The 72089-nt window shown below is 39.1% G+C and overlaps 9 protein-coding genes across 9 annotated transcripts; all 9 read left to right on the top strand.

Moving 5' to 3' along the window:
* The first annotated feature begins 748 nt into the window (after positions 1-748).
* On the top strand, positions 749-1126 carry LOC124980940 (keratin-associated protein 4-5-like). Its single transcript, XM_047547020.1, has one exon. It carries the CDS (start codon positions 749-751, stop codon positions 1124-1126), a length of 378 nt encoding a protein of 125 aa, XP_047402976.1.
* Positions 1127-10495: 9369 nt separating this feature from the next.
* Positions 10496-10912, top strand: LOC124979267 (keratin-associated protein 2-3). The gene has a single exon (XM_047543785.1). It carries the CDS (start codon positions 10496-10498, stop codon positions 10910-10912), a length of 417 nt encoding a protein of 138 aa, XP_047399741.1.
* An 11507-nt stretch (positions 10913-22419) lies between these two features.
* Positions 22420-22866, top strand: LOC124979268 (keratin-associated protein 2-3-like). The gene has a single exon (XM_047543786.1). The coding sequence runs from the start codon at positions 22420-22422 to the stop codon at positions 22864-22866; it is 447 nt and encodes a 148-aa protein (XP_047399742.1).
* A 3322-nt stretch (positions 22867-26188) lies between these two features.
* LOC124981287 (keratin-associated protein 2-1-like) lies at positions 26189-26581 on the top strand. Its single transcript, XM_047547573.1, has one exon. The coding sequence runs from the start codon at positions 26189-26191 to the stop codon at positions 26579-26581; it is 393 nt and encodes a 130-aa protein (XP_047403529.1).
* Positions 26582-31075: 4494 nt separating this feature from the next.
* Positions 31076-31468, top strand: LOC124980596 (keratin-associated protein 2-1). Its single transcript, XM_047546333.1, has one exon. It carries the CDS (start codon positions 31076-31078, stop codon positions 31466-31468), a length of 393 nt encoding a protein of 130 aa, XP_047402289.1.
* Positions 31469-35007: 3539 nt separating this feature from the next.
* On the top strand, positions 35008-35463 carry LOC124980595 (keratin-associated protein 9-3-like). Its single transcript, XM_047546332.1, has one exon. It carries the CDS (start codon positions 35008-35010, stop codon positions 35461-35463), a length of 456 nt encoding a protein of 151 aa, XP_047402288.1.
* Positions 35464-42012: 6549 nt separating this feature from the next.
* On the top strand, positions 42013-42483 carry LOC124980594 (keratin-associated protein 1-3-like). The gene has a single exon (XM_047546331.1). It carries the CDS (start codon positions 42013-42015, stop codon positions 42481-42483), a length of 471 nt encoding a protein of 156 aa, XP_047402287.1.
* A 6224-nt stretch (positions 42484-48707) lies between these two features.
* On the top strand, positions 48708-49166 carry LOC124981173 (keratin-associated protein 9-3-like). The gene has a single exon (XM_047547353.1). The coding sequence runs from the start codon at positions 48711-48713 to the stop codon at positions 49164-49166; it is 456 nt and encodes a 151-aa protein (XP_047403309.1). The 5' UTR covers positions 48708-48710.
* A 2224-nt stretch (positions 49167-51390) lies between these two features.
* Positions 51391-51762, top strand: LOC124981295 (keratin-associated protein 9-3-like). Its single transcript, XM_047547584.1, has one exon. It carries the CDS (start codon positions 51391-51393, stop codon positions 51760-51762), a length of 372 nt encoding a protein of 123 aa, XP_047403540.1.
* The last annotated feature ends 20327 nt before the right edge of the window (positions 51763-72089 follow it).

Consider the following 72089-nt stretch of genomic DNA (forward strand, 5'->3'; position numbering starts at 1 on the left):
TGTGCAATTTTGACAATACAAGATAAAACTCCCCACTCAGAAGCCTATTCTGGAAGGCATACAGCAAAAATATGCTTTGATTATTTCAAAGTCATGAGTCATTGCCAAATGCTTCAGCTTGAAACTCTGGAATGAGATCTGACGCAGAGCGTGAAACTCTCTTGGGTCTCACAATCTCCCTGACCTTTCATCGGGACCACAGAAAATCACCATCATCCTCAAGTCAGTTGGGGTATCCTCCTCCCAAATAAGCCTTTCCTGGGATCACCCCTCTTCAACATTTCACCTGACCTGAAAATTCTTCAACAACAAAACATACATTCAAATTATGAAAAACATCCTCTATGAGCTGCAGGGAACAGCATACAGACAGGAGGAAATAGCACATCTGAAAAAAATACCGAGAGTCACGTTAATGAGTGTTTCATGAAAGACCACTGCATCGGCCAAGGTCAAATGTGACACCGGCTAAGGAAGAAAGTTGACAAATGTTTCAATGGGAAGCACAGGAGCACAACAGGAAAAGGAGCTATGTCATTTTCTTTCTTTTAGGGTACTTAATTAGAAACATCCTATTATGTAATTAAATGATTAAGTTTTCCAGGAAGGTAAATAATAACAAGGAAATAATGACACGGTGACAGAGAAGTTCAGCAGGATATAAAGGGGGATGTGGGCCAAGAAGACTTTCAAACCCAAGAACTTCACTCTTCGGGAAACCCAGCCAGAACCTCCATCCTCTGACACCATGTGCAACTCCTGTTGTGGATCCTGCTGCTCCGGCCAGGGCTGTGGCTGCTGCCAGCCCAGCTGCTGCCAGACCACCTGCTGCAGGACCACCTGCTGCCGCCCCAGCTGCTGCTGTAGCCCCTGCTGTGGTGGGTGCGGTGGCTGTGGTGGGTCCAGCTGCTGTGGTGGCTCCAGTGGCTGTGGGTCCAGCTGCTGCCGCCCCTGCTGCTGCATCTCCAGCTGCTGCCGCCCCTCCTGTGACTCCTGCTGCTGCCAAACCTGCTGCCGCCTGCGTCCAGTCTGTGGCAATGTCTCCTGCCACACCACTTGCTACCGCCCCACCTGCGTCATCTCTACCTGCCCTCGTCCCATGTGCTGTGCCGTCCCCGACTGCTGAGCCCCAGTCCTAGGTCCACCTCCTCCTGCACCTCTGTCCCCACAAAATGTGGAACTTCTTTTGTGCCCACCATTAGGACATATGGAATCTGGTGCTACCTGGTTACAGGATGTGCCCCCTGATTCCAATGAGCCCAACACTGTTCCAGGGACTCTGTAAACACTTTATGGTTCATTTTAAACTCTCTTCTTTCCAACATTGTCATCAAATATGAATTAATTTGTAATCCACCAGCTAATAAATTATCCTAATCCTACAAATTTCTCATTCTCCTTACTGCTTGGAGGCTCTATATTATTTTTCCCAAAAAGTTCAGCATTAACCATAGCCCCAATATAGGCACTGATTTTATGCCCTCAGTTCTGGGGGTCCAGTTATATTCCTAGATCCTCTCCTAGAGTGATTTTCTTGTTTTGTTGCTCCTCTGCTTTCTGATAAACTTTGCTGCACAAAAGAATTCTTTGATACTGTTCTCTATTGTTTCCATAATCATTTACTCAGTAACCAGGCAATTGTATTTTACATGAAGACACAGAACAGTCCATGTGGAAATAAGATTGAAAATAAATGCTAAGTCAAACACAGACAACTTGAGATATTAACACAAGAGTGGCGCGTGCACGTGTGTGTGTGTGTGTGTGTGTGTATGCATGCATGCATGTATGGCCTGTGTGTCTCCATATCCCAAATTAGGACTTAAAACACATTACACTGTTAATACATTGTACCTCTTAATACCATTGGCTTTGTTTTGGAGAAAAATGTACAACCAAATTTCTGGGGAAAAACAGTTCATGCCATTGAAAGCAGGAAAATCTCCTACAAAGAAGGTAATACACTCCATTCATTCATTCATTCAATAAACAACATTTCAATGTGTGTTTACAAAGAGTGTTGTATTCCCCCACTGAGTTTTGCTGAGAAGAAATGCAGATTTCACTGTATTTTTAAGAAACTGTGCCTCATCTGAATGGTGTGATGTGTTTCTGATTGTGGTCTTTCAGGATTTTCCTTATGGTTCAAACAACTCTACACTTAATATTCTAACAAATATTGCTCTAGAAGTCTAGAATTTCAAAATTCATTTCTCTTTCTAAGGATTTTAAACTGGAAAAATAAAAGAATAAGAAAAAAAAGAAAACTCTTCTCAACTAATTTTAATAAGGTGAGTGCAACCATAATTTCAAAACCAGAGAAGCATGGTGTGATAAAGGAGAATTATAGGTTTGAATTATTGAAGATCACAGATGCAGAAACCAAATAAATACTAATAAAGGAAACTGAGCAATATGCAAAAGGAGTAGTACATCATAACCAACCAGAGTTTGTTCTAGAAATTTAGAAGAGTTTCAAAATTAGAAAATATTTAGCTGGACAAGGTGGAGCATGCCTGTAATCCCAGTGGCTCAGGAAGCTGAAATGGTAGGATTGAAAGTTCAAGGCCAGCCTCAGCAACTTTGCGAGGCCCTCAGCAACTTAACAGGACTCTATTCAAAATAAAAAATAAAACTGGTCTGGGGATGTGGCTTAGTGGCTGAGGGCCTCTGGGCTCAATCTCCAGTGCCCCCTTTCCCCAAAAAGAAAATATTTAAATCAATTTTATATTAATACACTAACAGAGAAAAGTACAGGATGATCTCATGAATATGGAGTATGAAAAGTCCCAAGATCTGCAGAGACCCAGGGGAGTCAAAGTCATTCCAGCCCACATGTGGGTGGACTCAAGACCCAAGAAGAGTCAACGTTTCAGAAAAGACTGATATCAAGGCAGTGGGCAGGAGGAATTCCTTCTTACACAGACATTTATTTTATTCGGGTCTTCTATGGATTGTCTATGGCCCATCCACATTTGGGAGGGTAACATAGCCCCAGTAATGTTGAATCAAATGTCTACTTTTAGGTTACCAAAAGTGTGGAGAGTAGATATTTAAAGTACAACACATTGATTCATACAATACGACAATAGCAATCAGAGTAAGCACCTGTATAAACATGGATGAAGATCAAATATTCTCTTGAGGAGAAAATTCAAGCTTAGGAGAATATTTGTAGTATGATACCATTTCTGTATGTGCTTAGATATACAACCCTGAATATGTCTTGGGGTATACACACACAGTTAAGGCATAAACAAATGTATAGAAATGATAAACATCCAATTCAGGATGGCAACTAACTTAGGTTGAAGAAGAATCAATGAAGAGAGATGGGGGGAAAGAAACAGAGATTTCAACTACACTGGTCAGCTGCTGGTCTTATTTCCTAAGACATGTGATGAGAATATGTTTATCAGTCCTTATGTCATTTGTATAATTGAAATATTTTATAATTAGTTGTATTTTAACAGACAAAATAATCGGATAGATAGGTAGAGAATTGATCTTAGAAGAACAAGAATCAGGCCCAAGAGTTTAGAGGAAAAGAGAGAAAGAAAGAGAGAGAGAGTAGTCAGGAAGAGATCAGACAGATTGTTTAGCAGTTGACATGCAGATAAGCAGAAGATTTGGGGATACTGTTTACTGGTATCAAATAAAAAGGACTTGATGGGTGGATGTGGGGGAAAGGAAGTAATCAGAATTCTAGGATGGAGTATTAAGAAATTAGATGAGTGTGGGTTTCATTTACTGAGCAGTGGAAAACTGGAGAGCTTGAAGAAACAATTGCTCATGTCAGAATCGCTTACCAGATATTCAAGAGGACAGGTCCAGTAAGCAGGTGGATGAACACCTTTGGATCTCATAGGGGACATCATGACTGAAGACACACATGTGTATGTACACACACACACACAATCATAAGCACAACATACAAAAAAGTACGTGCACTACCTAATTTATACATGATTCTATATTGCCCATATAGGTAACATCTATTTGGTTTGTTTTCTACCAGTCCATCCAATTAACTGACTTGCACATCTACCTCACTAAGAGAGGCTCCTGGTTTGTGGTCCAGCTCCCTGCAGGAGTCATGGGGAAGCTGAACATCTCATCCTGAAGCATGCTGGTCTTGCAGTCAATATAGCATCAGGAACCCTAAACTTCAAGTAGTGATTCTCAACCCTGTTTGCTCATGGAATTACCAGGGAAGCTTTTAAAGAAGAGCAATACCTGGACTTGTCCAGACAGTAGGTGAGTCTGAATCTCTTGGGTGTAAAATCTAAGTATGGAAATTTTAAGGTGCCAGGTGCCTGTGCATTCACAGGTTTAAACATAGTTAGGCAAGCAGGTACTTAACATAGGGTTCTAATACACTAATTCCTCTTACCTTTACCAATGGACATATGGTCAGTATAGTAGGTAAGATATCTACTCTGATTATCTCTTTTAAACAAAGTCAGATCAAATTATTCTTGGACCCACTAGAGATATAATTGGTCATTTAAACCTGACCCTTTCAATAGTCTTCCCATCAGCGAAGATATCCCACTGGTCTCTAAAACAACCCTCAAGCTTCAAGCTAAGACTTCAGTGACATGAACTTATGCTTCTTCTCGGTCTAGCTTACCAAAATGTCATGCCTGACTTAGACCTGTCTTCCACATTGAACTTTCTAGTTCTCACTCAATCCCATTATTCCTGGATACTATGTTTATGACTTTTTCCAAGTTTGCCTCTGAAACAAAATGGTGAGAATCTACTCCTTTCCAAGCCTCAACCTATTCAGATTAAAGTACTGAAGTGAGAATTCTACACTGATGATCAAAATCTCCACTATGAGTAAGCAATGTCAAGTTTTCTCAAACCCTGACCTGAAATCTGAAATCTCCATCGCTTTAGATACCATCAAAATTTATTTTCTTAAAAAGAAAACCTTCCACAATGTCTAGGATGGCAAAATAATTCCAAGAGATCAAAAGTAACACTTCAAGACTGGAAGTGTAGTTTTCAGAACTACATATAACACCACTCCACCATGTCTTACTGGTCTAAGTTAGTCGGTAGGCCAAAACAGAAACAATGCTGCTGGTCAGTGTGGTGCTCAGACAGAAGGAAGCTGTGCTGAGCTAATGTCAGTCATGAGGATCCCTTCCTTGCCACCTTGCCCTTATTTGAGTGACTAAAGAATTTATTCAAGCAGATGAGTTGGATTCTCACCTCTATGAGTTATGATCAGAAAATTTTACCCAGAATGATTTTCAGAGCAGGGATTGCATGTAATAATAGCTCTTTGTATTTAAGGCAAGTGAATGGGAGAATGAGCCCATCTGAGCACCTGACACTAGCTGCTCATGGGTTGCAAGAAATTCTTGTTAGTGCCTTGTAACAAAATAGACCCTGCCATACCTACGCATCTGAGTATATGATTTGATGGGGAAAGAAAAGGAGGAAGATGAGGAGAAAAAGAAAATTTATCAAGAGGTAGGTAGTGCCATTTCTTCTGTTTCTTTTATCAATAAACTACAACCATTGAAACTTGGTAGGAGAAACTGAAAGAGGCCCAGAACATAAACAATTTATATGGCTGGCTTGGTGCCAAGGACAGAGAACCCACAATATATACTTAATTTAGGAGGGGTACTATAATTGGACAAATCCCCTAATCATTCCTGGCAAAGTTCATCTTTTCCTATGGGTTAATGGAATAACTATATCCAAGGTCCCCCTCCCTCTCAAAAAAGTGATTTCGCTAAGGAATGTTCAAGCCAAGGTGTTGGGCCCCCCCATTTTCACTATCATTCAGATGAATCATGTGGTTTCTAGTGGTAGACAATCACATGGATGAAGGTTAGGGGAAAATCCTATCCATCACTGTAACACCAAACTAACTAACCAGAGTAGAAGCCATACTAGTCATACATAACTGAGGCCAATAATGAGTTATTGGTCTTATATTGGCAAAAGTTATAAGGACCCACACCCAAGGAACATTCAAGACCCATAATAAAAAGAAAATCCTGTAGAATATTAACTCATGATATATAATAACGTCCTATTTGAGGAAATGGACCGGCACTGGTTCTTCCTCACAATGGTTTCGAATTTGCTACTGCACGGAGCTCTAGGGATTTCTCTAGCCTGAAACAAATGGATTTCTTAAGCTTAGTATTCCCATACACAGGGAAGTCTAAAATTGGATCCCAAATCCAAGTTAGTTATAAGTTTTTAGTATTGATATCGAGTATTTTCTTCTTCTATCAACTTTCTCCAAAGAGCAAGATTCATTAGACTTCTCTGGATCTGTGAACTTAATGTTTCCAGTTCTCCTATCTCAGACAGGAAGTCCTCCCAAGTCTCAGCTTTTTAATATCTTTAGGCTTTGTGAGAAGACATTAAAATCCCAGCCCTGCATCACTGACTCATAATCTACAATTGCATTACCATCTCACACACTGAAGAATCTGGTTTTGAGTCAGTTCCAGAGTGAACAAACTGGCAGCTGATATTCATCTTCATTGGGCAATCTGAGAATTTTATTCTTTTCTTTTTAATTTTTGTATTTGTTCTAATTTGTTGTACATGACAGTAGAAAGCATTTATACATTTTTATAGATTATACATAAATGGATCGCGATCTCTCATTTTTCTGATTATTTGTATTGTAGGATCACATCGGTCATACAGTCATATATGTACTTGAGGTAATAGTGTCTGTTTCACTCTACTATCTTTTAGCTAAAAAAATTTATTACTTTAAAATCAGAAACCTAGCCAGGCACAGTGGTGCACACCTATAATCCTAGCAGCTTGGGAGGCTGAGACAGGAGGATCACAGGTTCAAAGCCAGCCTCAGCAAAAGAGAGGCATTAAACAAACTCAGTGAGACCCTGTCTCTAAGTAAAATACAAAATAGGGCTGGGGATGTGACTCAGTGATTGAGTGCCCCTGAGTTCAATCCCTAGTACAAAAAAAAAATCAGAATCCTTATATCTATGTAGTCAGAGGAGAGATCCATATTAATGCAAGTCCCAAAATTACGTTTTTCCCAAGAGAAAATTTCACTTGTCAATCACTAATTTATTTTTATTTTAATCAATGAAATATTTCTAATGAAATATCTGATTAAGTCAATATCTTGTCTCATAAAATTGGTGTAATTCTCAATTGGTATTCTTTCCTCTCTTACATACCCAAATATAAGCTCATAGGAGAGAGACCTTATGAACTTCTTATAGAGAAATCAGGTGGTTCTTGTTAAGTCAAAAACATTTCTTGACTATCCAGGAAGAAAGGAAGGAGGAGGAGTAAAAAGTTACCCACATGGACAGAGACCCTAGACATAATCTAATTTGACATTCTCAGAATCTGTGTCCAAACTTCACAATAGAGATTACTAGAATAATTGACTCTCCACTTCAGTAAATTAGATACATCTTTAATATTTTCTCTCTCCCTCCCTTTTGGCCAAGAGAAATATCCTTTCCTGCTCAAGCAAAGATTTGAAATGTGCCCACATGACTGGTATTGCTGTGTTGATTTCCTGGTATTAGTAGTGTAAAACAGAAGCAGTGTTGGGGGTCAGAGGGGTGATAGCTAAAATGTGAACTTCAGATAAAAAACAAACACTTTTTAAATGTAAGTATACCCCATCTACACTAGGACATAATTTTAAGAATTATTTGTTGTTTATCTGAAATTCAAATTTAACTGGGAGCCTGTATTTTTATTTGCTAAGTATGGGAACTCTAAATCAAAAAGAAGTTTTAAACCAACCTGCGCCCTGAAGGCCAGCCTTAATCAGCCAACCTCAGCTGACCTGCAGGCACACGACCAAGAAATAAATACTTATTATTGTGTGTGATGAGAGTTTGTGGTTGTTTGTCATGCAGCAATAGCTGGCTCATTCAACCATGGTAGCAGTGAGAAACTAGCTTAATGCATTGGTTAGTATGCAAAAATAAGCAAGTTGTTTTCCACAAAGAAAATGAAAATAGAGTAAATGCTCAAGAGTATGTTCCAGGGTTAGTTATATTTTAATTTTTGATGAACTTTCTAGAGACCATAGGCTAATAAATTTTAGATTAATAGATAAAATGAAGCTAATGTGAATAGTATAAAGTGACCTAGTTATGTTGAATTGAAGGATAATATCATTTATGTGTAAGCATGTTTGTTAAAACACAGGGTTATGGGTCAGACATGCTTTGGTTTGAATCTAGAATGTTATTATAGAGCTGTGTGACCTTGGACAATAATTAACTTCTCTAAGCTCCAGACTCCTCATCTATAGTGTGGAGATAATAATACCTATCTCTGTTGATTATCATGATCATTAATCAGATAAGGTATGTAAAGTACCTGTCACCATCTCTGGAACATAAGAAGTACTCAGTAAATGGATACTTGAAGTTCTTGTATAGTAGGCAGGAAAATGGCAGCTGAAATCCAGTACTGACAAATGAAACCACCACCCAGGAGCTACAAAAAAAAATGCTTTTACAGGAAAATGGGTGTTAGCTGCCAGAATAAGACTAGTTGTAAAAGAAAATAGGATTCCTTATAAAACTATGTTATACGACATTGGCTCAAAGGATTGCTGGACCAAAAATATCCACAGAAAGTTTGTCATAAATAAAAAAAGATCGTATGTAAATAAATCAGGAGAATATCATCCTTCTATCAAATCATAATATTGTTTTGCAAGAACAGTGCATATAATTCTAGACACAGTATTTCAGATAATTATCTATCTATAGTAAAAAAAATCAACTAATATCATGAAAGAGTCAGGAGGGAAATTTTGGTCTGAGGAAAGATGGAGGATGAATTTGATATAGTTCACGTCTATGATGTCTTCCAGGGTATCTTCAGTGCGAAATGGGATAGATTCCCTCATGATAACAACAACAAAACCTCCCCACTTGAGAGAGGGTGATTTTAGGACTAATGACTAAATGCTTAAAAAGCATTTAAATTGTGTTTCACAAGAATTCTGCTCTTTTTTCCCTTTGCAGTTGTAGAAAATAAGTTGATTGATTAGACAGAATTCTTTTTTTTAAATCCAAAGGATTACCCTATGTGCATGCATGATTACACAACCAGTGTGATTCTACATTGTGTAGGACCAGAAGAGTAAGAAGCTGCACTCCATTTACGTACAACGTGTCAAAATGCATCCTACTGTCATGTATAACTAATTAGAACAAATAAAATAAAAATTAGATCCGAAGAAAAAGTGTAGATCTACTTCAGAAACAAAAGATTCACTTATGGAATTCATCAAAAAGCATAATGCACAGGGTGAAGGTGCAAATAAAATAACATTACAAGGAATTAGACAAGGGCATGTTTCACAGCTTCACACTTTGAGACTGACATCAGACCCTTTCTGGTTACTTGTCATTGAAGTCAAACGCTCCCTTCATCCTCTTTCAGTATCACTTCTAGTGATGCTGCTTAAATAAAGGAAGATATTTACTACTTACTTTAATAAAGCCCTGGTTCATGGAGCCTGGTAAGCAGAAAGCTCAATGTCAAGGCCACTTACTAATGAGGACTGAGGAGTCTTGGTGCTCAGTCCTCATACGGCAACTTCACTATGTGACCTTAGTCGACCCTCACAACCTCTGCTCTAACATGAGGGAATAGACCTGTACACTCTCTACAGTCCCTTCCCAGACTCCATAGATGCAATGATTAATCCCAAATAAATCACAAAGACAAAAAGTGCAATGAATCTCTGCGGCGGGTTTTACAAACAGGGTAGAAGTTGAGTTCAGATCAAAAGGAGCAGGAGGGCATTCCAGGTCAAGGAGACATCAGCAAGCAGGGTAGGAAAGCCCAGATCCAATTCAGGGGAGAGTGGCAAAACCAGTGTAGCAGGATTGCATGTGGTCCCTCCTCACGTGGGAAACCACAGGCCTGCCTTTAGGTGAGTTGTGGAAGGAGAGATCCAGGAAGCAATTGCCTATTGGTCTGCACTGGAATGATGCTATTAACCTGTTACTGTCACGTCTCTGTGTACTAATAAGCAAGTCACTGCTTGGGTGGTAATCCTGAGCGTCTTTGAAGGTAAGGAATAAATTGCTGGCCTCAGGGCCAAGAGACAGAATGATTAGGTACTATCTAGTTTAGAAAACACATTCTTTTCTCTTTAGTGGGTTAGAAATATTTCAAAGGCAAATTCATCAGGATTGAATCCCACATCTAAATTTGGTAAAAATAAACAAAGGAAGGAACATTTGTGGTGTATATGCATGGATATGTATGAGGTAAGGGCACCAAAAACAACAACAACAACAACAAAAATTAGTCAATGCTAACTCCTTACTTAATTGGAGAGAAGGTTAATAAGGAATGTCCTCATGTCCAGAGGGCCATCAGCAACGGGCCAGGGTATATAAAGGACACAAAGCGGAAGGAAGACATCACAACTGAGAACCTCCAGCTCCTCTCAAGTCCTCACTCCCACTCCAACCCACACACCACCATGACCGGCTCCTGCTGTGGCTCCTGCTGTGGCTCCTGCTCCTCCCAGAGCTGTGGAGGCTGCTGCCAGCCCTGCTGCTGCCGCGACCCCTGCTGCTGCCGCCCCGTGTCCTGCCAGACCACCGTGTGCCGTCCCGTGACCTGCGTGCCCCGCTGCACACGCCCCATCTGTGAGCCCTGCAGCCGCCCCATCTGCTGTGACCCCTGTGGCCTGCAGGAAGGCTGCTGCCGCCCCATCACCTGCTGCCCAACGTCCTGCACCGCCGTGGTCTGCAGACCCTGCTGCTGGGCCTCCACCTGCTGCCAGCCCATCAGTGTGCAGGCTCCCTGCTGCCGGCCCCCCTGCTGCCAGCCTGCACCCTGCCGCACCACCTGCAGGACCTCCTGCTGCAACCCCTGCTGCAACTCCTGTTGCTGAGCCCCTGATATCCCCATAGAGCAACACACTGGAGTCTCAGCACCTATTTGGCCTTTCAATCAAGTCAAAAGAAAATAAAACTTTTTTCAAAGGTGATAACAGTTAGTTTTACATCATACCATCTGGTGACAGTCAGATATAAGCAGATTTTCATCACCACCCTCTGCCAAATTCCCAGACATCTACATCAGCTGACACCACCATAGATGGTCAGTCCACTTTTAAATGTCCCCAAAATGGATTCTGCAAACCCATCCTGAACCTGATGGTTTGAGCTGCCCGAATCCTCCCCATCATCCTCTGTAATGCATTGCTCACTGTTGTCAATAAACTAAGTTTTCTTGGCCTGGCAAACTATGCTGCTTTCTGAGTCATTCATGAATGCACGTTGATGAGTGGGCACAGAGGGGCAGAATCTACATAAGGAAACTAAAGTTCAACCTAATCAAAACTGTATCCATAGAGATCCCACTCGTTCAACCATTCATTGACTATTACGGAGGATCTTCTTCGAGTACCAGATGCTGCCTGATTAGCGATTAGTTAGCCGCATCCCTTGCAGTCCAATGAGCTCCACAATTAAGTAAACCCGGTGTTAATAAAGAGGGGTGGAAGGAGTGGGAATAGACTATACCAAGCCCACCGTGGCAGCAAAGGACAAGCACCGAACTTCTCAGCTCCTAACCACACTCAGGAGCAGCGTTTTGCAAAGCCCAGTCTATGCACTTTGAAATCCCCATATCAGAATCTCCTGGGTTACTTAAAAATGCATATCCTTAGGCTCAAAATAAACCTACTGAATCAAAATCTTCGGGGCTGAGACTCATTCATCTTTTTATCATTCCTGTGTGATTTTCATACACATTAGAATTTTAGGACCGTTCACTCAGAGAAAGATGTAGATTTGAGCAATTTGAGGATTTGATAAAGCATGGCCCTAGAGGTCATCCAAGAACATCCGCCAGAACAAGAAATAATGAACACCCTCACAATTAAGAAAAAAAAAATACACTAATAAGATGGAAGCAGCACCTGCTAGGCTGAAATCACACAGATCAATTTGGAGGAGAAATGTCTCCAAATAGAAGTGTGAAAAGAAGTCATCTAGATCCTGTTAAGGATGGAATGAAAACAACAACAAAAGATACAGGAAGGAAGAAAGAGGTAAGGGACTCAAGTAGAGGTGGGAGACAGGGAGGGAGCAGTGAAGAGGAAGAAGTAAAGGAGACAGAGTTGGTGAGGGGACGGGATGGGAAAAGGCAGCTGCCACAGATACTGGTAGGAGGGTCTGAAGGGCACAGGGGGACCCCAGGCTATTCTCCAGACAGCTCACATGAACAGCAAACCTGCGTCTTTGTGGCCTGCCCATTGCTCATCTCTGAGCTCCTTATCTCACCACTCACTTCCCCTAAGCTTTGCTTCAAGCAACACTGAACTTCTCATAAGTTACTGGACACATGCAGTTCCATGTGTTTTTGATTTTTCTCATGTTCTTTCATTTATCTCAATTATTCTTTCATCTACCCATTCCCTCCACCTTCTTTACCTACTGAACTCTGATTCATTTCCAAGATTCAGTTCAGTAGTCTCCAGCAGACCTGACCTAACCTCATATCACACAAACACGTGAACACGTGTGTGCACATGGGCAAATACACACGCACATTTGTACAAACATCAGCTAGATTAGGTACCCCTCGCATGTTCCAGTAGCACCTTGAGCCTACCTTTATCCCTACAAGGCACTGTATCTAGATGATCTATTTCTTTGCCTCCAAAGAAAGGACTAAGGTTAGTTGGTTTGGGCTCCTAGTACTGGGCTCAATGTTCAGTACATAGCTGGTACTTGATTTCTATTTGTTGAATCAAACTAAATTGGAAGGGAATTGTCTTCCCAACAAAAGCCTAAAAGGTATATTTTTTAAGCAAAAAACTTCAGCAGTAGTCTAAATTAACTTCTCTGACCCTTGGGTTTCCTATCTGCAAAATGGGAAAATTAAGACTTATCAATGCATACTGCTGGAAAGGTTAGCTGACTTTATGTATGTAAAGCACCTGGGGCATGCTAAGTGCCTAGTCCCATTCATTTCCAGTTCTTGCAGTGCATCTGAACACCACTGTATCAAACAGGATAAAAATACGTAACTATTCCACATTAAATCTTTCTGGGAGTCAGAAAAAATTAGGGGCAACACTTTACCAGTCACAACTTTTTTTCCCCAGTATAGGTCACATCCACTGTCAAAAATAGATTTTTTTCTAATAAATACAACAAAAGAGGCAAAAAGAAATCTGACTGGGTATGGCATTAAAGTTGTCTCAGAATGAAAGCAGTCTTGAAAAATTGATTCCTTAAGTCCATAAGAGTGAATTCTAGATTATAGGATTTGTGAATAGGAGGTTAGCAATAGGAAAAAAGAACTAGATATGTGTATCTGATAGTTGTTTTTTTTTTTTTTTTCATACCGAGCCTTACAAGGGAACTAAACAACTAAAAGGAGAAAGAGATCCCAAAAAATGATCTGTTTTAGTCTTCCCTGACATTTTAGACAGATGAATACCAAAACCACTGAGAAAAGATAAACATGTTTTAATTCCAGAAAAAAAAATCCACAAATTCCACCTGTTCCCTAAGGATTGTTTTTCTGTCTTTTCCAACTAAAATATTTTCTCCTTTTCAGTTAATAATATCCATCTCTCTGTCTTCCATGTTTGTGTGGATTTTGTAATACACTAGCCCATGAAGAACACCAGGCCCTAAAGACTGCCTGTTTTACAGATGAGTCTGGGAGAGTGTAAGGCATTTGCTCCAAGTTAGACAACTGCTCACTGGTAGAGAAGAATTTGAGTCCTTTTTATTCCTCATTGTCCTTTTGCTCTTTCCCTCTCCCTCTTCCTCATCTCCATCTCTGTCTCTTACCATTAGGAAATACTTCTAAGATTATTTCTGAGCATGAATTCTCCAGGGAATGCATGTTCTATTCCCACAATTTAGAAGTCTCCTGACATCCAGCAACCTCCAAGTAACTTCCTGACAAAACAAAACTCATAAAACTATTAAGACAGCATGGCTTACCATCACTACATTCTTTTTCAATGCAAACGCAAAAATTCCACAACTATGTGCCACAAGAGTTAATGTTTAATTACTCCCACTGGTGATAATGCTCTTGCAGAATGTGTGGAACTGGAATAATGTGACTAAAAAAAAAAAAAAATCCATGTCATAAGGACCTGGGACACGCCTCTTGTCCAACAAATGTAGATCTTAATTGCAACAGCAAGGGAGTCCACACAGCAGAGAAACGGGGAAAAGAAATGTCATTATAGGATTGTTCATGTTTTCATTAGTGCATTATAGTTATGCAAATGGTGGGGTTTATTTTTACCTAATCATAAATGCATATAGCACGGTTGGTTCATTCTCAATCCCAGTTCTTCCTCTTTCCCTTCCCTCATCCTGGTTCTCTTCCTCTACTCTGCTGGTCTTCCTTCTATTTATTTACTGATTTGTTTTTTTTTTTTTAATTGGTGCATTATAGACAGAGAGAAAAGTGGAATTCACTGTGATGTATTTATGCATGCATAAGCAAGGGTTGGCCAGTTTCATTCCACAGTGGCTCCTCCACCCACCCTTCCTCCCTTTCTCTTGAACCCCTCCCTCTACTCCATTGTTCACCATTAAACCTTCATGATATTCCCCCCAACTTCTTTCCCCTTATTTCTTTCCAGCTTTCGTATATGAGAGACAACATTCAGCCTTTGACGTTCTGAGTCTGTCTTATTTCACTTGACACAATTTTCTCAACTTCTTTCCATTTGCCAGCAAATGACATAATTTCGTTCTTCTCTGTGGCTGAATAAAACTCCCCTGTGTGTGTGTGTGTGTGTGTGTGTGTGTGTGTGTGTGTGACACACTTTTTTATCCATTCACCTCTTGGTGGGCACCTAGGCTGGTTACAATTTATTACAAATTGTGCTGCTATAAACATTTGTATACATGCATCACTATAGCATGCGGATCATAGTACTTTTGAATAAATACCAAGGAGTGGGATAGCAGGGTCATATGGTGGTTCCATTTCTAACCCTCTGAGGAATTTCCAAAGGTTTTCCAAAGTGGTTATATTAACACACAGACCCACCAACAATATATGAGTATTACTCCCAATCACCCCACACATCCTCACCAGCAACTGTTGCTATTTGTATTATTGAGTTTGCCAGACTTGACTGGAGTGAGATGATCTCTCTAGTTAGTTTTGATTTGCATTTACCTGATCGCTAGGGATATTGAACATTTTTTCATACCTTTTTTTTTTTGGCCATTTGTGTTTCTTTTGAGAAATGTCTATATAGATCATTTGCTCCCTTATTGTTTGGGAAATTGTCTTTCTTGGTATGAAGTTTTTTAGTTCTTTATACAATCTAGATATTAATCCCCTGTAACTGGCAAAGATTTTTCTCCATTCTGTAGACTCTTTCTTCATGCTCTTATTGTTTCCTTTGTTGTGCAGAAGTCTTTTAAATTTGATTCCATCCTACTTATTGATTCCTTATTTCTCAAGCTTTAGGGGTCTTATTAAGGAAGTCTATGCCTGTGCCAATATATTGGAGTGTTGAGTTCATATGTTCTTCTAGCAGTTACAGAGTTTCTAGTGTAATTCCTAGGTCTTTGATCCACTTTGAGTTCATTTTTGTACACAGTGAGAGACAGAGATCTATTTTCATTTTTCTACAAAGTGATAACCAGTTTTCCCAGCACCATTTGTTAAATAGGCTATCTTCTCTCTAGTGTGTGTTTTTGGCATCTTTGTTAAGGCTTAGATGACTGTATGTGAATTAGTCTCTGTGTCTTCTATTCTGTTCCATTGGTATTCACATGTATTTTGATGTCAGTACCGTGCTGTTTTGTTACTATAGTTCTGTAGCATAGTTTGAGATCAGGTATTGTGATGCTTCCAACCCTGCTTTTCTTGCTAAGTATTTCTTTGGTTATTCTGAGTCTTGTATTCTTCCAAATGAATCTTAGGATGGTTTTTATTTTTCTAATTCTGTGAATAACATCATTGATATTTTGATGGGGATTGCATTGAATAGGTAGATCACTTTGGGTGATATGGACATTTCAATAATGTTAATTCTACCTATCCAAAAAACATGGTAGGTCTTCCATCTTCTAAGGTATTCTTCAATTTCTTTCTTCAGCGTTCTATAATTATCAGTGTAGAGATCTTTTTGCCTCCTGGATTAATTTATTCCCAAGTATTTTTTGAGGCTATTGGGAATGGCGTTGTTTTCCTGATTCTTTCTCAACAGATTTAATGTTAATGCATAGAAAAGCTATTGATTTTTTATGTTGCTCTTGTATCATGTTACTTTGCTTAATTTATTAACTCTAGAATTCTGGAGAAATTTTGAGGGTCTTCTATCTGTAGGATCATGTCATCAGCAGAGATCATTTTATTTCTTTTTTACCTATTTGTATCCCTTTAATTCCTTCATTTGCCTGATTGCTCTGGCTAGAGTTTCAAGAAGTATATTGAATAGCAGTGGTGAGAGTGGACATTCTTGTTCCTTAGTTTAGAGGACATGCTTTCAGTTTTTCTCCAATGGGTGTGATGTTGGCTTTGGGTTTATCATATGTTGCCCTTAAGATGTTGAGGTAAATTTTCTTTCCCTAGTTTCCCCAGTTTCTTTTAACATGAATGGGTATTAAATTTTGCTGAAGATTTTATCTGCAGTTATTGAGATGTTCGTGTGATTTTTGTCCTTAATTCTGTTTATGTGATGGACTACATTGATTGATTTGTGTATATTGAATCAGCCTTGCATTCATGGGATGAAAACAATTTGATTATGCAATCTTATTTAATGTTTTTGAGGTGCCAGTTGCTAATATTTTATTCAGAAATTTTGCTTTGGCTTATCAGGAATATTGGTCTGAGTTTTCTTTCCTTGATATATCTTTATCTTCTTTGGTATCAAGATGATACCACTGGCTTCATAGAAAGAATCTGGGAGTGTTTTTTCCCTTTCCACTTCATGGAATAGTTTGAGGAGGATTGGCAGTAGTTATTCTTTAAAGGTCTGGTGGAACTCAGCTGAGAATTCATCTGGCCCAGGTTTTTCTTTGTCAGAAGGCTTTTTATTACTGCTTCAATCTCATTGCTTGATATTTATCTATTTAGCTTTTCCATATCCTCTCTTGGGTAGATCACATGTCTGATCAATATTGGTCAATATTTTCTAGATTTTCCAATTTATTAGAATATGGCTTTCAAAATAGTTCAGAATTATCCTCTGAATTTCAGAAATGTCTATGGTGATATCTTTCTTTTCATCTCTAATTTTGTTAATTTGGATCTTCTGCTTCTTTTGGTTAGTTTGGCTAAGAGTTTAGCAAGCTTATTTACCTTTTCAAAGAATCAACTCTTTGTTGCAAAAAGTCTCCTTGTATTGCTTTTTTAATTCTAAATTTCATTAATTTCAGCTCTAATCTTAATTATTTCCTGTTTTATGCTGGATTTGAAATTAGTCTGTTCTTTCTTTTCTAGAGTCTTGAAATGTAACATTAGATTATTATTTTGTATCTTGCTTTTTTTAATGTAGCAATTCAAGGCTATACACTTCCCTTTTATAATTTCTTTCATAATGTCCCAAAGATTTTAATATGTTGTATCTCTGTTCTTATTTGCTTCTAAGACATTTTTTATTTCTCCTCTGATTTCTTTTATGACCCATTCCTCATTTAAGAATGTATTACTCAATCTCCACATGCTAAAATTGTTTCTGTTTTTTTATCTTACTATTAAGTTTTAATTTCATTCCACTATGATCTGATAAAATGCACAGAATTATTCTGATTTTTTCGTATTTGCTATGACTTGCTTCATGTCCTAAAATATGATCTTTTGGAGAAAGTTTCATGTGTAGCTTAGAAAAAAGTGAATTCAGTTGTTGGATAAAACACTCTATAGATGTCTGTTAGGCCTATTCAATTGATAATATCTTTTATTGTGAAGAGTCTTTACTTGGTTTATATCTGGATGACCTATCTATTAGTGAGAGAAGTTATTGAAATAACCCAGCATTATTGTACTGAAGTCCATCTAAAACTTACATCAAGCAATATTTATTTTATGTAAGTAGGTGCACTGACATTTGGAGCACCTACTTACATATTCATTATATTCATTATTATCTTCTTGTTGGACAGTTCCCTTTAACCAGTAAGAAGTGACCTTCCTTGTCTTATCTGATTAATTTTGGCTGCTTTATCAGATATGATACTTGCTTTAGGACTTCATTTGCATGGAATATCTTTTTCCATGTTTTCACCTTCAAATTTGTAAATAATGTATAGCTAGTTGGGTCATGTTTTTTGGTCTACTCTGACAGTCTATGTCTCTTAATTGGAAAGTTGAGGCGATTTACATTTTATATTATTATAGAAAGATGGTTATTAATTCCTGCCATTTTCACTTGTTTCTAATGTTTTATTCAGACTTGACTCTCTTTTACTTAGCTACTCTTCTAGTGAGATTCATTCATTTGCCTGCTCTGAACTTTGTTTCATATATTACCTGCAGAATATATTTCTGTAAGTATTTTCTGTAGTACTAGCTTAGAAGTCATGAATTCTTTTAGTTTATGCTTATCTTGGAAGACTTTTGTTTCACCTTCAATTCTAAAGATTAGCTTACTTGGATATAGCAATCTCGGTTGGCAATCGATTAGCTTTCAGAGAATATATTATTCCAAGCCCTCCAGGCTTTTAAAGTCTGGGCTGAAAGATGAGCAGCAATTTGTATTGTTTCACTTCCAAATATGATCTGTGTTTTTCTCTTGCAGTTTTAAAAATGATCCTTCTTTTGAATATTAAATGTTTTTATGATAATGTGTCTTGAAGAGCATATTTTTAGATCTTATCTATTTGGGGTTCTGAATACATCCTATGTTTGGATTCTCTAAGTTTAGAAATTTTTCTGTTATTATTTCACTTAAAAGGTCATGCATTCCCTTAGTTTGCATTTCATGCCTTCCTCAATACCAGTAATCCTTGTAAGTGGTCTCCTACTGTTGTACCAGATTTCCTTAATATTCTGGTCATGGTCTCAAATCACCTTTACTGCTGACTGAGTTATTGAGATTTTAAATATCTTGTCTTTGAGGCCTAAAAATCTGTCTTCTGCATGTCCTAATCTATTAGTGATATTTTCCACTGAAATTTAAATTTGATTTATTGTTTCTTTCATTTCCAGGATATCTGTTTTGTTCTCTTGGAGAATATCTATCTCAATACTAAAATGATTTTTTATCTCCTGTATTTTCTGAGTTCATTTTTATATCTTCCTTTATTTCCTTGACCATCTTAACCATTAACTTTAAAAATTCTTTGTCTGGCATGTAATCCACTTTGATACCTGAAGAGTCAGTTGATGGGAGTTATAGAATGTTGGAGGCACTGTATTTCTTTGTTTTCTCACATTTCCTATATTTCTAAGTTGAGATTTGCTAATCTGCTGGAATGGAACTTTCTCCCACTATTATCTGGAGGATTCTTTAGTAGTCTGCTTTTAATTCCAAGCCAGGGGAATATGTCCATGTCAAAGGGTTCTGTCCTCATGTCTTTAGTGTATTGATAAATTTCTTATACCCCTTTAAGGGGAGCTAATGATCACTGTCTCCAGGGGAGTGAAAGTCTGGTTAGGAGTCATGCCAGTTTTATTGCATCATATATAAATCTCCTTTCTGCTCAAGGTGCTGATCTGTCTGATGGTGATATCTTTATGAATCCTCTTTCATTTCTCCCCCAGTACTCTTCCCCCTCAACTACCAACAAGTCAAGTGCCCAGCATTGCTGTAAAATACTACTCTAATTTTCCCAAACCCTCTTATTTTTCTAAAACCACCATTAGTCCTGTGCTTCTGCTGATTGCTGCTTCTCTGAGTCAGAATTCAGCTCTGCTCCAAGCAGCTGGACGGCTGTAAATCTACTGTTGATCCAATTTATACCAGCAGTGGCCAGTATGCAGTGGTTGTTACACATCTGCTCTCCTTTTTCTCTCATTATAGGATTTTGAGGCATGGTAGAATTCTGGTAACATTACATGAAGTGATGTTTGAGTAGGTTTGAAGCCAAACATCTATTTGCAAAAGCATTGACATTAAGACTGGGCCAGGAAACAGAATTAGGGTCCCCTTTTCATTATCTTAAAACTTAGGTAAGGTAAATGAGCAACATCTGTGTCTGAAAATCTCTTAACTGAAACTCTGCCAATAGGCTGGATATGGAGGCAGCTTCCCCATATCAAAGCGATGTATATATTGTCCAAGTAGCAGTGAGGTTCCCTTCTTATTGATATGACAACAAAGTTTCTGATCATCTACAATTTTAGAAAAAAGATATCTTAGTTGTATGCCCTTCTGCTAATTAACAAAACCAGTAGATTTACAGACATGTTACCACTCCTAATATATGGATCTCTGTATATATTCTAAACCAACAAATAGTACATGTAGCCATAAATCAAGCAATTTCTTCTTCTTTCAGTAGATGAAATACAATTTTTTAAAAATAACTGCCACTGCATTTTGACTGTTTGGAGTGAATTGCTCATCAGTGTGTACTTGTGTGTGTGTGTGTGTGTGTGTGTGTGTGTGTGTACACAAGACCTGTGGAATTGTGAAGATTTGTCTATTCTTTATCTGTATGACTTTGGAGAAATCATTTCACTAACCTGGTCTTCCAAAAAATGTGACAGACCATGATGGATCATAAACTCAGAGACCTCAATTATTCAGCTTTAAAGAATGAAATTCTGGCATTTGCTGGTAAATGAATGGAGTTAGAGAATATCATGCTAAGGGGAATAAGCCAAACCCAAAAAGCCAAAGGCCAAATGTTTTCTCTGATATGTGGGAGAAATATCAGAGAATATTCTGATATAATATAAGGGAGGGTGAGTAAGGAGGAACAGAGTTACTTTATATTAGGTAGAGGGGAGTGAAAGGAGGGGAAGGCGTATGGGAGAAGGAAGGATAGTGGAGTGAAACAGACATTATTATGTCCTGTACATGTAGGACTGAATGGCCGATGTGATCCTGCAATATTTACAATCAGAAAATTGAGAGATTACACTGTATTTATGTATGATCTATTAAAATGTATAAATGAATTCTACTGTCATGTGCAACTAATTAGAACAAATAAAATAAAATAATTTTTTTAAAAATTAATAAAAAAAAAAGGAATCAGGGATATGGTGGACCAAAGGATGTATTATTAAAGCACATAAAACAAAACACACCTCAGAGGCAAATTTGGCCTGAAGGCCAGCAATCACACTGGGACAATGCCATCTTTTACCTCTCTTCCAGTTCCTCCTTTATTTTCTAGATCCTCATTCTTCTTAGCTAGGCCTTTAAAAGATAAAGCTGTTTATCAGTCAGGAACCTACTAAATTCCCCTTCTTTTGTACTTCTTATAACCCTACCTCCATACCTCATATGCGACCAAAACCTCAACCAACAACCAGTCTACTACAGAAAGATAATCAACTCCCTTATAAATATTTTCAATAGATTCATGAAAAATTTAGTGGAGAATGCTTATGTCACATTTATAAAGTAAGAATAACTCCAATTTCAAATTTATATCCAAGACTACAATCAGAAAATGGCATTCAAAAGTCACAGTATAAATAAAGTCTTCATTTTGTTTGACCTTATTGATCTGAGAAGTTCTTCTCCTTTACTTTATCTACTTTTTTATTTTAATATTTGTGATTAGTATGTGATAGGAAACTATTCAGAATTTTCCCTATTTTTCTTTCTCTACCACCGAAGAGTTTAGCACTGTTTATATAGTGTTCATATAAGTTGATTGTGAATTAGAGGGTTATTCACATTATTTTTTTTAAATCACTCTAGTGGTTTTGGTGATTGTTTCCTTATAAACAAGGTGAAGCAATATGTTGCTGTACAAAAACACTGGGTCATTTTTTCCCACACTAAATAGATACACATCTCCTTTTATGAGTCATTTTGTCTTTTAGGAAATTGCCCCTTGTCTCAGAGCCAGTCAGAAACCAGGCCTGATTCAGGAACAGCCTCATCACAGATGGTGAACAAGAGGAAAGTGTGCTGTGACTGGCACTGAGTCCTTCAAACTTTCAACCAGTCACATGACCTCCTCTGGAAGGATGGCTGGTGGCTGAGCAATTCTTCAGATGATTCAAATCATCAAGTATTCATTTCAAGGAAAAATGTCCACAGGTAGACAGGAAATCATCCTACTCCCAGGCTGGAATTGCTGCCTCAGGAACTGAATTCAGAGTTCTTCTTTCAATGGCAACCACAACTCCAGGAAATGTCCTTGTGTCCAGAGGGCCATCAGCACCCGGCCAGGGTATATAAAGGACAAAAAGCAGAAGGAAGACATCACACCTGAGAACCTCCAGCTCCTCTCAAGTCCTCACTCCCACTCCAACCCACACACCACCATGACCGGCTCCTGCTGTGGCTCCTGCTGTGGCTCCTGCTCCTCCCAGAGCTGTGGAGGAGGCTGCTGCCAGCCCTGCTGCTGCCAGCCCTGCTGCTGCTGCGACCCCTGCTGCTGCCACCCCGTGTGCTGCCAGACCACCGTGTGCCGCCCCGTGACCTGCGTGCCCCGCTGCACACGCCCCATCTGTGAGCCCTGCAGCCGCCCCATCTGCTGTGACCCCTGTGGCCTGCAGGAAGGCTGCTGCCGCCCCATCACCTGCTGCCCAACGTCCTGCACCGCTGTGGTCTGCAGACCCTGCTGCTGGGCCTCCACCTGCTGCCAGCCCATCTGTGTGCAGGCTCCCTGCTGCCGTCCCCCCTGCTGCCAGCCTGCGCCCTGCCGCACCACCTGCAGGACCTCCTGCTGCAACCCCTGCTGCAACTCCTGCTGCAACTCCTGCTGCTGAGTCACCCAACACATAATCTTGCCAGGTGTGAAGAAACGTGCACCAACTCTCGACACTCCTGCCGGATCAGATGAGCGATGCAGCCTTTGCAGCCCACCTGTTCTTCAACACCTAGCTCAGCAGTAACTGCCTATTTTCCCACAGAGTTATGCAGCGAATCTGGCCCTCTTTGCAAGCTTTAGAAAAATCCCAGCTGTCATCATTTGAATTCCTGAATTTTTTTTAAATGCATACACAAAGATCAAAATTTCTCTTGAATGAAGCTCTAACCCATTAACTCATCATCTTCTTTCTACTATTTCAAGGTTCTCAGACAGGGTTTTTTTTTTTTCCAGGATATTATTTTTATGCTGTGATTTTTGCATGGTTCAAAATAAATAAAATTTATTTCTGGGGAAGCAAATATGTTTGTTTTTATTGTTCTTTTTTTTTTTTAATCTTCAAAAGCTTCTTTTGAAGAAAGTATTTTGAGTTTTAACATAAGAATGGTCCAGGGGCATGGTCTATAATGGTAATAGTAAATCAGAATAATTCAGATTATCTCATGTGCTGTACCTCCATGTGTGAATTCAACAAGTTTGTGGTTAGGGGAGGAAGCTGTGGGACTACAGCGGTTCTCTCTGACCATGCATGTGACTCGTGAATGATTTACACAAATGATAAGGGGAAGGAAGCCTAAGTTACAGTCCCATTTGCTTCCTCAGTATAGAAAATTGTGCAGTGATTGATGTCAATTAGTACCTGGGAACTCCTAACCCTGAATGCCCTATGCTGAAGCACCCACTATCTCTTTCTCTCCATGGCTCCATGACCAACTCTATTTGTAGTGAAATTGCTGCTATTGAGAAAAGAGGGACAAATATAGTTTTGGTTGGAACCATCCTAAGTACGAATTTGACACATTTTACCATTTAAACAATATCACTGTGGAGGCATTAATCTATACTGGATAAGGTTTTGTTGTTAGCCACTTTTAGTCTGGTAAGGAAGACTAATCACTATTTTTTCCCTGAGATAAATCTTTTGGGTTCCCAATCTCTGACCTGAAAAAGTTTGGGGAATATGCTGCTTGTACGCTGAGGCATACAGCCCTGCTTGTTGAAGAGTTGGGTGAGTAAACTTTGTGACCAGAGAGCTTGATTGAATTTGTCTGCTACCAGATCCCACTGACCTGCACAATATTTGGCAGATAAAAGATAACTGAGAATTATTTGTTGAAGAAATAAGTATTTAGGGAGTCAGAGGAGACAAAAGCATCCTCACCCTTCTCCAACTCTCTGTCCTTACTTTGGACATGTGCATTCTTACAATTAAATAATAAGTCACCTTGTGCAGAAAAGTATTTTTTTTTTTAATGTGGTAAAAGTTTGTCAATGAGAAGCCTCTTACACTCAAAATGTTTACATTTTTAGTATGTGCACAATGGTGTTTTCTCTTTATTAAGGGTCTAGTAGTTTACCAATGGATAGGCTTACAAATCAAATTTTTTCTACATGTTCTTGAGCACCACTTTTAAAATTCTCTAACTATACTTATTTTTCTCCTTTCAGAATTTTCCTTCTTGGACTAAGAAGACTTAGAGTCTCCTTCTAGAGACTTCCTTATCTTGGAGTGATTTCTCAGACAATGCTTTGTTTTCTCCCAAACTCATCTTTACTACCAAATTTTATTTGTTTCCATGGCAACTCCATACCCTGGTCCTCCACAGTGTCTGGTGGAAGTCCCGGTAAGCCTGTAAGGGACTGTGGTAGCTGCATGGTCCAGAAGGTGGAATAAACTTGAACCTCCAAACCCAGATCTAGCTACAGAGAAAAATGTCAGACCCAAGCAAATCAAGATGTAAAGGCTACACAGTGGTTCATGGAGTATTTTCCTTCAAGTCCTGACAGTTTGAAACAATTAAAAATCACGGTTGGTTTTGTAAGCAGAAATGAGCTCAAGTCTAGTACACGAGGAGGTGTTGGAGACACCGGGTCTGGGCAAGAGGGGACCTGAAACTATGTCACCTGGGGTCTCTATCCAGAGGTTTTATCACATTGAAAGATGGCAAACTTCATCTGAATTAGCTCAGGTTCTTTGATTTCCTCATTATATTGGTGGTTTTGCTCATGGTGCCCCATGATTCATTATGTCCAATTATACTATTTCATTAAGACATGTTTTAGAATTTTCAGACAGCTGAAGCAGATAATTCTTCCAATTCTTGAGAATATCTGTAACAGAGTCCTTTCAGATGACTCTAAAAATTAGTCATGTCACAAATAGTAATTGTTTTAAAATAAATACACTATTAAAATTCTTAAAGCAGACATTTCTTAACACCTGGGAATGTACAACATTCCTGCAAATGTTTCTGGAATAAGCATTGGCTCAAACACTAACTGGATACATGTCCATAAGCAAGTCACTATTGTAATTCCTTAGATGGAAAAAGAGGAAAATAATAATGCCAGACTCCAGGGAATGTTATGAAGAATAAACTAACACATATCTGTCTTTCATGAAGCATGATGCTTGAAATATAGTTAGAACTCAATGATATGTAATTAAGATTATAAATAACAAAATTCACCTTGGTACCCCAAGAAAGCTATTTTTGATAATTTGAATGAAATGGATAAATTCCTTGAAAAATGCAATTTTCCAAAACTGAATGAAAAAAAAAAAACACAGAAAATTATAATATACAATATATGATAAATAAAAAGAATTCACCTTGCTTTGGAAAGATGAAACCCCAGAAATCAGTGAGCATGTATCTAAGACAAAAACCACTGATGATGCTCCAAAAGTAGATAGGAAAGTTTTTCTTTTACTGAAATTAAAAAAAAAAAAAAAAAAAAAACTTGGCTCTTAAAACATTCCTATAGTAGTATTTCCAACTTGTTTTCCCCAGGAATCTTGCAGTGGAAAAGGATGCTCGAAACTTAATTAATTCACTTCCACTGTTAGCAACCATCAGGGTATGAGAGCTACGTTGTGCTGTCAAAACATCAACTGGCAAAAGCATCATCAAATTCTTAAGATAATTGGAGACTTTGAAGTTACGGTCATTAAGTTCATATGTGAACCATAAATAGCAAAATATAATGAATCTCCATTAAAGAAGGGAAACAGACTTTTATGACTACTCAAACACCTAAAAGATGTCTACAGAAATTATTCAGAAGAAATAAACAAAAACAAGAAAATGATCACGTGCTGTGGGGTCATCAGCACCTGGCCAGGGTATATAATGGGCCCAGAGAAGGAAGAAGACATCACACCTGAGAACCTCCAGCTCCTCTCAAGTCCTCAACACTACTCCAGCCCACACACCACCATGACCGGCTCCTGCTGTGGCTCCTTCTCCTCCCAGAGCTGTGGAGGCTGCTGCCAGCCCTGCTGCTGCCGCGACCCCTGCTGCTGCCGCCCCGTGTCCTGCCAGACCACCGTGTGCCGCCCCGTGACCTGCGTGCCCCGCTGCACACGCCCCATCTGTGAGCCCTGCAGCCGCCCCATCTGCTGCGACCCCTGTGGCCTGCAGGAAGGCTGCTGCCGCCCCATCACCTGCTGCCCAACGTCCTGCACCGCCGTGGTCTGCAGACCCTGCTGCTGGGCCTCCACCAGCTGCCAGCCCATCAGTGTGCAGGCTCCCTGCTGCCGTCCCCCCTGCTGCCAGCCTGCGCCCTGCCGCACCACCTGCAGGACCTCCTGCTGCAACCCCTGCTGCTGAGCAGCCTATTATAACTAAGGGTGCCCCAGTGGATATGTGGGTCCATCCTGTAGCCCTTCAAGGCATCACGACAGAGCACTCTGCATTTTCCTGAGAAGCCCATTCCTTTCTCTCTTCCTACAAGCTCAGGCTATGCATGGAAGACACTTTTCAGACCAATTACTGATGAAGAATCCTCTGTCCTCCTTGGACCCTCATCTAACTCCTGTATCATGTTGTCTGTTTCTAATAAACTGAATACTCTCAGCATAGAAATCATGGTCTTTGTGATACTTCCTTTGGCTAGATTTTCTATTGTCCAGAGATTTTCAAGGCATGATGCAAAATAATTCTCTTAAATTGTTTTCTGAGTAGTTTTTTTTTTTTTTTTTTTTCTTTCATAATTATTGTACCTGGCAAGTACGGAGCATCGTATCTAATGAGGAAGGTGGAAGTGACCATAGCTTCATCACATGCCCAGTCTCCCAGAAACACGTCAGCCACCTGAGAAGTGTCCTCCAATAGTGAGCGCATTGGAAGACGGAATCTGGGTTGACATTTACTTTCCCAGTCTGAGGGTTCGTTTACTGAGATGACCCCTGTGGGTATACCACAAAGGCCCAGCAGGTTAGAAATGGAAGGAACCTTAACATTATTATTTCTTTGTGCCCAAGTATAAATGCTACTTTGGATAATGAATGCCCTTTTGTGTGTTTGAGATTTGAGAATGTTATTGACAACACCAACTCTTGTGAATACTATTTCTATTGGTCTTTATGTTCAGAAATTCTACATTAGTGGTATTTTCCAAGCAAATTAATCAATTAGTATCAATCTACATGTTTATTGAACATGTACTATAAAGGAGGCATTAGGTTGACCAGGCTGAGGAGACACAAAGGAATAAAAAAGTGTCCCAGCTTCAAAGATGTGTTAGTCTTTTTAGAGAGATGAAGGATAAATAAGAAAAATATCAAATAATGTATAATATAAGCAATATAAAGAAATAACACAAATAGAAGAAAAGTTGAAGACTATAAACCTGTTAGGAAATAGCATACAATTGCTCATAACATATATTTAAGTGGAAAAAAAAAAAAGATCTAAAGTACAAAACCACATTGCGAGGAAAAATTTTGTTGTGTGTTTCTGTGTGTATGAAGGAAAAATTATGTGGTGGCACATGCCTATAGTCCCAGCTACTCATGAGGCTGAGACAGGAGGATCACAAATTTGAAGCCAGCCTGGGCAACTTATTGAGACCCTGTCTCAAAATAAAAAATAAAAAGGGCTGTGGATGTAGTAGAGCAGCCTAGGTTCAATCCTAAGTACTTAAAAATAAATCCATAACATTATATAACAAAATCTAACTGCAGTTTATGATAGCATTCATTATTCATTATCTTTTTTAGATTTTTCTTAATTATATAATTTTTAAATACACATATATTTTATTTTTAATAAAATATATTACCTAAAAGTTATTATTATCTTGGGAAAAATATTTAAACCTTTCTCTTGACTATGCTTTTCTTTAAAAAACTTACCTGTCAAAGTCTAAATGGACTTAAAGCAGATAAATTAGACAGTTGTTGTTTGTATTACTAACAAATTTTCTTTGCTTAACAGAAGGGTACACCACTAGGTTATTTGCAGTGGACTTCTCTGATGTCTTTAAAATGTGACCAAATTATTAAATCTCGAGTTTATCTTTTATCATTTTATGATCATCTCCACTGTATAAATCAAGGTGCACTTTTGCTGTGCTCCAAATTAAAGGTTTTTTAAAAGTTGCTGCTAACTATTCATGTTATATGTACAATTGTTTTTATCCATTTGTATAGGCAACCAAGAATCTAAAACAGAAGATAACATTTTTCACATTAAAATTTATTCATAATCTTATTGTTGGATATTATTATTACTAAATAAAGTCCTAGGATTTGTTATGACAAAAATATCTTCTACCACCACCAGCAATCTGTCTAAATTTGTTTTATTGCTTTTTTTTTTTTTTTTTAAGATTTTTTTCCCTAAGATCCCACTCTGCATTGCTGGGCTGTGGGGTTTTCAGTAAATCTCATGTTCTATCCGTGGTTCTGACATCTATATTTCCTATTATCACAACAGCTTGATTCTACTTAGCAGAGATTGATGCTCCAGGACAGAGAACTCTGTATCTTCCTTCCTGGTATTTTAGTTTCACTTTGTGCTATTAATGAAACCTGTCACTGAATGATCTTATTGAATGTGTATTCTTAAACAACTGGGACGACAATTGGCCATTTGCCACATCCAATATGTTAGGTTTTGTTCTAAATGCAAAATTTAGTTTATTAGGCCACCAACAGGAGGCTAAATTACTTTTTTGATTTAACAAATGTAAGACACTGTCACTTCTTAGTTCTTGGCAGGTATTAGCTCATTTAAACCTCATGACAATCCTGATATGTACCATTATATGACCCAAGGACACAGAGTCAGCAAGTGACAGGGTTTAAATGAGTGTTGCCTGGTTGCAGTGGCCTCAGAAAGTACCATCTGACTTGCCACCAGTATCAAAGCACAGTGCCGAGTTCCCTCAACCCTATAGCATGAGCACTGGGGACAGGAACCACAAGTCCTCTGCCTGAAAATGAATTCTGGCCAGCCAGTGGGGAAAGTGTGTTAGGTGAATAAATACTGGAACTGTTCATTGAGTGATTCTCAGACTCTCGATCCTCGTGGATCTTTATACATTAAAAAGAAAGATCTCTTTGGAATGGCTTTGGATGAGAAGGATTTGCAATAGAGAAATTAGCCCTGCTAACTTTTTTTCACATATTGTCTGAAGAGGCTCCCACTGGGGGGAAAATTGATCTTCCTAAAAACTTCAGAACAACATGAAAATTGATTATGAAGTCATGTGTCCTGAAAAGAATAGAATATATGACTTTATCTAGGTTACTGTTTAGAGAAAACACACACACACACACACACACACACACACACACATTCATGAATGAAGGAAAGAATGTGAAACATGAGAGTCAAAGGTCATTAGCAATGAGACTGCTTGATTTTTCCCTCCTGTTTCCCCAGCTGTGGAATGTGTTCAATTTACATTCCTTTTGAAATCTGAAATTCCATTTGGGGAACTTTAGATCCTGGGGAGCAAAACACATTCTTTTGGATGATGGAAAGGCTCCGAAAGTATCCAAATGCTGTCTGGCAAATAATAGGAAGGTTAAAGCTGGAAAGTAGAGACTGTTCTGCCCTGCGGTTCTTATACTACCCCTGCTGATGCTTCCTAAAGAAGCTCATCCATCATATTTTGAGTAGGGCCACAACAGAATAACTGGGTGGCAAGTTCCCACCTGCTTCCCCTTGACAGTGTAATATAAAACATATTTGCAAAATTGAATGAGAACCTCTATCATGTCACCTGGTAGTCGTAACACCCACGTCAAGGTCTAGTAAGCAAAACCTTCCCATGACACGACTTGAGTTTTGCAACACAAGAAAGGCAAGTATAAAAAATGTCATGTTTTGAATAAAAATAAATACTCTGTGACCAGAGAATCAGAGCTACACATGGGCTGCTCTGAAGAAAAGAAAACAATAGGTAACAGTCTCAGATCTCTTATTTCAATATTTATCCAGCTTATAAAATTAAACTTTTGCTTTTCTGTATATGACCTCCTGTCCTATTCAAGGTATACATATTCTTCTATACAAAGTGATAAACAAATATATTAACAAGGAATTCCATGGAAGGGTGTGTCTAACAGCTGTCTGATTCATAGGTAGGTGCTTTCAGATAACCTGTTGGAGAACAAGTATCTAGTCAATGCTCTGTGTATTCCTCTGTCCTTTTTAAAAAAAATAAAATGAGGTTTTGGGGGAACCATTTTGTCCAAGTTTAATTGGGTGCTACCTACTCACAATAAGCATCAATCAAGAGAGGCAGATAAGGAAAGAAGTTGTCTAAAATGTATAAAGTCACAGCCAGAGAAGAAAAATAAGTTCCAGTGTCCCACTACAAAGAAGATGGTTATAGTTAAAAGTATTGCAATATGTAATTTAAAACTACCTGGAAGAGAGGATTTTGAATTTCTCATCACAAAGAAATGGTGAATGTCTGAGATAAGAATAAGCTGTCTCCTGAGTTGATCAATACACAATGTAAAAATATATCAAACCATCATGCTATGCTTCCCATAAAGATGCACAATCCTCTATCAATTAATAGGGAGTTGCTATCATTCCAAGTGGCTATGAATGCTTCATTTTTATGATGAAGAGTGTGAATACTTTCATATTTAGAGATGCAACAAGAATTCTTCAATGAGATCATGAGTATGTCACAAGGAACCATTAATCAAACAAAACTCTACTTAATTGGTCCAAAGACAACAAAGGGTCATCAGCACCTGGCCAGGGTATATAATGGGCCCAGAGAAGGAAGAAGACATCACACCTGAGAACCTCCAGTTCCTCTCAAGTCCTCAACACTACTCCAGCCCACACACCACCATGACCGGCTCCTGCTGTGGCTCCTTCTCCTCCCAGAGCTGTGGAGGCTGCTGCCAGCCCTGCTGCTGCCGCGACCCCTGCTGCTGCCGCCCCGTGTCCTGCCAGACCACCGTGTGCCGCCCCGTGACCTGCGTGCCCCGCTGCACACGCCCCATCTGTGAGCCCTGCAGCCGCCCCATCTGCTGCGACCCCTGTGGCCTGCAGGAAGGCTGCTGCCGCCCCATCACCTGCTGCCCAACGTCCTGCACCGCCGTGGTCTGCAGACCCTGCTGCTGGGCCTCCACCTGCTGCCAGCCCATCAGTGTGCAGGCTCCCTGCTGCCGTCCCCCCTGCTGCCAGCCTGCGCCCTGCCGCACCACCTGCAGGACCTCCTGCTGCAACCCCTGCTGCTAAGAAGTGAGCTGACTCCTGGAGCAAGCAATCAAACTTCTGAAACTAAAAATTCTATTTCTCTACCTATCAAACCTCCTGACCTGAGCCACCAAGATCCTAAACCAACCAGCCTGTGAATGGAGACCTGGACTCATCTATTAAGACTTGGGATGTTCTCAAGTCTTTGAACAGAAGTAATGTCCTTCTTTCTATCTCGGATCTAAGGTCTTGGGGGATGTTTATTTTCTAATAAACTTCTCTTCTTTGGCCTTGCAAATGCTGCTTTGGTTTTATTGACTAATGTAAATTTTACATTAAATTTCAACTCAGTAAAAACCATGCTGATTGCCTACCATCTGTGAGTCACAGGCTGCATGGTAGACCAGAGACATTAAAACGGAGCTAAAAATGTTCCCCTCTCTTTAAAAAATTTCTACAAGAATGATTGAAATCCACCATAACTTGACAAAGAGTAGAATATGAAAAAATAGAAATCCAATGTACTATACAGTGTCAACAGGTAAGACACTGTTGATTGGAGAGAACAAGAAGGTTAAGAGAAACTAGAATTTCCTATGAGTTAAAGTCTGGCATCCAGGAAGAATGCCAAAATTATGGGTAACATATGGAGGGAGGTACCATAGAGTTGTGCAGAGGAAAGTCAGGCTGGGAGCATTGATATATAGAAAGTGATAGTAGAAGAAAAATTTGGAAAATTTGTATGCTTTGCATATTAGTCAAAGGAGTAGAAAGTAAGCACTAAGGGGCTGTTGAAAAGCTTTGGGGCAGGAAATGGCCTGACAGTACGATGGCAATAGAAGCTCCTTAAAAAGACACAGGCCAAGTTCACAGATTTTAAAACCATACAGAAACTAATCATGAGGCCATTTCCCTGGTCCAAATGACATAAGAGCTGAACTAAGATGAGATGGCCATGGATTAAGAACAAAGAGTAGAATATCACAAGATGAGTGTGATAGATGTAGAAGCCCAGAAAGCATATTAACTAAGTTGGATATAGAAAGCATGAAACAATTAGGGAAGCAAACGTGATGTGTTGCATTTCCGAAACTCTTCTTGTCTGCAGACAGAGGAATTTTAACATATTACACTTATTCACTGTGAGTTTAAAATCACTGCTCCATAATATAATCTGCTCACCATCCCATATTTCTCTTCTTGAGCTATTCTAAAATATTTAAAATAAAAGCAGGAGACAAAAAGTTTTCTTAACACTACTTAATCTTGGAAATTAGCATGATGTAAAATAAAAAGAAGTGATATGAGAAAAAAGGATAGGAATTTTATACCCAACTCTTCTGGCTACATACTGTGGGAATGCAGAAAGTCACTTAACTTCTCCAAAATGTATTCATTCCCAGACTTAATATTGTTCTAACAAAAACTAATGCAAGGGTAAATTAGAAGTGGTCCATACCACAACGCCAGTGTTCCAATTTAGAACTTCGAGGTTGAATGGTTCTATTTTTGACACAGTTTCTTGATTAATGCTTCCTATTGATACCACACTGACTTGTGCACTAGAACAAGATTTGAGACAAATATGATCTTGCTTTCTGTGCAACACTTTAATGCTCTGTGCATAGTAAAATTAAATAAACATGCTATTTATATTGAGCATAATGTTAGTTTCTATATCTACAATATTAAGGGATTGAAAAAGATAATTTAGTCATCTTTTACCTCCACTACTCAATGATTACATATAATCATTTTCATCTTAATACCTGCTATCATGGTTGCCATGACATGAACATGAACATCTTTATTGAAACTGGTATGAATCATATTCCACTATAATTCTATTACTCTACCAACTAATATCTTGTAAAAAGTTGTGTGCTTCTATTTATTATTGGAAGGAAACAATAAACATACCACAGGTAGCAATATGATTTTTTGGTCACCACTTCTTTGGCGAGAGGTACCAGGATTGAACTCAGGGGCACTCAGTCACTGAACCACATCTGCAGCCATTTTTTGTATTTTATTTAGGGGCAGGGTCTCACTGAGTTGCTTAGCGCCTCATTTTTGCTGAGACTGGCTTTGAACTTTCGATTCTCCTGCCTCAGATTCCCAAGCCACTGGGATTATAGGTGTGCACCACCACACCTAGCTGGTCACCACGTCTTTGCATATAACTCTAAACACTCAGTGAAGAACTTTGTCTTTTCTTTAGGCAATTACCAGGAATTGTTTAAACTTTTGCTGAAATTTTTTTAACAGTTACCAATAATAAAGTATACCATAAGAAACTCTAAAACAGCTGAAATTTATTTTAATACTGTTGAATTTATACCTATTTAACTGCAATGGATCATTGATTTCCTAATCTGTCTTGTGCTGTGATTAAAAAAAAATTTTTCTTTAAGTTTTTTTTAATTTTATTTATTCTAATTAGTTATACATGACAGTAGAATGCATTTGTACATTTTGATAGATCACACATAAATAGTGTAATCTCTCATTTTACAGATTATACACAATGCAAGATCACATCAGTCTTGCAGTCATACATGTACATGAGGAAATAATGTCTGTTTCACTCTACTGTCATTCCTTCCCCTGTACCGGTTCCCCTTCCTTCACTCCCCTCTACCTAATATAAAGTAACTCTATTTTATTTTCTAATTCCTGCTTTTTCTTTCGTTGGTTCCTTTTCATAATCATGCTCTTTGATCCAATATCATTTTATAAAATATATGGTGTAGTAACACAAAGTGACCTAAACGGAAAGTAAATCTTGCCTTTGAGAAATCAATGCATCTAAATAAGCCGTATAGCAGTGATGTTTATCTCTCTTAAAGCTGTAAAAAAATTTCACTTCAAGTATTTCGTGTTTTTTCCCAGTCACTGAATATGAATTTTATCCTAGTTTTTATTAAATTGGAATGGAACAGATTTGTTCCATCTGCCTTCCTGTGTTATAGATGTTTTCTCAAGTACGACTGCATGAAGTTGAGGAGAGATCACAGAAATTGAAAGGATGCAGTATCTGGAGGGATCTATGAATTTCTATGTATGTGGAGTTTATCAGAGTTTCTACCTAGCTTGTTGTAGAGGTTATAATCTTATCAATCTAAAAACATAAATATAGTCTTACATGAAGGACACTCCAAGATGGATAGCTCTTTTCTAGATTTTAGTTTTGGTGAATATGATCTCAAAGTCACATCATCTTATGGGTCAGAGTCACCTTGTCAGGTGTCACAACCACAAGCACAAAACCGAGTCTGAGGCTTGAGTGGAAATTACGGCATTGTTTGGAATGAAACATCAACACTGCTACCAAGGACGAGCCCATTTAGTGAGCATTAGCTGAGCAATAAGGAAAAACCAGTTTGGAGATATGTTTAAAGTAACTCTGCATTTGAATAATCAGAGGGCCCTTAAAACACTGGTTTAAAGAGTAACAAGATAAAAATGCTGTCACAAACGGAGGAACTGGCCAAGGGTTATAAAAAGCCCCAGGTGGAATAAGAAGCCAGAACTCAGAAAAATCTCTTAGCAGTTTAGTTCTCAGACAGACTCCTGACACCATGGCCTGCTGCTCCACCAGCTTCTGCGGATTCCCCAGCTGCTCCACCAGTGGAAACTGTGGCGCCAGCTGCTGCCGGCCCAACTGCTGCCAGACCGGCTGCTGCCAGCCCAGCTGTGGCCAGGATAGCTGCTGCCAGCCCAGCTGCTGCCAACCCAGCTGCTGCCAACCCAGCTGCTGTGGAACCGGCTGTGGCTCTGGGAGTGGAATCGGGGGTGGCCAGGAGGGTGGCTGCGGAGCCGTGAGCTGCCGCATCAGGTGGTGCCGCCCTGACTGCCGCGTGGAGGGCACCTGCCTGCCCCCCTGCTGCGTGGTGAGTGGCACACCCCCGACCTGCTGCCAGCTGCACCATGCCCAGGCCTCCTGCTGCCGCCCATCCTACTGTGGACAGTCCTGCTGCCGCCCAGCCTGCTGCTGCTACTGCTGCCCACCCACCTGCTGTGAGCCCACCTGTTAAAACTTCCTCCTAATAAGAACATCAAGAAGATGGCACTTCAAACTAACCAATGTAAAGTTCCACCAAATTTCTGAACTCCAATACCCATAACCCAGCTTGCAACTTCTTGTCACACAGGTACATGATTTCCCTAGGAGGTAAAATCATTTTCAATGGAAGACCAAAACTCTTTCAGAGACCTGAGTATCAACTGAAGCCTTACACTCCGAGAAGAGATGTGTGATATTCTACTATGAATGTCATGTGAATGGTTTCAATAACTTGTTGGCACTGGGATTTAATAAAAGTCATCTTTTCAATGGCAAAGTCATTGTTAGAACTTTATTTTCTTTGGAATTTGTTAATGATACTGGGATACTGGGGTTTTTCAAGCTCTCTATACATAACTCTATTTGTATTCTTTTAATAATGGTCTTTGAAAGGGGTTTTTGTTTGGTTTGGTTTTGCCAGGAAATGTCCTAATATTCTTCAGTATCCAAAGTATCCAGTTTAAAAAATGCAATAGTAGTCAGCAACTCTTTCCCAAGGTCCTCACATGTGCAAAGGGGTGGGTTCAGTGTTGCAGAAGATCGGTTTTTGCAAAAAGGAAGTTTCTGTCATTCAGCTTCTTGAGGTGCTGCCAAACCCTTCCATGCATTCATGTATGAGTTTGTGTATAGCTCTTTCAATATCAAAGGTATACGAAAGCATAAAGCAAAATGGGAAAGACTATAAACACGAGGTTGTAAAACAACGCCACAGGATGTAAAGACATCCTGATTTCTAGTCCCAGCTTTGTAACTAACAATCCATGGTCTCCTTTTTGTTTGCTGTTCATTTGTTTTGGTACTAGGGATTAGACCCAGGAACGCTACCACTGAGTTACCTCCCCATCCCCTTTTAAGCTTTATTTTGAGAAAGGGTCTTGCAAGAGTGCCAGGACTGGCCTGGACTCTTTACCATCTGCCTCCTGAGTAATAGGATTACAGGTGTGTTGTCCCCGCACCCAGTTCAATTCATGACTTCTTGAGAAAGTCACTTCACTTACCAGGACAAGCACTTCTTTCTTTATTTTTTATCTTTTATGGGTGTATATTAATTATACACACTAATGTGGCATATTTGTACACTGTACATGCATATAGCATAATTCAATCAGTCATACTTCCCATTGTGTCCATTTGTTCTCCCCTCCTCTCTCCCTCTTATCTCTTATCCCCTTTCTCTACCCCAGTGGTCTCCCTTCTGCTTCCATGTCATCTCTTTTCTTTCTTTCTTTCTTTTTTTTTGCTTATAGAGTCCACATACAAGAGAAAACACATGACACTTGTTTTTCTTTTTCTTTCTTTTTAATTTTTTACAGACTGCATTTTGATTCATTATACACAAATGGGGTACATCATTTCATTTCCATGGTTGTACACAATGTAGATTCATACCATTCGTGTATTCATACATGTACTTAGGGTAATAATGCCTGTCTCAACCACTTCATACCCCCCTCATTTCCTTCTACATAATCTAAAGTTCCCCCATTCTTCTCTCACTCCCCACACACCCACCTCCATAATATATCATTCTCCACTTATCAGAGAAAACATTCAGCCTTTGGTTTTTTGGGACTGGCTTGTTTCTCTTAGCAACACATCTGCACTTAGTGACTTCAAAGCATGGTCAACATCCTATTTCTCACATACACAGATCTCTATGCAAGATGCATAGGCAAATAGATAACTTCCTAAATAGGTGGCACACTGACAAGCCCTTCAGATGTCCAAAGGGGAAAAACCGTTCAATGGTCAAATAATATTACATGCTTCATCACCACCTTGAAGGTTTATAAAACACATCAGATTATACATTATATATATCTAGTATATACAAAGCACATCAGAATATACTATATAATATATACCATATTATAATGCTTCCATATATATTTAATACATATATTCATATATATGTATACATATATATAGCACTTCAGAAAACCAAGTGTCACTAAAGGGGCTGAGGTGCCCTGCAATAAAGAAACCTCTTAACCATCACTCTCAAACTGATTTAGCCAAGAAATCCTCTGTTCATATTTTACCTGTTAATATCCTGTAACAAGAATGCTTCTCGAAACACACTTTGGAAAATGATGAAAGGGAGTACCAACTGATATTTTCACAATACATATACAATCCTCTCATGTACTATGAAACAGAAAACAAACTGCTCATTACAAGGATTAAATGAGCATGATATTGGCCATGCACTGTCAATATTATTCTTATTATAATCTCCAGAAAGTATTCTGAAATAAAGCAAGGATGAAATAAAAGACACATAACAGGGTTTCCATTCCATGGGATACCACCTTTGCTCACAAAGTCAACATGGAGAGCCACCACTGGGAGTCAAAGGACATGGAAGGCGATTACTTTAAAGGTTATGGGATATTCTTCTGGGGCGATGAAAATGTTTTAAAACTGGAGAGGTGGTGGGTGCAGATTAATGCCCTAAATGTCACTCAATTATAAACGTCAACATGATTAATTGATGTTATGTGAATTTAACCTCAATTTATAATAACTGAAGGAATGAGACCTCCACTAGCACAATTTTACTAGAACTAGAAAAAGGTACCAGCTTGGGATGGACACGTACCTGAGGCATGCAGCCTGTGGAGCCTACAGCATCTTGGTATGAAGAACAGTGTGCTCCTTCCTCAGAGTGGACAGAGCCCCACACCAGGGCACAGCCTGCACATCTGCACTTGGTGATTTCAAAGCATGGTCAACATCCTATTTCTCACATACACAGATCTCTTATCTCTCATCAGGATAAGAAGGTTTAAAATTAATGCACTTTGACTTAGAAGGACTTCAGCTCAGAAGCACCAAGAAGAGCTAGGTTGGCATTCAGGTAAACTGAAAGATCTTAATACTTGGTTTGGAATAGAAAGTTGTAGCTGAGAGGACATCCTTGAAGTTTATTGACTGTCTGTTCCAGGTCACCAGAACAGGAGCAAGAATTCCCTGGGCAGGAATGGTATGTTCCTTTGGCTGATGCATTAACCAGATCTTATTCCTCCGAAGTCTAAGTGAGGCAGATGAAACTGGATTAGAGAACTAGTAAAATGGAAATGGAGGAATTGGGAGAACCCTCAAAATTTGGAACTACAATACATTATCCTGACTTCTTTTGTTTGTTTTGTTCTGTTTTGTTTTGGTATCAGGGACTGAACCAGGGGCACTAACCACTGAACTACATCCCCAGACTTTTTTTATTTTTTATTTTGAAACAAGTTCTCAGTAAGTTGCTAAGGGCTTCACTACATTGCTGAGACTGGCTTTGAACTGGCAGTCCTGCCTCTGATCCCCAAGCTTATCCTGGCATCTTTAAGGAAAGACAACTAGAAACATTAGTATCTCTCCTAAATAGAAGTCAAATGGTCAAAAATAACAGACAAACATGTTCTTTCTTCTTATGGCACTGGAATGGCCTGTCTCCCTAACTTGGAAGAAGTAATGGAAACCAAAGAGAATAAACACAGTAATTTTTGAAAACCTTAAAATATCAAGGTACTGGCATTTTCCCCAAAAGGACAATAGAGGGGCAACATCATGAATGTTTGTGACTTGTTACACTATTTCCATGGACCAGATCAAGAAGAAATGAGTTCAAGTGGTAGAAGAAAAGACGCTGGTTAATTCTTATTTTTTTGGTTGATTGAGAGGAAGTAAGGGAATGTTCAGATTAGTCTTTATTTTGTTGCAAAGGAATAGAATTCTCAAATTTTAAGTATCATATTTTATTCTTAAGAATTCCCTTCTCCAGGCACAATGGCACACACCTGTTATCCCAGCAGCTCAGGAGGCTGAGGCAGGAGGATTGGGAATTCCAAGTCAGCCTCAGCAAGTTGGCAAGGCCCTAGGTAACTTAGCAAGAACGTGTCCCTAAATAAAAAATTTTAAATGGTTGGTAGCTGGGTGGGGTGGCACACACCTGTAATCCCAGTGGCTCAGGAGGCTGTGGCAGGAGGATCGGTAGTTCAAAACCAGCCTCAGCAAAAGCAAGGCACTAAGCAACTCGGTGAGACCCTGTCTCTAAATAAAACAAAAATAGGGCTGGAATGTGGCTCAGTGGTCAAGGGCCCATGTGTTCAATCCCTGTACAAGAGAGAGAGAGAGAGAGAGAGAGAGAGAGAGAGAGAGAGAGAATTCCCTGAGGGCAATTTGAGACCAGAACATGGAAATTGAGTTAAATTGAGGAAGATGTTGAAAACATCACCATGGTGGAAAAACCCAGAAACGGAAATCCAAGATGTAACACTACTACCTCCAGAGCTGGTATCCATCAAGTATTTCAACTCCTCAAATATCCAAACTTTTTACAAGAGAAGATATTTCTTTTTCTTTTTTTATTACTTTTTTCTTTTTTTTATTACTTAATAGTGGGGTTCATTTTGACATAATCATACACACATGGAATATAATTTGTTCCATTTCAGCCCCCAGTACCTTCTCCCTCCCTCCCCTCCCCTCCCCATTCCCCTTCCTCTACTCTCTTGGCCTTCCCCCTATATATTTATTGTCCTTATAAATTGGTACTTTCTAGGGATACATAAAGGTGGAATTTGCTGTGGTACATGCACACAGTGTAATTTGGTCAACCTCATTCCACTGATCCTTCCCTTTCCTGTCCCCTTCCACTCCCCTTCAAGCCCCCTTCTCTATTCCTCTGGTTTCTCTTTCATTTTCATGGAGGTGATAAATCTTTTTTAGTCTCAAAGATTCTGCCAAGTATAGATATGAAGTCAATAGCTCCTACAATTGTAACAATGACAAATGCCCAGTTCAAGCATCCAAGGAAAAATTAGAAACTTAAGAAGCAGCCCAAAATGCACCAAGAACATTATTATCTTCTATTTCAAATAGGATGCGGGATTTTCAAACATGTCCTTTTAAATTTTTTTTTATTTTTTAATTTTTACAGACTGCATTTTGATTCAGTGTACACAAATGGGGTACATCATTTCGTTTCTTTGGTTGTGCACGATGTAGATTCACACCATTTGTGTAATCATACATGTACATAGGGTAATGATGTCTGTCTCATTCCACCATCTTTCATACCCACCTCCCTCTCATTTCCATCTAATTCTAACTTGGGAATAGTTATGACCTCTACTCAAAACTTACATTTCTGGAAAAAAAGAACAGCTCTTGGTATTTTGGTTCAAACCCAAGGGGTGACATTTTAACTTCCATTTTTCTTCAATATAGCCCAAACTCCACAGAAGCCAGGTCACCTTTCATTTTACCCAAACAAAAAATCTTCATTTTCACCTTCATCTGTCAAAGTATAGAATCTTTCCAGTCAATTAGACTAGTCTCTGACATCTACAACAATGCGCATACTGTAGATCTAACAAACTACTGTCACATATTCCATTAGAAATATATTGAGTACCACTTTATGCAGTTGAGAACATTTAAATCTACAGAATATCCTGAGATTAGGCAAAGTCATAATTAAGTTGACTCTTTGGCCACATGATCTTGAAGTGCACTTACTATGCTGTTAAAAAAAATTTTTTTAATCTTCAGCAAAGTCTCTAATAAACATTGTTATTTACTCTAATCTCTACCTTTTCTTCTCAGAAAACGTCTGTAAAAAAGAAGGCAAATTTTCACATCTGGTTTTCCCCTGTTGATTTTCCTTAGAACTGTTTACATGAGAAAAAAAGAAAAAGGGAACTAGCTTTTGCAGTTCAAAGATTAGTCTGGAGTCAGGGTTAGATTGCAGCTTCACGCTGGCTGGTGTGACCTTGGACCAGTTACTTAAATCTGTTTGTGGTTCAGTCTCCTCACCTGAATTATGAGAGCAGCAAGGATACCCACCCCATAGGATTGCTGTGAAAATTAAATGAATCGATACATGTAAGGTATTTGGAACTGTTTAGGTATATAACAAGTGCTCCCAAAATGTTATGAATGACAGACAGCCCATTCACATTCACATTCAGAGACAGCCCAAGATAAAGCAAGCATCCCTTTTCTGACCAGTGAAACCTAGTCTTGCTTCACAGATAAAGGGGACATGAGAAAGGTAGAGAAGGAGCAGTCATCCATATAGGGGGCCATATTGCTAGGAATTAAACTCCCATGGGAGAGCTGAGTACCCAATTATAAGGGTCAAATTTGGAGTTATATCAACACTCCTTAAAGATGAGCAGCATTAGTCAATTATTCTTTTGGCAATGGAAAAACTTCAGCAAACGTGAGGGATTAGGGGTTATGTTCCCAATGAACGCTAGTGACTACTGCACCATGATACAGAACCCTAATTGAAGGCCAAATAAAATCAAGTTTTAAAGGCTTTAAGAAGGTCGACCAAATAACTCAGGAACAGGCCAATTAGCATTCAGAGGCAAATTATTTAAACACAAACAAGGAAAAGGTTTTGGGAATAAGGAACATAGAAGCTGGCCAAGGATTATAAAAGGCCTGATCTGGCAGTCACTGCTAAAACCCAAAAACATCTCTAAGCAGCACAATCCTCGAACCAACTCCTGACACCATGGCCTGCTGCTCCACCAGCTTCTGCGGATTCCCCAGCTGCTCCACCAGTGGAAACTGTGGCGCCAGCTGCTGCCGGCCCAACTGCTGCCAGACCGGCTGCTGCCAGCCCAGCTGTGGCCAGGATAGCTGCTGCCAGCCCAGCTGCTGCCAGCCCAGCTGCTGCCAGTCCAGCTGCTGCCAGCCCAGCTGCTGTGGAACCGGCTGTGGCTCTGGGAGTGGAATCGGGGGTGGCCAAGAGGGTGGCTGCGGAGCCGTGAGCTGCCGCATCAGGTGGTGCCGCCCTGACTGCCGCGTGGAGGGCACCTGCCTGCCCCCCTGCTGCGTGGTGAGCGGCACACCCCCGACCTGCTGCCAGCTGCACCACGCCCAGGCCTCCTGCTGCCGCCCATCCTACTGTGGACAGTCCTGCTGCCGCCCAGCCTGCTGCTGCTACTGCTGCCCACCCACCTGCTGTGAGCCCACCTGCTAAGAGCCAGGCTGCTGATTCTCAACCTGAAATTTCAAGTGTCATCTCAGGCCATGACCTAGTTATCTCTTCAACCACTCCTGGACCACTAACAAATTCTTGACCTTTAATTTGGTTTTTGTTGTGGGGGTTATCAAACAGTTGGAGCTCACAGAACTGTGTTTCCATTCAGCATTGCAAAGACTGATCTCTCCTTTGAGGATGCAAAAACAGAAATTTGACTGAAGAAATGAGAAAACCGTTTGTGATCCTCCACAGATCTTTGACCCCACTCTCCACGGTTCATTGAGGAGGAGGCCATGGAAGAAATGTCTCTCCCTCTCAAATACTTTCCCCTCTACTACTTTACTATCTGGTAAATCACACCTCTTATGGAAGAAGAATAATATGCCAAGATCTAATAAATTATGTCTATTGGTGTGGCAAAAGCTCTTTGTTCTATTTGTTCTAATTGGTTATACATGACAGTAGAATGCATTTTGACACATTGCACACAAATGGAGCATAACTTCTCATTCCTCTGGCTGTACATGGTGCTGAGACACACCAGCAGCGTAGTCATACACGTATATACAGTAATAATGTCTGTCATATTCTACTGTCCTTCCGATCCTCACCACCCCACCCCTTTCCTCACTCTCCTCTGCACAATTCAAAGTTCCTTTATTCTTCCTTATCTCCTCCCCCCACTATGGATCAGCATCTGCTTATCAGAGAAAACATTCAACCTTTGGTTTTTTGGGATTGGCTTATTTCACTCAGCATGATATTCTTTAGTTCCATTCATTTATCTGCAAATGTCATAATTTCATTCTTCTGTAAGACTGAGTAATATTACATTCTGTATATCTACCACATTTTCTTTATCCATTCATCTGTTGAAGGTCATCTGGGTTGATTCCATAGTTTAGTTATTGTGAATTGAGTTGCTATAAATATTGATGTAGTTGTGTCACTGTAGTATGCTGAAAATCTCCTTTATTGAGTGTGTTTGTGAAAGATGTTGCACACAAAGTCACATGGAAGATTTCAATCTATTTTTTATCCCACACTGTTCTTCTCATACCTTGTTAGGAAATGTGATGAGGTAAGGTGGATGTTAAGCCCCATAAAAATATACAGTAAAGTCAATTACCTAAGGTCTCAAAAATGCCCCAGGCTTGAAAACTGGAAATCCATATGCAGCAAAATGAAATTAAACCTCTATCTCTCACCATGCACAAAACTCAACTCAAAATGGATCAAGGACGTAGGAGTTAGACCAGAGACTCTGCACCAAGTAGAAGAAAAGGTAGGCCAAAATCTTCATCATGCCAGCATAGGACCAGACTTCCTTAACAAGATTCCCAAAGCATAAGAAATAAAAACAAGAATCAATAAATGGGATGGATTCAAACTAAAAAGTTTTTTTTGAGTAAAGGAAACAAACAATAATGTGAAAAGAGAGCCTACAGAGTGGGAGAAAATCTTTACCACACACACTTCAGATAGAGCACTAATCTCCAGAATTTATAAAGAACTCAAAAACTTAACACCAAAAATACAAATAACCCAATCAATAAATGGGCTAAGGAACTGAGCAGACACTTCACAGAAGAAGATATACAATCGATCAACAAATACATGAAAAAATGTTCAACATCTTTAGCAATTAGAGAAATGCAAATCAAAACTACCCTAATATTTCATCTCACTCCAATTAGAATGGCTATTATCAAGAATACAAGCAACAACAGGTGAGGATGTGGGGAAAAGGCACACTCATACGTTGCTGATGGGATTGCGAATTGGTGTAGCCTCTCTGGAAAGCAGTGTGGAGATTCCTCAGAAAACTTGGAATGGACCCACCTTTTGACCCAATTATCTCACTCCTCAGTTTATACCCAAAGGACTTAAAATCAGCATAGTACAGTGTTGCAGTCACATCAATGTTTACAGCAGCTCAACTCACAATAACTAGATTTTGCAATCAACCTAGATGACCTTCAATAGAGGAATGAATAAAGAAACCGTGATATATATATATATATATATATATACACACACACACACACACACACACACACACACACACACAATGGAATATTACTCAGCCATAAAGGAGAATAAAATTATGTCATTTGCAGGTAAATGGATAGAGTTGGAGAATATCGTGGTAAGTGAAATAAGTCAATTCCAAAAAACCAAAGGCTGAAAGTTTTCTCTGATAAGTGGATGCTGATACATACCGGGGGGAGGGAGTAAGGGAAGGAACATTGAATTGTGTAGAGGGAAATGAGGGGAGGGGAGAGGGAGGGGGGGAGAAAGTTGGTGGAATGAGACAGACATCATTACCCTGAGTACATGTAAGATTACGTGAATGGTGTGACTCTATTTCGTGTACAACCAGAGAAATTAAAAGTTGTACCCCATTTGTGTACAATGAATCAAAATGCATTCCACTCTCATGAATAACTAAATACAGCAAACAATAAATTTAAAAAAAAAATAGAAATGTCCCAGGCTCTATCACCATAGCTTAACTTCTCACAGTACTTTTACAAATAAAACAGGTAGAGATTCTAGAGCCTAAGGGATGAGATTTCAGACCATCTTCAAACAGTGGTCATATGTGCTAAAAAATGACATTTTTCCATTTGCATGGAATCTTACATGCTAAAGCAAGAAAAATATAAGGAGGGGAAAACTGAAAAAAATACAGCCCCAACGAGATGGAGTTTTTTACTTCAATTTTTTTTTCCCATTTCCTAAACAGGAAGTGAGAATAATAAGGATTTTGTTCAATATTTAGAATTAACATATGATCTTTGGTTTAAAATGTTCACTTAATATAAACATGCATGTATTAATTATGTCTAAACACATTTATATGTCATACATATACACAACAAATTTATACACTTTAATCATCAGGAAATGCTTCAGGATTTGGATGGTTTTTCAGACAAGGATCAGGATTAATTTACTGAAAGAATTTTTTAATGTAAAGAAGAGTAGTTTGGTTAAATTCACAACACTTCATTCATCCCGATATTAATGAGGACTAGAAAATGAGAAAGCATAAATAAAGGTAACAAATAGTCAAAGAATCAATTTCCCTACATATCATCTGGAGACCTGATCCAATCCAAAGAAAAACCTTTGGATGACAGAACAGAAATGGAGACACGATCTCTCTTCTTGCCCCCTTGATTCAAACTACGAACCACTTTCAGGTATTAAAACCTAAATAGCTCCTGCTAAGGAAAAAAATATAATTACAAGTGACTTTGGTAAAATGCAAATTCAGTTATTCATCATCACCACGCACTGCTAATCATTCCTTCAGTCTGTTGTTCCACAAGCATTTATTGAGCATCTACAAGCAAGATAGTATGGAGGTACCACGTAGGCAACCAAGGTGAATCTGACATGGCCTTAGGGACCATGCCCTTAAGGAATGGATGACCTGGTAGAACAATTACACATTTTTAGCCCTGGAAGGCGTCTGAGAGATCATCTTATTTAATAGGTGAGTAAATCATTGTTCAGAGAGATTAAGTGACTTTTCTGGGTTCACACAGTCACATAGTTGCAGAACCAGTTTGAAAAGTTCACTTAGTTTAATTAAACGATTTCTCAGTCTCCTAGATCATGTGACTATCTATTCCTAATCACCTAAAGCTGAGTCCATTTATTTGATTTTAAATAATAGAATAAAATTCTATTATTATTTTAAAATTCAAACTCACCAAGTAAAAATGATTGAGGTCTTATCAATTGGGGAATGATTCAATAAATTCTGGAATATTATATAGTTCTTAAAATAAGTTACAAATATAGTATATTCTAAGAATTTGAATAACACAGATAAGTCTTACCAATGGGTCCACACATCTATGGATGAATTCCTAGAAAAACACAACCTACCAAAACCAAATCATGAAAAAGGAGGAAATCTGAACAGACCTATAACTAACAAGGAGATTGAGTCAGTAATCAAAACCTTCCCAAGAAAGAAAATCCAAGGAACAGATGAATTCACTGATCAATTCTACCAAAGAAAAATTAACACCAATCCCCAAAGTCTTCCAAAAAATTGAAGAGGAAAGAACACTTCCAAACTCATTCTATTAAGTCAGCCTTACTATATCAAACACACTCAAAGAAAAAAAATTCCTGATGAATATTCATGGAAAATCACCAAACTAATATTAACAAAAAACATTCAATGGCATATCAGAAGGATTAAAATATCATAACCAAAAAGGACTTTATCCTAGAATGCAAAGATGGTTCAACATACACAAATCAATCAATGTAACACACCACATTAACAGAATTAAGGAGAGAACACGCAATCATCTCAACTTATCCAGAGGAAGTATTTGAAAAAATTCAAAACCCTTTCATAATTTAAAAAACAATCAATCAACCAAGAATAGAAGCAAACTGACTCAATGTAATAAATGCCATATATGAAAACAATACACTTCCCTTAAACTCAACAGTGAAAGACTAAAACCCTTTCTCCTGAGACTAGGGACAAGATAAGAATACCAACTTTTATCCATTCAATTTATTAGAGTCCAGGGTGTCCCAGCCAAAGCAACTGGAAAGGAAAAAGCAAATTATCTTGTTCAGAGACAATGTGATTCTTTATGTAGAAATCCCTAAAGATTTCTCTCTCTCTCTCTCTCTCTCTCTCTCTCTCTCTCTCTCTCTCCCTCCCTCACACACCACCATACAACCAATAAGTGAATTTAGCAATGTTACAAATACAAAATCAACACACAAAAATCATTTGAATTTCTATATATTAGCAATGAACAATCTGAAAAGGAATTTAAGAAAGCAATTCCAGTTACAATAGCATCAAAAAGAATAAGACATTTAGGAATAAATTTAACCCAAGGGAAATAATTGTACACCAGAAACTGCAAAATTTTACTGAAACAAATTTTAAAAGGACAATATTATTAAGATAAAACCACCAACAGAATCTACAGACTTAATGAAACCTCTATCAAAATCTCAATGGTGATTTGCACAAATAGAACACTCCCTCCAAAAATGCATATGTCATCATGAGGAATCTCAAATATCAAAAAGTCTTGAAAAAGAAGAACAAGGTTAGTCTCATACTTCTTGATTTCAAAATTTATTATAAAGCTGCAGTAATCAAAACAGTGTGGTACTACATAAAGACATACATGAGGACCAGTTCAATAGAGTACTCGGAAATAGACTCTCATGTATATGGTCAAAAGATTTTCACTATGGGTATTATACCACAATTTTTTATTAAAATTTTCTAATTTCAATGTATATTAGATCCAAACTTCACTGAAACACAAGATGTATGTGTGCATATGCTTGTTTAGAATTGTATAAGTAGAAGTAAAGGTGTTAAAGAATATACACCAAGTGCTTATATTGATTATACTAGGAGTATGCATTTTGGAAAAGGTACGGTGTGTGTTAGGGATAGGGGAGAGAATATTAATTTGTCTTCTGTCTGTACAGTTTGACTTGTTACAAAGTGTATCTGTCTTTAGCATATAGTTTCAATTTAATAGCCAATAAATAATTCTCAGTCAAAAGTCATTAAAGGATTCAGTTGGTAACATGTGCATCGGTGACTGAAGGCAAGAATACCAAAGAAGTTCTAAGATCCTATCACTTGCAGCTGATCACAGAAAGGCAAACTTGGTTTGGAGATGGATGAATCAAGTGCTAGCTCGTGTTTTGAAGGCACCAACATCATTAGTCTTTGCAAATCTGAACAAATTGTTGATGAAGTCATAATCGTGATTGAATGCCAACTTAGGAAGAAAATTTCAGTTCAGACAAACTGCCCAAAGGTTACTGCAGGACAGGTATGACAAAGTGGGCCAGGGCAGTGTTTGCCCCAAGTCTAGTCTGTCATATGACTTACATAAAGAGGCGCTGCTGTGATTGGCTTCCATGAAGCACCTTCTCTTACTTAGTTCAGAGAGCAAAGAAGACACATAATGAGACTTAATTGAACATTGCCCAAAGCAGACAATTGAAATGCTATTTATAATTTTCTAAACAACTCAAGTATGAGCCAATCAAACACTGACTATTCAATTGGCATCAAGGAAAAATGCTAAATGTTAGGTAAACATGCAGCTCAAGGGACTATATAAAAGGCCAGGTTTAGAAGGTACAACCAAAACTCAGAAAAATCTCTTAGCAGTTTAGTTCTCAGACAGACTCCTGACACCATGGCCTGCTGCTCCACCAGCTTCTGCGGATTCCCCAGCTGCTCCACCAGTGGAAACTGTGGCGCCAGCTGCTGCCGGCCCAACTGCTGCCAGACCGGCTGCTGCCAGCCCAGCTGTGGCCAGGATAGCTGCTGCCAGCCCAGCTGCTGCCAACCCAGCTGCTGCCAGCCCAGCTGCTGTGGAACCGGCTGTGGCTCTGGGAGTGGAATCGGGGGTGGCCAGGAGGGTGGCTGCGGAGCCGTGAGCTGCCGCATCAGGTGGTGCCGCCCTGACTGCCGCGTGGAGGGCACCTGCCTGCCCCCCTGCTGTGTGGTGAGCTGCACACCCCCGACCTGCTGCCAGCTGCACCATGCCCAGGCCTCCTGCTGCCGCCCATCCTACTGTGGACAGTCCTGCTGCCGCCCAGCCTGCTGCTGCTACTGCTGCCCACCCACCTGCTGTGAGCCCACCTGCTAAGAGTCAGCTGCTGATTACTTAAGAATAAAAGGGAAAATTGTGTTCTTCTCTGAAGAAGTATACCATTTGATGGATGCTAAGTATCAAGATGTTGCTAAACTACTCATAAATAATGGAACTCTCAATCAGAACCCCTAAGGATGTGCTGATTTAACTCACTGAAAACAAGTATTGACCATCGTTCTTTGGAGACCCCGCCTGGCTTGAACAGGTCTCCAGGATGGAGAAGTTCTTCATCCAATGACATCTCAGCACCCCTCCCTCTCTCTTTATCCCCACACTTCTTCAGATTTGCTTTCTACTTGAATATCCCACTGACTTCAAATAAAATGTTGTAATGTGCAAAGCAAACAGGGTTATGTCCTTCTTCTACCTTTAAGCATGTCCACCTACAACTGGAATTCAAGGAGAGTGGATCTGCATATCATAATAATCCTCAGAGATAAACATATGGTCTAATAGAGATATTAAGTACAAATTAAGTTATGCTTTAATCCACCTGCTAATAAAATTTTCCATGCATTAATTTTCATAGTTATTCAAATATTTTCATGCTGTACTCTACTAAGATTGGATCTAGACCAAGAGAGCCACTTTAGCTAAAATTTGCAGGTTGATCAAAGCTTTTGAGTTCCTACCTAGATGTCTTTCTCCAATATCTCCTATATAACACACCAGGTGTTTTCCTTCATTCATGCCCAACATAAAGAAATGGTATTTCCTGCTGGTTTGAAAATACCAATCAGATACTATTCATTTTCCAAGAGCATTTGGGTTTAATTCCTAAGCCTGAGCCTATCTCATTCATTCCTCAGACCCTGAAATTGCTCTCCAAACGTCAGTTCTCAAAGTTCACCTTCATTTGCTGTTAAGTATAGGAGGTATCTCTGGTCTAAATGAAAGAAGAAGCAGCAGTTCAGCAGCATAACTAGTGAGTTCTACCATCACCATGTCAGACAGATGCATGAGAAATCTGAAACAGCTATATCATGATAAGCAATCCATAACCCAATCAAAAAATGCTCTCTTAAGAAGTTTACACAAACCTAGAACAAAAAGAAACAGCTTTTACCATTTAGTTTTTGAATTATTCTTTAAGTATCTGAGTGCCACAGTCAAAATACAATAAGACACAAATACAGGAAAATCTAAAAAAAATATATTTTCAAAGTTATTTTATGAGCTCCCAGCACTTACCTCTATCATTTAATCGGTGACAGTGACAGATCATACCCAAGATGCATTGCAGAAAATACACAGTGGATGACAGGACATTCTTCCAAGTGTCCTAACTCCTAGACATTTTTTTTCCTGAATGTTGGTTCAACTATGGAATTCAGATAAAAATAATTCAACATTTCCTAGTCTCTTCTCACAGCAAACAACAAGTCCCCTTCATAGGTACTGTGACTTGAAAGTTCTATTTAATAATTTATGAGTTATACAGGCATTCATGAATCACGCCTTTTACTCCACCCCCTCAATAAACATTTATTGAATCAATAATAAATGCAAAAAACATTTATTAAGCTCCTACCAGAAGCTAAGCATTGCAGCTGGATACCTTCTTTACACTAAGTTGTTTGGTTCACACACACAAAAAAAGGTGTTCTATGCTGGAACACAAATAGTATTTATTCATTTCAAATTTGTTGAAACCAAAGGAACTATAATAGTCATTTGATATGATGTTGGAGTATATGAGGTGGAAGTTTTAACTATCCATGACCAAAGTACTTCTTCATTTCAGCAAATATCCTGGTGTTCTACATTCAGTGGAATTCACTCTCTATATCCAGGAGTGAAAAAAAATAATACTTAAAAAATAGTATAATCACCCAAAGTTTTAGAAGTCTGGACAGACTGTCACGAGGAATGACCACTGTCAAAACGAGGGCGTTGACTGGGTCTCAAGTGGGAGGACTCTTTGAACATGGGAAACCACAAACATATTCTAAAGTGCCAAAGTCTGATATGACGAGTCTTCAAAACCTTATAAAACAGAGTAATTTCCACACTGCTGCTCATAATATGTCATAAGTATTTCAATGCAAGCCAATCAGAGGACCACTAAGGAATGAATTTAAACAAAAACAAGAAAAATATGTTAAGAATTTTATAAACAGCTGCTGGGTCGAACATATAAAAGGCCCGAGGTGGAAGTCACCTCCCAAACTCAGAAACTCCTCCAACCAACCCAGCTCTCAACCCAACTCCAGACACCATGGCCTGCTGCTCCACCAGCTTCTGCGGATTCCCCAGCTGCTCCACCAGTGGAAACTATGGCTCCAGCTGCTGCCAGCCCAGCTGCTGCGGGTCCAGCTGTGGTATTGGGGGTGGCTTTGGGGGTGGCTGTGGCCAGGAGGGTGGCTGCGGAGCTGTGAGCTGCCGCATCAGGTGGTGTCGCCCTGACTGCCGCGTGGAGGGCACCTGCCTGCCCCCCTGCTGCGTGGTGAGCTGCACACCCCCAACCTGCTGCCAGCTGCACCACGCCCAGGCCTCCTGCTGCCGCCCATCCTACTGTGGACAGTCCTGCTGTCGCCCAGCCTGCTGCTGCTACTGCTGCCCACCCACCTGCTGTGAGCCCATCTGCTAAGAGCCAGGCTGCTGATACTCAATTGCCCAGGATGCAACATCTCTGAACCATTCATCCTCTTAACCATCCCTGAACCACTAAGAAGTTCTTAGACCTCTATTTCATTTTCTCTAACGTGGGCTTCCAAGCATCTGAGAATCACCATTCAGATTCCATTTTATAATGATACACTGATCTCCACTGTGGACACAGAAGTGCTGTGAACCCACCTTTAGGTTACCAAATTGGACGATGATATTTGGATACAATATTTCTGATCCTCTTGCAAGATTGAAAACTACCACCATATTCTGGAATTTTTCCTTGAGAATTGTCTACAATGTTTATTTTCCTACCTTGCTTTATGATCTATATTTATCTTGTTTGCCTACGATTTTTTCCAACGTCAAGGCACCAGAGTATAGCCAAGAGACATTCCTAAGATGTCATCAGAGAGAAAGGAAGGTCTTTGTCCAACATCCAGCTTCTAAGAAGTAAGCTGAACCTTTCCACAATTCAAGATTAGACCTATCCCTTGTTTTTGGATCATAATGATCTTTGCCTGTTGGCTATTTCAATTATATCTGTGGCACTATGTCTTCTGATGTTTCTTAATAAAGGTTATATACTGGGCAAAGAAACCATGGTCTGTGTTTCTACTTGTACATCTAGTGCTTTCACTGCTTTTCATTCAAGAATATCTACTTGAAAGAATTGAGTTGTTTCTTTTTTCACTTTTTGTTTCCTTCCGAGGTGTTGGAGATTCGAACCCAGGCATGTGCACATGCTCAGCAAGCGCTCTACAGGCTGAGCTATTCGCCCACTTGAGTTGTTTCTTTTTTAAAGAGAATGAAGTCTTAGATAATGCATCACATGTTAACTCAATCACTCCTTCTAAAGTAGGGATGATGGAGAAAGATGAAGAGTTCAGTTTTATCTCTGAGGACCTTATTATCCAGAAGGAAAAAAATACGTGTAAAAATCGCTACATAAAATATAAAGAGATAAATTGTATTCTCTTAGTAGTTCATAGAAGAATCTCTCTTAGGTGACTAGATGCCTTTCAGCATATCTGTCTTGATAGGACAACATACAGGGTGTATCCCTGAAAGACAAGGAGCTCCAAAAGCCTAAGAGAACCTTGGCAGCCCCAAAAGCCCAAGAGAAGGATGTAAAACAATACACAAGGTAGAGAGGAATATTTTTAATCTAGAAAGGGAATAAGGAGAAAAATGGAGGGGACTGATCTAGTCAGGAGAGTCAGGAATTTTGCTATCTGATCCCCTCCCCCACCCCATTAAGTTAAAAACTCACATACTCCTTGGAATGGATCAACTTTCCTGTGAAAACCAGTGAAAGAGGTGAGTCTTTCATCCTGGGTCAATTTATGGGATGATCACAGCCCAGGACCCATATAGACCAAGGGGACCATGAGAAAGTAATGCCTCAGGAATTTGCAGAAATTGTCAAGAGGCTTCAGAGTGCCAATGCAGTAGCAATTAATGCCTTGGGTCTGTGGACTGCAAAGAGTATGGAAGGGTCTTAAATAAGATCTGGAAAAGAAGAGATCACTTCACTTTGGGGCTGGGCAATGGGGTTTGCAAGATTCAATCAAAATGACGTGTAGCTGCGTGATGTGGGGAAGCATCAGAATGTGGCTCAGAGAGGCAGCAGCCACGTGAGACCCAGAAATATGGGTTTTTAGAGTTTTAGAAGAGAACGAGAATGAATTAAAGAAATGGACTGCTGAAGTGCCAGGTGTGCAGTGGCCCAGAGCTGGGGGAAGCTCCCCTGCAACCAGCTGAAAGAAAGTCTCCCAGCAAGTCTAAGGGAAAGCAGGCTCTGCCATCCAGCAAAACCACAGGAGAGCAGAAAAACAGGCTCAGACACTTTGAAGTCAGTCGGTGTGGGAATGTGTCCTGGCACTTCCCAGCAGATTCAGTGAAAAGAGGGAATCAATGCCAGCTGAAAAAGTCTCAGTGTACAAACTTTCTGGGTGGGAGATTAGAAATCCCCAAACTTTTCCTCTCTTTATCTTTGTTCCTCCTTTTTTTTTTTTTTTTTTGGTCTTGTTCTTGGTTTGCTTTCTTTTTTGTGTATCTGAGGCCCAACGGTTATCTTTGCTTTACTTCTCACTGGACTGAGGGGTACCCCAGTCATGAGCCATTCTGGACTCAGGAGTGAGACTGTGGCATGGACTTGGGGGAAGCTCTGGGCAGCAACAGGAGCCACAGCTGCCAGTCTGTCAGTCTGCAGAGCAGAGAAAAGTGAAGGGCACCTTCATAGGAAATTGGCAATGTGGACTCTGTGGTGAGGGATTTAAGTGAGTTGGGTCTGAGTGGGATAGAAAGCTGCCATCTGTACATCCCACTGTGGCCTGGTCATGTCCCCCACACTGGGAAGTGTCTGGTGGATCGACTGATGAGATCTGGGCACTACCGACTTACCTCTCCCCAGCACATGGACTGAGGCTCTCCAAACAAGGGGTGTGGTACAATCCAGACCATAACACAGGCTACCCAGGTGACAGGGCTGGCCTCCCAGAGCTACACCCGTGTCTAAATATCAAATCAGTGATATTGAAGGTGACTTCTTCTTTGAAACAGACATCTCTCCCCAACACTTGCTGGCAGGCAAGGAGGGGCACAGCTCAGCATTCAGACTCTACTAACAAGTTTGGCCAGTTTGGGTCCTAGTTGAAAAAAAATTTACATATACAGTATGATACTTGTGTCCAAACAAACCTCCTCATAGCTGGGGGACTCTAAAATCAAAGCCTTGGAAAAAATGAGTCTCCATGTTAAATACCTGAGCAAAGAGAAAACCATCTTTTTGATTGATGCTTCACGTGCTATTTCACGTAAAGGGTTCTATTGTGCCTTCCCTTGTTACCTGTTTTTTCATAGTTCTAATTTTATGTATTTTTTTATTTAATTGGATTTTTTCTCTATTCCTCTCTTCTTCTTTCCAATCTTGATTCCCTTCCTTTTTCTTTGATCCTTCTTTTCTCCTTTTATCTTCTGTCTCCCTTTCCTCCCTTTTCTTCCTTTCTTGTATTTCCCCCTTCTTCCAATATAATTTAATATTAATAGACCATTATTAAACCTTAACTTTTTGGCCTATTCTATATCATTTCTTACCCACTTTTCTCATTGGTTAGCTACTTAGTAATAAGTTTTGTAAATATATGTTGGTATATGGTTTGTTCTTAAGTTACCACAGTTATCGGTGGTTACTCTCTCCTCTCAAAGGAGTGTTGGTCATTGAACTTAGCACTTTGATTATTCTGATTGGATGTTTTGATGCTAAGTTAAACTCTCAGTTCATGGCATATTGGAAAGAGATAATTTCTCATTAAAAGACCGCTCATATAATAGAGGAAGAGGTATCCATCACAACAAATGTGTAAACAACATAAAACCCCTAAAAACATAGGAATATAATGTAAGCCAACAAGACTCCTCAAAAAGTTTATAAATCCCCAATAACTGAATCCACAGATATCGAAGTAGATGAAATGTCAGACAAATAACTCAAAAGTTGATTGTTAAAATTATCAATGAATTAAAAGAAGATCTAATGAATGGACTAAGAGGGGAAACACTGGATAAGAAAGACCATTTCAACAAAGGGATAGGGATTCTGAAAGAACTAAACAGAAGTCTTACACATGAAAGTCATGATAAGTCAAATAATAATTTAGTCTTTCCAACATATTAGTTTAAGTAGAAGACATAACCTCAAGCTCAAAGCCAAGATGGAAGGGCTTGAACATTCAGACAATACCAAAGAAAAATATACGAAACTATGATAAGAATTCCGAGAATCTGGGACAACATTAGGCATTTAAAGGCTCACAACTATTGTGTAAGAAGGAGCAGAGACATAGGCTAATGCCACTAATAACCTACTCAGTGAAATAATAACAGAAATCTTCCAAACTTTGGGAATGAAATGGACAGTCAGACACCAGAGGCATTTAGAAGTCCAAATAGACAAGACCAGAAAAGAACCTCTCCATGACACATTATAATTAAAATGCCAAAAATCCAGAACAAAGAAATTTTTGAAAAATGCAAGGTCATATTTAAAGGAAAGCCAATTAGAATAATACCAAATTTCTAATCAGAAACTTAAATTCCAGGAGGGCTTGTAATGATGTATTTTAATCCCTGAAATAAAATAAATACCAACCAAGATCTCTATATACAGCAAAGCTATCCTTCAAAATTGAAAAAGAAATAAAAACCCCCCATGATAAGCCTATAAACTAAAGGAATTCATGACTTCTAAGCCAGGATTGCAGAATATGCTTAAAGGAATTTTATTCACATAAGAAGAAGATAAAAACAACCAAAAGAGCTCAGAAAAGAATTAATCTCAGGAAAGATTAATCTCATTATAGGAGTACATAAGCAAATGAGGATTAGGATCAAAGCAAACATTAGAAATAAGTCAAAATGACAAGAAAAATTAACACTGAATATAAATGACCTCAAGGATGTAAGGGATGATTCAACATATACAAGTCAATAAACATAATAGACCACATAAAAAGAATCAAGTACAAAAGTTATGTGATCAGCTCAATAGATGCAGGAAAAGCTTTTGAAAAAATTCAATGCTCATTTATGATAAAAACCCTAAAAAACCAGGGATAGAAGGAACTTACCTCAACTTTATAAAGGGTATATATGACAAACCCAAAAGCCAACATCATACTTAAAAGTGAAAAACTGAGTGGGGAAAAGTATTTCCTCTAAAATTAGGAACAAAACAAGGATGTCTACTCTCTGCACTCCTACTCAATATAGTGCTTTAAATGTCAACCAGAACAATTAGGGAAGAGAAGGAAACTAAAATGATACAAGTAGGAAGAAAGAAATCAAATTGTCTTATTTGTGGATGATATAATCCTATATACAGAAGATCCTAAAAGCTCCAGCAGAAGCCTGCTAGAGCTGATAAATTCAGCAAAGCAGCAGAATACAAAATCAACATACAAACACCAAGAGCTTTTCTATACACCAATAATAAATTTTCTGAGAAAGACATCAGGATATACAATAGCTTCAAAAAATAAAACATTTAGGAATAAGTTAAACTAAAGAGGTAAAAAACCTGTACAAGAAAAATTACAGAACACTGAAAACAGAAGTAAAGGAAGACACCAGAAGATGGAAAGACCTCCCATGTTCATGGTTAGGCAGAATTAATATTGTGAAAAATGGCCACACTACCAAGAGTGATCAACAGTTCAATGCAATCTTCATCAAAATACCAATGATATTCTTCTCAGATCTAGAAAAAAAATCTAAAATTCATATGGAAGAACAAAAGACCTAGAAGAGTCAAATGAAAACTGAACAAAAAGAGTAAAGTTATAGGCCTTATAATACCCAAGCTCAAATTATACTGCTGAATCATAGTAACAAAATACAGTTTGGTACTGGCATAAAAACAGACACATAGACCATGGACTAGAATGCACACAGACAAGTCCACAGTCATCTGATGTTTGCCAAAACTTATTTTGGAGATAAGTGGTGCCAGGAAAACTGTATATCCATATATAAAAGTTGGAAACTAGATTCCTATCTCTCAACCTGCACAAAAGTCAACTCAAAATGGATCAAAGACCTAAAACAAAACCAGAAACTTTGCAACTGCTGGAAGAGAACACAGAGGAAACACTCCTATGTTTAGGCATAGGCAGTGACTTATAAGGACTCACAGCTCAGAAAATAATACCAAGAATCTATAAGTGGGGTGACATCAACTTAAAAGCTTCTGCATGGCAAAGGAAACAATAGCATGAAGAGAAAACCTAGAGAATGGGAGAAAATGTTTATCAGAAAATTAATATTGAGAATACATAAACAACTCTAAAAACTCCATACCAATAACTAAATAAATAACTCAACCAAAAGAATTGACAAATGATCCAAACAGATATTTCTAAAAAGAGAAAGTACAAATGGCCAACAATCATATAGGGGAAAAAACTACACATAGATTCCATCTCACTCTAGTTAAAATGACAATATCATGATTACAAATAGCAATAAATAAATAAATACTGGTGAGAAAGCAGGGACAAGGGAACCTTCACTCAGTGTGGGTAAAAATATAAATTAATACAGCCACTATGGAACTCAGTATGAAGTTTCCTTAAAAACTAACAATGGAACTATTGTCTTTCCTTGGTATCTACCCAAAAGAATTAAAGACAGCATACTTTAGATATATATGCATTTCCATATTTATAGCAGCAAACTCCCATCGTATCAATCAACAGATGAATGGTTAAAGAAAATGGGATATATATGGAGTTTTATTCAACAATAAAGAAGAATGAAATCATGTCTTTTGCAGAAAAATGGATTGAACTGGAGAGCATTATGTTAAGGAGAATAAGCCAGACTCGGAAAGTCAAAGGGCATATATTTGTTTGGTTTTCTCATATGTAGAAATTAGAAAGAAAATTTAAAAAAAGGATCTCATGAAAACAGAAGGGAGTCTCTTAGTATGAAGGAAGAGAAATCAGGGGGACAGGGAAGTGGAGGGCAAGGAAAATTACTATAGAATTAAATTGATAAAACTATGTTATATGCATGTACAAACATGCCACAATGAAACTTACTCTTCTGTTTAATTAATATGCACCAATAAATCTTTTCATAAAAGAAACTACACACAAATTCAAATTGAGGGATATTCTGAAAATTAACTAGCGTGAATCCAAAGAGAAATTTGCACATCAATATTCATAGCAGTATTATTTACGATAGCAAAGAGAGTGAAGAAGACCACGTATCCATTGAGAGATTAGTGGCAAAAATATGGAGTGTACAGACAATGGAATATTATTCAGTCTCAAACAGCATGGCAATTCTAACACATGCTATACCATGAACTTCCAGTGTATTATGTTAAATTAAACGAGACTTTCACAAAATACGACAAACACTGTATGATTCCACAGACGTGACATTCTTAGATTCATAGAGACAGAAGTAGAATGGTGGTTGCCAGGGTCAAGGAGAGGGGGAAGTGAGCAATTATTGAATGGAAATAGACTTTCAGTTTTGCAAGAATAAAAGGTTCTGGGGTTGGGGTTATAGTCAGTATTAGGAAAAAAAAGGAAAAACTAAACGTAGTTTTACCATACAATCCAGCAATCATGCTCCTGAGTGTTGACCCAAATAAGATGAAAACTTAATGTCCCCATAAAACCTGCATGTCAATGTTGATAGCAACTTTAAGGTAATTGCCCAAAATTGGAAGAAACCAAGATAGCCTTCAATAGATGAATGGATAAACAAACTGTGGGACATCTATGCTATGGAATACTATTCAGTGATAAAACTAAATGAACTATTCAATAAAATTCTGGCAAATTGCATACAAAAACATATCAAAAAGATAGTGCAATATGATCAAGTGGGGTTCATCCCAAGGATGCAAGGTGGTTCAACATATGGAAATCAATAAACGTAATGCATCACATCAATAGACTTAAAGACAAGAGTCATATAATTATCTCAATAATCCAGAAAAAGTATTTGACAAAATACAGCACCTCTTCATGTTCAAAACAGTAGAAAAACTAGGGATAGCAGGAACATACCTCAACACTGTAATAGCCCAAGGTCAACATTATTCTAAATAGAGAAAAAGTGAAAGCATTCCCTCTAAAAACTGAAGCAAGACAAGGATGCCCTCTTTTACCAACTCTATTCACCATAGTCCTTGAAACTCTAGCAAGAGCAATCAGACAGATGAAAGAAATTAAAGGGATATGAATAGGAAAAGAAGAACTCAAATTATCACTATTTGCCAATGACATGATTCTATATTTAGAAGTTCCAAAAAACTCACCAGAAAACTTCTAGAATTCATAAATCAATTCAGTAAGGTAGCAGGATATAAAATCAATGCCCATAAATCAAATGCATTTCTATACATAAGTGACAAATCCACAGCAAGAGAAATTAGGAAAACTACTCCATTTACAGTAGCCTCAAAAAATAAAATAAAATAAAATACTTGGGAAGCAATCTTACAAAAGAGGTTAAAGACCTCTACAATGAAAACTACAGAACACTAAAGAAAGAAATTGAAGAAGACCTTAGAAGATGGAAAGATCTCCCATGTTCGTGGATAGGCAGAATTAATATTGTCAAAATAGCCATACTACTGAAAGCATTATACAGATTCAATGCAATTCCTATTAAAATCCCAATGACATTTTTCATGGAACTAGAAAAAGCAATCATGGAATTCATTTGGAAAAATAAGATTACCAAAATAGCCAAGGCAATCCTTAGCAAGAAGAAGCAGAAGGCATCATAATACCAGACCTTAAACTATACTACAGAGCAATGGTAACAAAAATGGCATGGAATTGACACCAAAAATATACATTAGAGAAAAGACAGCCTATTCAACAAAGGTGCTGGGATATCTAGAAATTCATATGTAACAAAATGAAACTAAACCTCTATCTCTCACCCTGCACAAAAATCAACTCAAAATGGATCAAAGACATAGGTACTAAAACAGAGACCCTGTGCCTAACAGAAGAAAAAGTAGACCCAAATCTTTATCATGTTGGCTTAGGACCTGACTTCCTTAACAAGACCCCCAAAGCACAAGAAGTGAAATTAAGAATCAATAAATGGGATGGATTCAAACTAAAAAGCTTTTTCTCAGCAAAGGAAACTATCAACAATGTGAAGAGAGAGACTATAGAGTAGGGAGAAAATCTTTGCCACACATACTTCAGATAGAACACTAATATCCAGAATCTATAAAGAACTCAAAAAACTTTACACCAAGAATACAAATAACCCAATCAATAAATGGGCTAAGGAACTGAGCAGACACTTCACAGAAGATATACAATTGATCAACAAATTTATGAAAAAGTGTTCAACATCTCTAGCAATTAGAGAAATTCAAATCAAAACTACACTGAGATTTCACCTCACTCCAATCAGAATGGCAACCCATACAAGCAACAACAAATGTTGGTGAGGATGTGGGGAAAAAGGTACACTCAGACATTGCTGGTGAAGTTGCAAATTGGTGCAACCACTCTGAAAAGCATTATGGAGATTCCTCAGAAAACATGGAATGGAACCACTATTTGATCCAGCCATCCCACTCCTCGGACTTAAAATCCACTCCAAAGGACTTAAAATCAGCATACTATAGTTAATAATTCTTTATATTAAATTCTTTCTGGAATTTTTTTTCCTTCTTCTTACTGGACCTCTTTTTTCTTCTTCTTACCTGATACAAAAGTTGGGACCAGGAGTGTCCTAGAAAGTAGACCTTCAAAAGAGGGATTTGGTCCTTACTTTGGTAGAGTTTCTGAGCTCAGACACAGTGTTAAACTCCCTGTCAAAAGGAAACAGGATACATTACATACAGTAGCATCACAATTGTTACTTTGGTTGGTTTTTAATAAATTGCCTATGGAAACAAATGACTTGGGGGCCCAATCGGTTGCTTGACTCTAATGACAGTCATGATGATGATAAGAGCCACTGAGGAAGATGTCTTTTTCTTCAGCACTAAAGTGCTCTCAGAAGGGAAATGACAAACTCAAGATCTTAACATCTGAGGTAAAGTAATAATCAGAAATACATAAAAGAGTTAATGAACCAGGCACGGTGGCACATGCCTGTAATCCCAGCAGCTCGGGAGGCTGAGGCAGGAGGATCTCAAGTTCCAAGCCAGTCTCTGCAAAAGTATGGCACTAAGCAATTCAGTGAGACCGTCTCTAAATAAAATACAAAACAGGGTTGGGAATGTGACCCAGTGGTCCAGTGCCCCTGAGTTTAATCCCTGGTACTGCCCTATCCATCCTCCAAAAAAAGAGTTAATGAAAGTTCTAAAAGAATCACTTATTTTCTGTAGCCACTGATTTATATTGTCCCAAATTGAACATTAAATGTAATTACATAGGTTGCACAGTTTAAAAGTCAGTTAAATGATTCTCATTTGGGGATCAGGTCTTCTTCCACATTCATGGTTCGTTGGTAGGATTCATTTCCTTCTCATATCTTCCCCAAGCCCTCTCCATCTTCAAACCAGCAAAGGCAGGTCATGTCATCTTTACACATTGAATCTCTCCAGCTTCTCCCTCTGCAACATCTCTCTAACTTCTTTTCTGCTCTGCTTTTCTAGGGTTCATGTGATTGTATTAGGCCCACCTTGATAATCCAGGATAGTCTCCCTATCTTGAGGTCAAATGGCTAGCAATTACATCTGAAGTGTCCCTTTTGTCATGTAACATAATATACTCATGGGTATGATACCAGGGCTTGAGATCACAGGGGCTAAAATTTCTCCAATCACGGGATTTATAAACACTTGAGTTGACACTAATTTCTAGTGACACAAAATACCATTGGTTTACCAATGAAAGTGGTAGCTTATGGTGGCTCAGGAAGATTGGAATCTCAGTCCACATTTGAATCACAGTGGACACAGTAGGTCTGCAGGCTGGTTACCTAATGTGTAAATGTCTAACTAGAACAACCGTATTTGACAACTGACAGAATTCCCACACTGCATCGTGGCCTGAGGAATGAGGTTCCTGTGGGAAGAAAGGCCAAGAAGAAGCCCCCAGAAGTGCTCTGCAATACAAGGAGTATAAAGTCAAAATTATACTATGACTTTGAAGGCTTACAGGAAACCTGAAAAAAAGTCAGGATAGTAATATTCACCATCTTCCCATTTAGCTCACTTGTTCGTCCTGTGGAGAAAGCACACAGACCTTGGTGCATAATACAATAATTCCATATCATTATCTTAAACTAATTCAAGGGGTGACTCCAATTGGAGGTGATGTTCCACATGTAGCTCTTGTTTGTTTGTTTGTGCTTCTGCATCAGCCTCCTCCAGCAGCTGGGATTACAGGTGTGTGCCACCAAGCCCAGCCAGGTGTAGTATCTTTAATGGAGCAAATAAATACAGCTCCTGGCACCTAGTATGCAGTCAGTAACATGAAAAAAAACTTTTCCTCCATATCAGGAAAATTGCAATAGTTTGCTTTGACCTGGTATGACCTATAGCATCCTTCCAAGTATTGTCTCAGAACTATGTCAACTCCCAAGCTCTGTCATAATATCTGTAGAAGAGATCTTAATCGTCTTGATGTTTCACACCACATCATACTCAGTCTGCTACATGGATGACATCATGCTGATTAAATCTCATAAACAGGAAGTAGCAAATACATTAGATGTTTTAGTAAAACACATGCGCACTCCAGGATGAGAGAAAAAAAATTAAGCTCACCACCTCAGTGAAGTTTCTTAAAGCCCAGCAGTCCAGAACATGCTGTGATCCATTTTCAAAGATGAAATAAAAAACGCTGTCCCTTGAAAATATTTTAACTTAAAATGCTCAATTCTTGATAGTCTTTGGGTATTCTGGAATCAGTGTGTACTATAATTGAGTGTGATGTTTCAACCTATTTAAGGATAATTCAAAATGCTGCTGATTTTTAGGGGGAACAAGAGTTAAGAGAAGGCACTGAAGAAAAATCCCAGGTACAATGCAAACTACTACTTTGTCTTAGCCTTCTAAACCAGTAGACCCAGTAATGCTTGAAGTGTCTATGAAAAATACAGTTACCATATGTAGCTTCTGGTAAGCACCAAGAGAAGAATTACAGAGCAGACCCATGGGGCTTTCAAGAAAATCCTCTTCTGAAAAGAACTACTATCTCCTTTGGATAAACTGCTTCTGGCTTGCCAGTGATCCAGAATTTCTGGAACAGACTGACCACACAACCTGAGTTGCTCATGATGAACTGGGTGTCACCTGGCCCACCAAGCCACAAGGCTGGGTGTGCACAGGAGCAATGCATCAGAGTGGAAATGTTATATGAGAGATGAGGCTCGAGCATGTCCAAATGGTACAGGTCAGCTGAATGAGCAGTGGCCCAAGCTCTTTGGCCACCAGCCCTTACCACATTGTCTCCCCTTCCTTGATTCACATAGTTGGTTTTACATGTAATTCCTTATGAGCAGTTTGTTGAGAAGAAAAAATATATGGTTTGCAGATAGTTTTAAAAGATACACTGGAAATGGATAACTTCATCATTACAAACCCACTCAAGAGTGACCCTGGGGCTGGGGTTGTCACTCAGGGGTGGAATGCTTGCCTCACACGTGTGGGGCACTGGGTTTGATCCTCAGCACCATATAAAAATAAAGGTATTGAGTCCAACTAAAGAAAAATTTTAAAAAGAGTGTCCCTGAAGAACAGTAGGGGAGGGAAATCCTCTCAGTGGGCAGGACTTCAAGTGGTATTTTGGTTTTCCAAATTGTCTGGATTAAAAGATTCCCAGAAGTACAGATCCACAGCAATCCTTAAGTAATTGCTAGTGGTTCTGCTGGACCACCAGAGACTTGGAAACAGGATTACAATATTGGTGTCAAGGAGGTCTAGGGAAGACATTTGAAAATGGACGGCTCTCATAATGGACACAGGGTATGAAGATACACTTGTTCCTGGTGAATGTTCACCACCGCAGAAGAGGCTCTCGATTAACCAGGTAGACAAAATGGCATATTCCACACATGTCAGTCAGTCAGTCTTCCCATGTCCATGCTTGTTCAGTGGACTGTGTGCCAAGTGATAAAGGTTATGCTCAGGTTTCTCAACATAGACTCCCCCTCCCCACTGTTGACCTGGATTCTTCTCTTAGTGAGTACCTGCCAAAAGCACTCTTTAACAATGACCTCCTGACTGGGCACATTCCCTGGGTGGACCAACAACACAGCTGCTGGTAAGTTGATTACATTCAATCTCCACCATTATAGAAGAGACAGAGACTTGACTTAACTGGAAGAGTCATTCTGGATATGGATATGTGCTGACTGGACCACCCCTCCTAGACTTAAGACATGTGTTATTTTCCATGAAGCTGTTCCATATAGCATTGATTCTGATCAAATAATCCATGTCATAGCTAAAGAAATGCAGCAATAGGCACATACCTGTGGAATGAACTCATCTTAATGCATCCATCATTATCCCAAACCAGCTATCCTAATGAAAAGGCCAATGGCCTCCCAAAGACACACGGAAAGGATATGGTTCTTTACAGGTTGTAGAATAGACTCTGAATCCAAGAGCAGCATATAAGACTGTGATTGCCACAGCCAGAATCCAAAGGTGGAAGGGAGAGTAACTGGTCTCACTATTACACCTACTAATCCAGTAGCGGATTTTTTTTTTCTTATTTTTTGCCCCACAACTTTGTGTTCTGCTGATTTTGAGGTCTTGATTCCTAAGGGGAAAAAAATGCTTCCACCAGGAGGAAATAACAACAAATTAGAAGTTAAAACCTCCACCTAGCTATTTTGGGGTTCCTCATGTCACTAGAGAAGAAAGATTACTGGCTTTTGATTATGACTCCCAAAAGAAAGTTTGGGTTGCTGCTATGCAATGGAAGAGGGATGGGCTGTATCTGTACCCAGGATATTAACTTGATACTTGGAAAAGGTTAATAGAAAACTAACACAGAAAAAGAAAAGGCAGAGTCTTTTCAGGAATGAAGGTTTGCATCACCTGTCAAGGTTAAGAATCCCAACCACAGAAGGTCCTGACTAAAGGTAAAGAATGTGTGAAATGGGTGTTAGAAGAGTTATAAATATCAACAACAGCCTCACAATCAGTAACAGAAACAAAGATGGTAGACACTCTGAATATTTTCTTCCATATGCATTTTTCTTCTCTGTGCCCCTCCGTTTTAGTATGAAATGCTGGACCACTGACTAAATTAACTTCCCATGAACCTAATGTTAGTACTTACATCAATCCTGTGAAACAGATTTTGTTATCTTGGTTTGGTTGATGAGTAAATCAAACCAAAATGAGGTTAAATAGTCTGGAGTTGTATGGAGTAATAGTCCATACAACTCATAAGGAAAAACTGAAATAGGATCCAACACTGATCCCAAGACTCAGGTAGACAATGAAATTATGGAACTGGAAGTAAAGATTGGTGTGGGGAGATTCAGATCTAATGAAGGCTGTTTGCGAAGCCCTGGGGTTGACAATAAATTACTCTTTGTGCCCTCTGGTACTGCCAGCGGCTCTGCTCGGCTTTGCCGCTAGGGGGCGAGAGAGGCAAACCGGCGGGCTGGAAGAGGACGGAGGGACTTTTCCCTTCTTTTTTGCTTGGTTCTGCTTAACACTAAACTCTACGCTAGTGTGCCAGGATTATCAGCCCGGGACCACTGTTTCACTCCAGCAAGTGCAGACTCGTGCCACAGCGACATCTGGATTCAGCTTGCAGTTTTCTCAACACTCGTAGAACAGCTTCGTTGCGCCGCCTCCCTCACCAGCACCAGCCAGCCTGTGCGCTCCTTAAAAGCCTGTGCCCTCTGCACAGGGCAACCCCTAACTAACCCTTTTGACCTAAGTTAAGTTTTACTGACTTTTCCCTTCCCTTTATAGCCCAGGCTTTAAAGCTTCCCTTTCAAACAAAGCAGTTCCTACATTTGTGATACCTTACGGTCCTCTTTTAACCCTTTCTATTACCTAGCTAACAACTTAGGCACTCTTCGTGTAAAATTCATTCAGCCCAAATAATGAGTGTGGTTCTTGTCTCCTGCCTGGTCCCTGTTATACTCTTATTGCCTTTAAAATTTCAGATTATTCAGTGAACCATTTGTTCAGACTTTTTGCTTAGGGACTCTCTTTGGTTAATTATGGTAGCTAAGTATGGATAGAAAAAAATGAGTCACTGGGCTTTGAAGGTGAAAACCAGAGAAGCAAACAATTTGGGTCAGATGGAATCTGGTTGAGAAACTAGGTCGGCACAGCACTTTGAGTTCTGTAATGACAAAAGTTCCACCAGTTCAATCAAAATCCTCTTGTAGGAAGTAGGCTGTACCAGGGAGACTTGATTACTAACATCCCTCAAATCATAATTCTAATATATGAAATCTGTTTTCCATTATGATTATTCAAGTAAACGCCAATAGGCAAAACTAATTTTAAAAGTCCAAGGACACAAAGGGACTTTGAGAAATTTTGAAGAGAGAAAGTGTAACTCATCACATCATCTAGAGCATGAAAGTGTTGGGTAAGACTGGAGATTTAAGAAGTAAGTAAAATTATTTTGGTGAAATTGAGAGAGACTAATCTGAAGCAATAAGTTTTAATATATATAAGGTGTATTCATTTCTAATTGCATTCTTTTTTGTTTTGATCAGTACTTTATAGTTATACATAATAGTAGGCTTCATTCTGTCAAATTCATAAATCCATGTAACATAGTTCATTCTTTTTTAATTCTATTCCTGAGACTTACAGACATAGAAATGGGATTGATACACTACATGACCCTAGAAGTCAAAGTTCCTGGCTTTTCATGGGCTAATAGATAAAGTAGAAAATTTCAAGACTTTAGCTTTCTTGAACTTTTAATATAGTATTTATTTTTGTTAGAGGAGACAATCTTTTCTCAAAAGAATGAGAGGAACCTTGGTCTGAATGGGGCAGACTAAAGAACTAATTTTCTGAAATTAGTATTCACTTGTTCAAAAGATGTACACCTGGAAAAAATCCTAGTGGGGTAATAATATTGTGGGATGAAGAAGTGAAGTAACTCAGGATCTTCAGAGCAGCTGAGATCAGGAAGCATTAGGAAGTTTGAGAAGAGTTAGGAACGACAGGGTTGGAGATCAAAAGCCCCAAGGAGCTTAAAGCAGAAAGAATTCAAGGTTCTCCCCTGGAAGTGGGGACAAAGTAGTAGAATTCTAAAAATAGCATTCAGAAAACTCAGAGGTTGATTTTTTCAAACTTTACTCCAACACTTGTTGTTTTTAGTGATCAAAAGAAACCAAAGTGCACAAAGAGAACTGCACAGAGATTCAGAACAGAAATTAGATGCACCAGGAGCTGAGAATGGAAGTAATACTAAACTCTCATTTCATGCATTAACATTTATTAAGCAAAACAAATAAATCTTATGTCGTAGAATATAGCTTGTACACTCTGATCACCCTAAAGATGCTTTATACTGAGTGAGGGATAGAGGGCGGGATCTAAAAAGTAATCAAAAGACCCAAATTTAAAATCCCAGATCCACTCACTGATGGACTGTGACCTTAGACAAGTCTTGTATCTCCTCCAAAGTGTTTGATTGTTTATCAGATAGGGGTTCCAGTATCTCACAGTAATGATATAAGAAATGAGATCATTAATAATCACTTGCCTGGCAGGTAGTAGGTGCTCAATTAAGCATGTCTTCCTTTGGTTTTTTGAGATTGGCTTATCTCACTTAGCATGATTTCATTTAAATACATGCTTTTTGTAGCAGAAAACGCTTTGAGCTATTGAGAGGATAGCAATAGCCAGATAATATGTGTGGAAAATAGCTGAGGAAACAGGAAGGAGATTGGTCACAGGGATCTTTTACTGTATTTGAGTGATTGGTCTCCCTTTGTGCAACACAGCTACACTCCTAAAAACCATAACATTCAATATTTGTGGGACTTTTTCCTCGTGTCCTACCCCTTCTTTTCTGCTCTCTTCTTTGCGTACTTCTTTCCAACTGACAAAGAAGTCAAATTTCCTCCCAGGAACACTGACCAACTACAATGACATGCTGTCCCATTATATCCTGTTCTCCAGCTCAAATTTTCAACTGCATTTAAAATAAATTTCATGTCTGCATAAATCACAGATATTAATGAGAACTATAATGGGGGGGGGGTAAATTCTGTCCTCAAGACAATAGAGAATTGCCTCAGGCCCCTCTGGGCAATAAATCCTGCAGGGCATTTGTGATGGCTACCTCCACAAACAGGCAACATGGCAGAAGGTACTTGAGAAGGGCAGAGTATCATGAAAGTATCAGGCAGAAGACTCTCCAGGTATGAGAGAATGAAAAGCTAAACTCCCAAATTTAACCCTAGGCCATCTCATTGTTGGAGAAAAACAATATCTATAAATGACAGAAGAGCTTCAGCTTCTGTTGGCTTATTTAAAATAACTACCACACCTACTAGAACCTTTTACTGAGCACGTACCATGTTCCAGCCACTGCTTTAAACATATTAATGCATTATTTAATGTATCCCTTAAATACCCTGTCCATGTGATAGTCATACTAGCCATATTCACAGCTGAGGGGATTAATGAGGGAGTTTCCTTCCTTTAGAAAAACGTATTCCTTGACTTCCAATGGTTCGGAGTCCTCATCAAGGGAACTGAGCCTCTGTGTCTACCTTTACTCTCATGTAATTGTTCTCCGGACACTATCCACTGCTTCCTGAAGACAGTTTGTTCCTCCCCACTGTGTGTACTTATTGCGGCTGTTCCCTGCCACTGGAATGCCTTTCTGACTCCTCTGGGTTGTTTTTGAGACCTGTGTACCCTGTGAATGTCAACAGATGCCAAGATATGTGCGAGTGTGCCTGTGAGCTGCTTGTCCTAGCATGCCCTTAATCTCCTCCCAGTATAAGGCAAATGGAAGGAGCTCAGTGAAGATTGGCTAACTGAACCAATATTCTCTCCTGAAAAATAATCAACAATGAGATTATAGATGAACAGATAGTGATTCAGAACACAGACTCTGAGGCCAAATGGCTTTGGTTCAAGACCAGTCTCACCATTTCCTGGCTATTGACCTTGAGTGACTTAATCACTCTATGCCTCAGTTTCCCTTATCTATAAAATAGACAATAACTTTTATACCAGCCTTGTAAGGTGATTGTAAGGTTTAAATGACATAATACATGAAAACCCCTGAGAACCATATCTCTTACACAAAAATTTTATATGAATTTGTTGTTACTATATAGCCAATTATATGTTTAGTAAACTAAACTCAAAATGTAGTAAAGTTATAATGTCAGTTAATGTTTAAAAATATAACATTTAAGTCTTTTAAGTATACTGCAGAATAACTTTATATATCTTTATATTAGATTTCACAGAGTAAATAGATAAAAATCTATTTTCCCAAGTGCTGGGCATTTATTAGGCACTTAAATTTTAATGAATGTCCATTGTCCCAACCAGGTCGACTTACATATTTGGGGGTGGGGAACGGGTACCAGGGATTGAACTCAGGAGCACTCGACCACTGAGCCATGTCCCAAGTCCTATTTTGTATTTTATTTAGAGACAAGAGTCTCACTGAATTGCTTAGCACCTCACTTTTTCTGAGGCTAACTTTGAACTTGCAATCCTGCCTCAGCCTCCCAAGTCACTGGGATTATAGACATGTGCCAACATGCCTGGCATGTATTTTTTAACTTTATTTAACTGTATTCTCTGTTACAATCTATATGTTCTGTAACATACAATAATATACAAGAAATAAAATGAGAACCTGGGGCTCCCAAGAAAAGTAATTCTTCCAGCCAGCAGAAGCTGCTAAGGAACAACTTGCAAGAATATTCCATGTGTCATGTGACCAAACGCTTGTGAGATGGGTTCTGGCATGTTGTGAAGAGTTCATATAAGTCTACATGAGACAGGGAGAAAAGAGTCATACAGCTACAGCTGTAGCGAATATAAGCTGTCCTCAAGTAGAAAACACCACTACTTCCATTTTAAAGGAATCCAACTTGAGGATAATTTTCAGTGCAAGATAATAAGGTTGCAAGAGTTTTATCAGACTTGACTATAACTGCAAACTGGAAAAAAAAAAAAGAAGTCTTCTGATGCAACTATAGGGGGAAAAAAATCTAAGTCTACCCTCTAACCCAACCCAAATCCTTTTCCTGAATGCTTGGCAAAGAGCAAAGTGGTCATTCTGCAGCAGATTGATGTCAATGACAGCCCTGATACCAACCATTCTTTCTTTCCATCTATTTTATACCGGAATTCACTCACCAGCAATTTAAAAGATCTTGCAATTCAGGAAATAAAGACCAAATGTTTTTACTCAAAGGCACTTTTATTAGGGTGACAAACTGGAAAGGTTTCTATATCCGGCTTGTGTGAAGGGATGAAGCACTGCAACAGGCTTCAAAAACCTGGAGTGGCCCTGGAGCCGGAAGCCTCCTAACCTCTCTGCTGACTCAGGAGATGCTGCTGTGGGAGGGTTCACCCAGCAGCAACCCAGAAATCCAGAGTCGTTGGGACATGGATGTCAGTAAGGCACAACAAGAAGCATGACTAAGGCACATAAAAGGGATCACCTCTTCCTCAGCCCAGGAACTGCATGGTGAGCAAAATCTCCATCTCCCTGATGGAACCTCCCGAGCCTGCTCCCCGCTATGGACTTCAGGTTGCCCACCTTCTACAGGTCCCAAGGGGAACTCACTCCCATCCCCAATGACAGTTTTGTTTTTTTTTTTTTCCCTCATGTTCCCCTCACCTGTGGCCAAATTGGACCAGAACATGATCTGTGGGCTCTGTTCCCACACATCCCTTCCATCAGCCTGACCTGTCACCTCTAGGTTCTATAAAGTTTCCCAAGCTCTGCCACCTCTGATCAGTTCATGGATCACTGACATTGCTGTCCAGTCTGTCACCTGGGCTCCTCCTAGCTCAGCCTGTTTCCACACGGGCTCTGCTGCACTTCATTTTCCTTAGAATGTGAATTACATCACTCTAAGCCAGGCAGGGTGGGAGGAATCACTTCTAATGTTCTGTAGCACAGTAGGATAACTATACTTGACAACTATTCATTACAGATGTCCAGATAACTAGGAGGGATGATTTAAAATATTCCCAGCATGAATGATGTACAGACCAAGGTGATAGATATGCCAGTTACCCACATCTGATCACTACACATTGAAGACATATTGAAATGACACATTGTAAACCAGGCACGGTGGTGCACACCTGGAATCCCAGCAGCTCAGGAGGCTGAAGCAGGAGGATCGCAAGTTCAAAGCCAGCCTCAACAATTTAGCAAGGCCTTTTGCAACTTAGTGAGACCCTGTCTCAAAATAATATAAAAAAGGGCTGTTGATGTGGCTTAGTGGTTACCCACCCTTGGGTTCTGTCCCTGGTTCCCAAAAAAGAAATGACACACTGTACCCCCTCAATTTATAACATTATTGCATCAATTAAAAATAAAAATATATTTAAAATAAATTTTAAAATCATCCAGTGGATTCTTGACTTTAGAATAAAATCCAAACTATGTACAGCAACTAGCCTGCTGTCTGCCAGGCTCTTTGACCTTATCTCCTTCTCTTTGCTACTCTCTCATCACCCTGGCAAAGACCATCCCCAATCAGCCTGACCAAAGTAGCCCCTCCCTGCTCCACCTCCTTGTCACTTTGACACATTACCCTGTTTTATTTTCTTCTGGAACTTCTAAAGTTCCTATGTAGTCATTTGTG

The sequence above is a fragment of the Sciurus carolinensis genome, chromosome 3 (assembly GCF_902686445.1).
Source record: "Sciurus carolinensis chromosome 3, mSciCar1.2, whole genome shotgun sequence".
NCBI lineage: Eukaryota > Metazoa > Chordata > Mammalia > Rodentia > Sciuridae > Sciurus > Sciurus carolinensis.

Excerpts from the sequence above, each read along its gene's own strand:
- LOC124979267 (XM_047543785.1), top strand. The coding sequence starts at position 10,496 with ATGACCGGCTCCTGCTGTGGCTCCTGCTGTGGCTCCTGCTCCTCCCAG.
- LOC124980595 (XM_047546332.1), top strand. The coding sequence starts at position 35,008 with ATGGCCTGCTGCTCCACCAGCTTCTGCGGATTCCCCAGCTGCTCCACC.
- LOC124979268 (XM_047543786.1), top strand. The coding sequence starts at position 22,420 with ATGACCGGCTCCTGCTGTGGCTCCTGCTGTGGCTCCTGCTCCTCCCAG.
- LOC124981173 (XM_047547353.1), top strand. The coding sequence starts at position 48,711 with ATGGCCTGCTGCTCCACCAGCTTCTGCGGATTCCCCAGCTGCTCCACC.
- LOC124980596 (XM_047546333.1), top strand. The coding sequence starts at position 31,076 with ATGACCGGCTCCTGCTGTGGCTCCTTCTCCTCCCAGAGCTGTGGAGGC.
- LOC124980940 (XM_047547020.1), top strand. The coding sequence starts at position 749 with ATGTGCAACTCCTGTTGTGGATCCTGCTGCTCCGGCCAGGGCTGTGGC.
- LOC124980594 (XM_047546331.1), top strand. The coding sequence starts at position 42,013 with ATGGCCTGCTGCTCCACCAGCTTCTGCGGATTCCCCAGCTGCTCCACC.
- LOC124981287 (XM_047547573.1), top strand. The coding sequence starts at position 26,189 with ATGACCGGCTCCTGCTGTGGCTCCTTCTCCTCCCAGAGCTGTGGAGGC.
- LOC124981295 (XM_047547584.1), top strand. The coding sequence starts at position 51,391 with ATGGCCTGCTGCTCCACCAGCTTCTGCGGATTCCCCAGCTGCTCCACC.